Source organism: Heloderma suspectum, chromosome 1, assembly GCF_057233095.1.
Source record: "Heloderma suspectum isolate Gila_16-S chromosome 1, 16-S_ref, whole genome shotgun sequence".
Classification (NCBI taxonomy): domain Eukaryota; kingdom Metazoa; phylum Chordata; class Lepidosauria; order Squamata; family Helodermatidae; genus Heloderma; species Heloderma suspectum.
This window is the reverse complement of record NC_139458.1, coordinates 434,023,551-434,093,073: the sequence shown is the minus strand read 5'-3', so window position 1 is coordinate 434,093,073 and position 69,523 is coordinate 434,023,551. Positions and strand designations below refer to the sequence as shown.

Below are 69,523 nucleotides of genomic sequence, written 5' to 3'. Positions count from 1 at the left end.
AGAGTTGCACGTATTGCTTGCTAGGCAGAAAGAAAGTAGGGAGTTAACCCATGATGGCAAGTAATGCATGTCATACTATATCTTATGCCAGCACCATATGAAATTCAAGTGAATTGGGTTCATAGGCTGCCACTGCTGAGACAGTGAAATGACTTGATCCAACTTGGAAGCTTTTTATCCCAGGCTCTGCAGTGGTGGCAAAGAATCTTAGCCTGCTAAACGGAACATGGCCCACTAGCGTCCTGCCTGCCTATGCTTTCTGCGTGTCTGGGGCTATAAAAATAGGAGAGAGTTCAAATACCTGCCAGCTGACCACTCCCAACTTGTGGTCAGCATACTGCTTGGGTCACAAGTTAGGTAGATTTGCCCTGGGGGCCTGATCTCCCTTCCCTGACCCTGTGGAACTAAGCCCTGCTCATGAAACAGCTGAGCCATCTCTGAAGGGCGGGGGGTATGTTTGCGCGCTCACATCTGCTCCTGTTTTGGAAACAAAACAACTAATGCTTGAAGTACCTTTTACAGCCAGTCTTATTGTGGAAACTTGTGGTGAGTCAAAGGCCTTTGGAAAATATTGCTGTGCTCTTTGCTGTGTGGCTTGTTTTTTTATAGCTTCTCCTACTGCTTGTGATCTTTACAAGTAAGATTTCCTCCCCGTATTTTGGCAGCTGTGGTCTGTGTTTCTGTGGCTGCTATCTGTGCTTTTGAACAACACTGGATCCACTCCCTTTTCACAGTCGTATTCAAATGCTCTCAAAGAGAGTGACCACTGCCTGCTTTTATCCCACTTCCTTTAGGCATCCTGTCTCTTAAACAGGCTTCCTTACTCTCCCCTCTCCTCTCCCTGTTACATTTAGTAGCATACAGCCCCTCCTGATCTGAAGTGGTATGAAACTTCTTGAGTCCCCACTCTGATTAGTAGCTTCCTCTTGCAGGCAATCCCGGCTGAACCGACAGGTTCTGCTTGCCTCGCAGGAAAAGAACTGCAAACATGTTTAGTCCATGCCACCACCGCAGCAGCTCAGCCATTCTCTGTCAGAGGCTTCCCTGCCACAGAGGCAATTAAATATAGCAGAGGTTCGGGTTCTAACAGGAGGGCAATCCTGTGAAACCAGGATTTCATTGCAAATGTGGAATACATTTTATGACCCTAAAACACCGTTTCCATTGTCCCTTTTATTGCAGTTGGTTAAATGCTTCCTGGATAAGTGCAACTTGTTCCTCTTTAGAATTTCCTGGAATACTGGGCAGTTAGCTCTATAATGGGAGCTGGCGATTTGCAGTTGCCTTTGACCTGCTTGTCTCCCCCTCCTGCCTTACCCCCAAGTCTGTTTGGGGGCGGGGGGGAGATGGCAGGGAGTCGATGGACTTTAGGGACTGGTACTCAGGATTAGGATCTCCAGCAGCATTTGTGGTTTCCAATAAGACATGCAGTACAGAGCAGGTGGAATCCTGGCATTCCAATATTGGCTCGCCTGACTAGCCGGCCTCTGTTTACGCTTGCCGCCAAAACCTCTTCAAGCCCTTTGACGTGTACAGAGGGACGGAGGGGAGAGGGAGGGATTTCTGGATTTGTGCTGATACAGAGAGAAGGGAACCTTGGCTTATCCAGACTGCGGGGCAGGGGGAGTTTGCAAGAGGGCATGCTGGCGGCGGGGTATACTTCTTGCCAGAGGGCCAAGGCATGCCCTCTACCGAGTTGGCAAGATTTGGGGATGCCCAGCCCCACCTCTTGGCTTTATATCATCTAGCAGGGTTGAAGGGATGGAGCTTTTTGGAAACTGTGGCATACAATTGTTTGGTCTGTGGGATTGAGCTGAAGCTTTAAGGGGTTTCTGCCATCTGCTCAGGGTTTCCAGGAAGAAAAGAACTCGATTTGCTATTTGCTTACCCTGTGCTCATCAGACATCACCCTTGTCCTTTAGAGTCCCCAGGTGGGCAACTTGTGGTCTTCCAGATGTTTTGGCCTACAACTCCCATGATCCCTCACCATTGGCTATGCTGCCTAGGGCTGATGGGATTAGTAGGCCAAAATATCTGGAGGGCCACAAGTTGCCCACTCCTGCTTTAGATGCAACCTCTCCCCTCTCCTCTGCCCCCCCCCCCCACACACACACACACTAGACTCCACACCCTGACCTATGGGGCACCACTCCAGGTTACTGGATGGATTGAATCCTGCCATTCAGACTTACTTTTCTTTGGAATGAATTTCCTTTTATTTAGTGCTCAGCCATGATAGATTTTTGCATACGATGTTTTAAAAGGCTGGCTCTTGTGATTCAGGATCTTGATTGCACTGTTTAAAAACAGCTAATATTTTGGTTTTGGGGTGTGTGTGTGTGTGTGTGTTTTTAAGCGAGTTGTAAATACAATATTGACAGTTAAATATTTATTGTTGTTTCACATTATTCACATAGGTTAGAAAGTACTGGGAGAATGTTTCCTACATTGATGGTGTTCATTTCAGTTGTGAGAGGTGTCCCTCCGTGCGGGCGTCATTCGGGCCAAGGGTTGCGGAACTGGCAAATAGTCTAGGACTCCCTTCGAGATACTTTTTCAAGTGCATTTCTACCCTACAAAGAATTCTGGGAATTGTAGCCCTGGGAATACTACTGTGCTGGGAATTCTTCATGATAGGTTTTTAGAGCAGTCTTCCAAAACATGGTGCCCTCCAGATGGGTTGGACTAAAAAGCCCATCATCCCCTAATGGTAGTTGTAGTCCATCTCATCTGGAGGGCATTAGACTGGAAAAGGCTTTCCTAGGGTCTTCACGGTATCAGGCTTTGCAACAATTAGGAGCAATTTATTGCTAAACTTGGTAGAATCGTGTCAGCTAGGCCTGTCCTAAGTGACATTGAGTTTCCTTCCCCACCCCTGCCTACACCCCAATTTTTTATTTTCTTGTTAAAAATCAGATCCTTCCTAACAGTGTGAGGATGGCGCACTCTGTTTGACTTCTCGTTTTTGGAAGTGGTGGATTATTCCCCATCCAGTTAAAGCAGCAAAGTCGTATCAAAAATTTGTTGAAATCAGTGACATGAGATTATGCTACTGACTTTTTTTCATTCCTTAAAATACAAAGGATTGGATCCAGATTTAGCCATACTTGGAGAGTAACTTAGTTGCTCATGGCTAACTTAAGTCCTGTTGATTTCAGTGGGTCTACTCTAAATATGGCTAGGTCTGGATCCAGCCTGAACTCTCTCCAGCCTGCTTCTGATGGATGCCAGTGAGTTAGGATCTTGATGAGTTAGGACTCTGTGCATTGGAGGAAACTGATGTGCCTGCTGTGATTGATATGTGCCAGACCTTTATCTTACTGGTGAGTTCCTACCCCAATTTTCAATTTGTAAAACCCACCTTCAGTAGTGGTTTTGAAGTTGCCGCCAGAGCCTAGCATTCACAAAGGCTTTTTTAAGCTTGGTTTTTGAAGTTAAAGTACATTTAGGAAATTACTCATTCTTTTCTTGGATCAATTAACATTCTTCTAGTACAGCCTTCCCCAATTTGTGCCCTCCGGATTTGTTGACCTACAACTCCCAGCATGCTCTAGACAGCATGGCCAGTGATCAGGAATGGTCAGAGTTGTAGTCCAAAACATCTGGAGAGGCCATTGGGCAAAGCTGACTTATACCTTCAGGCAGAAGCACCTGAATTCCTGTGCGCTTAATAAGCGGCATTGGGTCTTCTCGAAGAAGTAGAATGTAAAAAGCCATGGTTGACCTGCTAAAGGGTTCTGTTGTAATCGATTGTCTTTTGCTTCCACATTGAACATCAGGCATTTCTGATTGTATCTAGCTTATCATCCTGCTATGCACTCCATGGTGCCTTGTCCTGTGGCTTGTATGCCTGGATATATAGTGACCCTGCACCTCAGCAGCATATAGACACACACACACGGTCCCCAAACATGTCCACACAGGTTGCCAGAAAGGGCATGGATTTGCACGTTGGAGTAAATGCAAAAACTGGGCACTGCATCTTTTGAGGAGAACTACAATTTGATTGTATTTGGAGCTGAATGTTTTCTTGAATGTGGCAAATCTGTTTTTAAGTCCACTATTGTCTGTATTGTCTACATCTCTAATATTTACCTGACCTCTTGGCATCTTAATGCTTCCTTAAGCCTTGCAAAAGAAGAAGAAGGGAAACAAAACGCAGGGTTTTTCATATAAAACAGGCAAGTTGTTGGCATACTAACAGATCTCTTTGTGCAGCTGAAAAGCACCATTTGTAGCATACCTATAACATGCTGTATCCGTTAACTATTACGAAATAATTGGTAACTGCATCTCAGTCCTAAGTCTGGACCTGCTGCTGCTTTAAAGTTTTATTTTTAAGTGAGCCAACCTGGGAGCCTCTGGGGAAATTGTGCTACCGTGTTGGAGAATGTTTGCCATTTTCTGTACTGAAAACACTGAATATTGCATTACAGCCTTTTATCAGAAAGGTTAATAAATATGGGGGGAGGGGGAGCAGCTGGAGTTTATTCATCTGTTTTAGAAATACGACAGTGAAAAATAGCTGTAAACGTTGCAGGTGTAGGATAAATTATCTCAATTAAATCCTTTAAAGACTTCTGTATTTGTGGCACTTGAGTCTTTCTTGACAGCCTTTCCAGTTAATTTGCTTAGTGAAATGAGTGAGCAATTCGCATTCTTAAGGTAGCTGTGTTGACCATAAGAACATTTCCAAAGTCCATGTTGCTTATTAGGCCAACCAAAAGATAGTTCAAAAAATTGTGCAAGCCTTCGAGACCCCCAGATCTCTTTTTCAGGCAAGGTGAGGGCAGGGGAATGGGGAAAAAAACAATATGACTAGAAGGTGAAGTCACGTTGTCTTCAAGTTCACACTAGTCCCAAGGTGTAGTATGGGAGGAGGAGCCTGCAGGCCATGTGATGGTTACAAGAAGGTTCTGCTGCCCCAGGTTGCACGGGGAGAAGGTGGAGGCGGGGAATGTTGGATCCTCCATTTTGGGAAACATAAAGTCCAGCTACTCGCAGAAGTATTTTACATCCTGGTCGAACCATTCAAACTGGTGTGTGTGTGTGTGTGTGTGTATTGATTAAATCCATGCTTCTCAAACTCTGGGAATTTCTCTCCCCTTCTAAAGTCATTCTGCCTTTTGGGACCCCACAAGAAGTGTACTCACTATGTGTGACAGACTTGTGTAAGGCTGACAGCTTGGCGAGGTTTACTGGTGCCTTAAATACAGTTAGGGTACACCATAAGTCACTATATCAATCGATCAAGCTCATCAGACGCAGTTGGTATGTTAAAAAAACAACCGTTGGTTTAGACTCTGTGGCAGGGGCCACCAATCCTTTTGGATCCATGGGCACATTTGGGACTTTCAGAAACCCCTGGGCACCACTACAAAATGCCTAATCAGTGGATTGCCAGTTTGGAGTCTCATTGTCATGTCTGTGGACCTTAGGCTGCGTCTTATTCAGCAAAAAAGTTTGCTTCGTGTCTATCGGGTGCTGCAGCGTCTCTTTAATACGTGATTATCTAATTCAGCTAATTGCTGGTAGTGCAATATAGGTAATGCTTCTTTAAAGCATATATTTTGGCAATATCCAGTGTTTGCTTCTTTTTGCAGGGAGGTTATTACGCAGATAAATTTTGTACTGGAGCAAGTCTCTAATATTCACTGATGTGTGCACTCTTTTAAATTATTTGCCTCCTTCATGGAAATTAAGGAATAGCGTAAATGGATTCTCCATGCCTTTTTGAGAGCTAAAAGACTGATAATACAGCACTGGAAGGATAAACACTCACCTCCTATAATGCAATGGCTTGTTGTTGTTGTTCAGTCGTTACGTCGTGTCCGACTCTTCGTGACCCCATGGACCATAGCAGGCCAGGCCTTCCTGTCCTGCGCTCTCTCCCAGAGCATGCTCAAGTTCATATTCATTGCATCGGTGATGCTATCTAGCCATCTCATCCTCTGCCGTCCCCTTCTCCTTTTGCCTTCAGTCTTTCCCAGCATCAGGGTCTTTTCCAGAGAGTTTTCTCTTCGCATTAGGTGGCCAAAATATTTGAGCTTCAGCAATGGCTTGAGGACCTTCCAACGATTTCAGTGTGGGCGGCGTACAGCCACCACCTTCAAATGGATACTTGTTTGAATATTTGGTCTGCTTTTGTTGAAGCCTATATATGATTGCTAGAAAGTCGTATGCATTTCATACAAATCCATGTACGTATATTAAGAAAAGGGGGAAATTTGAAAAAAAAAAATGTGGTGCCCACAGGCACCACACTGGGGACCTCTGCGTGGGCACCAGTGGAGGTGCCTGTGGGCGGAGTGCCGGGGGGGCCCTGATCTATCGCTTTGATCCAATGGCATTGTTATACAGTGGAAGGGAAATGACTTGACAGATTTCCCCTCTCCTCCCCCGCAGCGCCCCGTGGTCCCCCAAATTGCTTTGGAGGGTTGGGGGACCCTCTGGAACAGATTTGGGGTATGTGCCGAGGGGAGAAGAGGATAGGGAAGTCCCACTGAGCACACATCCACTTGCATGCAGCTGGATCTAAGCCTTTGCCAAACTTCCCCAGCCTGTTGCTCCCCGGATGTCTTGGGTTACAATTCCCAGCATGCCCCAGCCAGGCTGGTTGGGAGATTCTGGGAGTCGTACTCCAAGAAAACAGGAGGAGGTGAACATCCAAAGTAAATGACAAAGAAGAGAAACAGGTTTTCAGGATGCAAAAAAAAAATTGTAGGAAGCCCAATGCATTTTGGCCTTTCTTTCTTTCTTTCTTTCTTTCTTTCTTTCTTTCTTTCTTTCTTTCGCTCTATTGGGTGTTTCCATGCTGATGTAATCCAGCCATGGCCTCAAAACTGAATTGTACTGTGGTAACTAGGGAGTGTGTGTAAATCACCCACAGGTCATAAGAATGGTAAAAACACAAGGACTTCATTTAAACCACATGGAGAGAGAGTGTTCAGTCTCAGAATCCACTCAGCTTCTCTCTGCAACAGATATTTTTCTTCCTTAATGTCAAGCTTATCCAGTGGCCAACATTTTAGATCCGTGGGATAATGCTGCTGTTCTGCAAAATGGCTTAGAAGTGGGGCACCTGGTCTATTGTTCTTAATGTTACTCAGGTCTTCCCCTATCCATCTTTTTAAGGGTCTTACTGTTTTCCCCCCATAAAGCTTAGGGCATTTACACTGGACAGCATAAACTGCAAAGGCACTACTGCAGGTAGTGAAATGCTTCAAATTGTGTATCTGTTGGTTGGAGGGGTCTTCAAATTCTACAACAATTCATAATGTGGGAAAATACCAGGGATGAAAACATCAAATACGATATTCATTCTAACACCCTGGAAGTTCACTTTTTAGATCTCAAAGTGAAAAAGGAGAGGGAACAACTTGCCACGACAATTTATAGAAAGCCCACTGATGTTTATGCGTATTTAAAATACGATAGCTCACACCCCAGCTCGCTACGGAATAACTCCCATGTGGACAGTTTCTGTGACTCAAGCAAAACTGTTCCAACAAATCAGATTTCAGACAGGAATCACATATTCTCTCCATGCATTTAAGGGAAGGAGGATATCCTGAGCCTAAAATAACACAAGGCTTTAAAAAGAAAAGAGCGTTAGTAGATACAAAAAGAACATCCTCAGACCAAATCAACTATGCATTAACATTTGACCGTATTACCAACAAATTGCTAGGGAGTTGTACTCCAACACATCTGTGGCGTCGCAGGTTGGAGAAGGCTGATCTATGCAGGCAATAGCTGCAGATGTCTACTCATTTCTGCTGCAAACTTTTGAAGAAGAGAACATTTTGTTTTTCAAAATGTTTTTATCACCTGCCTGTAACAAGGAGAAAAATCTGGGAGGATTGCATTCTAGGAACAGTTTTTAGTTGCAGAGCACCACTGCTGCCTTTTTGTTTTGATTTTTAATTTAAAAAGCCACGTTAATCTAATTGCAGAGAGGTAGCAATGTTGCAGCAAAGATAACAAGGGTCTGGTGCCCTGCTCAGTGGCCAAGTTACTGTGGGATAGATTTATGACTTACACAGCAACATCAGCTACACCAAGGATGCCACTCAACAAGATCAGCCTCGGGAGGCCTTCTGTCTGTCCCACCAGCCAGGACAGCTAGGCTGGTGAGGACTAGGGAGAGGGCCTTTTCTGTGGTGGCCCCCACTCTGTGGATTGTCCTCCCTAGTGACCTCCACCATGCCCCCTCTTTGATGAGCTTCCACTGGGCTTTGAAAACCTGGCTGTTCAGGCGGGCATTTGGGGTGGGTTAGGGGTTTTTTTTAGAGCAATGTTTTATTTGATTATGTTGTATTTTGTGTTATTTGTATTGCACACTGCCTAGAGTAGCCGGGTAGCTGTCCAGATGGGCAGCTAATAAATCTAATAAATAAAATGACTTACATTTTTACACACACACACACACACACACACAGCTGTGGGGGGAGAGAATGTTATTAAAAAGTAAGGCCAAGCAATGCAAGAGAGACAGTGATAGTGATAATGAATTGGCCAAGTAAGATGAATATAGATAGTCTACATAAACTCCTAAAAAGAGAGACAACTCCTTTCTGCACTGCACGGACCACTCCCAGTTTCTATTGAACCCGATAGTGTTAATTCTACAAATTCCATTCTAAGTTGACAGCTTCACAACTGAATCTTCTTTTCCATTGAAGAATGGCAACTTCTAAGCCTTTTACAGAGTGTCCAGCAGACAGAAATGCCCCCCAGATGTTGCCATTCTAAACATCTGGGTAGCTTTGTATTCCCTTTCGTCGAGACAGTCCCGTTTGGCCAGTGTCAGTAGCGCACAGGTGGCACATGAAGGCATATGTCACATTCCAAGGTGTGCAGGTGAACAGCCTCTTGATGGTATGGTTGATCAAGCTAATTGGCATTTGCACGGAGCTTGATTCGCTCCTGGCAAATACGAGTTAGTGTTTCACTTTCCTGGAATGGAACAAAGGGTTTCTTGCCGTTCCTTGCGGCACCTTAAAATGCTGGAACATCATGTTCTGGGCGAGTCTAGTTTGATTTGGCTGCTACGAACAAGGTGGTAACACCCAAAGAGCTCGTCCTAGCTATATATTGCGAGGAAGAGGGAACGTTTGGGTTTAGAAACCATCCACCTTGTTCTGAGCACTTGATTATTAACTAGGCATTGTTAATTACTTCTCTGGACCGTTTTTCTGATTCTAGCTGTCATTGGAGGATGATGCGCGTTTATAATTTCCCAAACATCAAGCTTTAAGCCTCTCTCCCCTTTTTGTCATTATAATCTACAAATCTCGGGATCACTGCCAAGATGCTGTTTCTCCACCACTGGCAGTGATGTCAGGTTCCTGGCCAGGCCAGGATGACACATCAGATGATGATGATTCTGAGACCGAGGAGTCTCTGGGTGGTGGCCTGTGCATCATCCTGACACTGGTGCTCCTAGCACCTCCAGGGAAGCTACACCAGGTCCTCCAGTACTGGTAGACGAGGCCCCTGAGGACCAGACATCCCCCATAGAATCGGAGGAGGGGGGTGAGCATCCGCCTAGCCCTAGAACATGCTGGCGCCAGAAGGCAGAGGCACAGGCCACCACCCGGAGGCAAAGGGCGTGCCTCAAGAACCACAGCAACTGGACTCCTTAGGAGGAGGACTCTTTACCCAAGCCTGTGATGATCTTCAGCTGAACCCTGAGTGGGGCTTTGGAGGTTCTGGCTATATTTGCTCTCAGTTGGAACTTGAGAGCTGTGGAAACCACAATTTTCCTCAGCTTCCGGTGCCTTGAAATCTTGTTTCCTGGACCCTGCCTTGTTTTTGGCCCTCCATGCTACTGACCCCTGGACTCCTGCTTGACCCTGCTCTTGGACTGTGTTTTCACTTGACTGATCTCCTGGATGTTCACCTTGGCTGTGCCTCAAACCTCGCTTATACGACTATGGAACCAATTTCCTAGGGAGGAGGTGGGCTGTCCCACACTGGAGGCATTCAAGATGAAGCTGGACAGCCCTCTGTCAGGGATGCTTTGACCTGGACTCCTACATTGAGCAGGGGGTTGGACTCAATAGTCTTGTAGGCCCCTTCCAACCCTACTATTCTATGATTCTGGAAACCACCTACCTGCCTGGTAAAACTGTGCCTTTGACTTTTGCCTGTTTATTGACCTGCCTTTGGATTTGCCCCTCAATTACCTTAATACAGTTTGACCCAGCCTGAGTGGGGCAGGAGATGGGAAAGCTGTGATCTTGGAAGCAGGGGTGCTGCTGAGGGTTGGCCGATATGATTTTCCCCCAGTGACCCCCTGTAAGATCGATGTCCCAGGGCTGCGAATAGTAGCCTTTGCAGTCCAGCTGATCAGATAGGATGAGGGAGAAAGTGGGAGCGGTCCCGCCAGCTTCTCAGGCTGCACCACTGTCTGCATGCGGTTGACAGGATATTATTAAAAAGTTAAGCCAAGCAGAGAGAGAGATGCATTATGGCACGGTTGAGGGCCGCATGTGGCCCATGGGCTGTGTACCCCCTGCCCTAAGCTAGCTTGCTGCTCTCAAGTGTGGTGTAGGATGTCATCCTATTGCCAGTGTGGAAATAAGATTCAACTCCCGGTCTGGTCCGTGTTTGTACATGGAATGGGAGGGGCTGCCATCTTGTCCTTCACCTCAGGCAAGATACCATCTTGTCTTGGGCCAAGCAGCCCCGTATAACTGTAACATGCAAATGGGTCTTTATGGATGGTTTGCCTTTTCATGGTGTTCAAACTCACAGTTAACCTCTTGAACTGAAATACAAATTAACAAGTGAAGACTTGTTATTTATGCATAATTTTGCATAATTTGAGAATTTAGTTTTTTGGGCATGGCTCTTGATATGGGGGTGGGGGTGGAATTGAAATCTTCTAGATTGTCATCTCTTAAATGCTGTTGCAGGCCTCTTGTCAAATGTTGTTTGCATGTTAGCTACCTAATGATGCCGATTGTTTAAGGTGGATTTGGGGGAATGAATCAAAGATGAAACTACCGCTTGTTTACTGGTGGGAAAAACAATTCTACAGCTCAAACTTTTCCAGCAGACATAAGAACATACGAAGAGCCACACTGGATCAGACCAAGGGCCCATCTAGTCCAGCATTCTGTTCACACAGTGGCCAACCAGCTGCCCACAGGAAACCCACAAGCAGGACATGAGTGCAACAGCACCCTCCCGCCCATGTTCCCCAATCACTTAGGAGTCTGTGTTGACTGAGGATGCAGTGATGATTCCATAACTATTCTGTTTTCCATGGAATGCCTGAAAGAGAGAATGTTATTTATTTTACTTTATTATTCAAATGTATATACTGCTTTCCACAAAGGTATCGAAGCGGTGAGCATAAAATTTGTTGTTCAGTCGCTAAGTCATGTCCGACTCTTTGTGACCCCATGGACCACAGCACGCCAAGCCCTCCTGTCCTCCGCTCTCTCCCAGAGTGTGCTCAAGTTCATATTCATTGCATCGGTGATGCTATCCAGCCATCTCATCCTCTGCCGTCCCCTTCTCCTTTTGCCTTCAAACTTTCCCAGCAACAGGGTCTTTTCCAGTGACTTTTCTCTTCGCATTAGGTGGCCAAAATATTTGAGCTTCAGCTTCAGTATCTGTCCTTCCAATGAGCACTCAGGGTTGATTTCCTTTAGGATGGACTGATCTGACCTCCTTGCAGTCCAGGGGACTCGTAAGAGTCTTCTCCAGCACCACAGTTCGAAAGCATCAATTCTTCGGCACTCAGCTTTCCTTACAGTCCAGCTCTCACAGCCATACGTTACTATTGGGAAAACCAATATTGGGAAAGCTTTGATTATACGGACCTTTGTCAGCAAGGTGATGTCTCTGCTTCTTACTATGCTGTCTAGATTTGCCATAGCTTTCCTCCCAAGGAGCAAGCGTCTTTTAATTTCATGGCTACAGTCACCGTGCCCAAGAAAATAAAATCTGTCACTGCTTCCATTTCTTCCCCTTCTATATGCCAGGAAGTGATGGGGCCAGATGCCATGATCTGAGTTTTTTTAATGTTGAGTTTCAAACCAGCTTTTGCACTCTTCACTTTCACCCTCAACCAGAGGTTCTTTAGATCCACTTCACTTTCTGCCATTAGGGTGGTATCGTCTGCGTATCTGAGGTTGTTGATAATTCTCCCGGCTATCTTAATTCTGACCTGTGATTCATCCAACTCAGCGTTTCTCATGATGTACTCTGCATATAAGTTAAATAAGCAGGGCAACAATATGCAGCCTTGTCGTACTCCTTTCCCAATTTTGAACCATTCGGTTGTTCCATGTCCGGGTCTTACTGTTGCTTCTTGACCCTCGTACAGGTTTCTCAGGAGACAGGTAAGGTGGTCTGGTACTCCCATCTCTTTCAGAATTTGCCACAGTTTGTTGTGATCCACACAATCAAAGGCTTTAGCGTAGTCAATGAAGCAGAAACAGACGTTTTTCTAGAATTCTCTTGCTTTCTCCATGATCCAGCGAATGTTGGCGATTTGATCTCTAGTTCCTCTGCCTCGTCGAAACCCAGGCAGATGAGGTCTATTGTACTTCTGGTAGTTCTCGGTTCGCATACTGCTGAAGCCTAGCTTGTACGATTTTGAGCATAACCTTGCTGGCATGTGAAATGAGTGCAATTGTACAGTAGTTTGAACACTCTTTGGCATTGCCCTTCTTTGGAACTGGAATGTAAACTGACCTCCTTTTCCAGTCTTGTGGCCACTGCTGAGTGTTCCGAATTTGTTGGCATATTGAGTGCAGCACTTTAACAGCATCATCTTTTAGGATTTTAAATAGCTCAGCTGGAATACTGTCATCTCCGCTAGCTTTGTTGTTAGTAATGCTTCCTAAGGCCCACTTGACTTCACTCTCTAGGATGTCCGGCTCAAGTTCAGTGAGCGCACTATCATGGCTATCAGGGACATTAAGAACTTTCCTGTATAATTCTTCTGTGTATTCTTTCCACCTCTTCTTAATCTCATCTGCTTCTGTTAGGTCCCTGCTTCTTTGTCCTTTATCATGCCCGTCTTTGCACAAAACGTTCCCTTGAGATCTCCAATTTTCTTGAAGAGATCTAGTCTTTCCCATTCTGTTGTTTTCCTCGATTTCCTTGCATTGTTCATTTAAGAAGGCCTTCTTGTCTCTCCTTGCTATTCTCTGGAACTCTGCATTCAGTTGGATATATCTCCCCCTTTCTCCCTTGCTTTTCGCTTCCCTTCTTTCCTCAGCTACTTGTAAAGCCTCATCAGACAGCCACTTGGCTTTCTTGCATTTCTTTTTCTTTGGGATGGATTGAGTTGCTGCCTCCTGAACAATGTTACGGACCTCCGTCCATAGTTCCTCAGGCACTCTGTCTATCAGGTCTAATCCCTTAAATCTATTTGTCACCTCCATTGTATATTCATAAGGGATATGTTTTAGGTCATACTTGAAGGGTTTAGTGGTTTTCCCTACATTCTTCAATTTAAGCCGAAATTTTGCAACAAGAAGCTCATGATCTGAGCCACAGTCAGCTCCAGGTCTTGTTTTGACTGACTGTATAGAGCTTCTCCATCTTTGGCTGCAAAGGACATAATCAATCTGACTTCGATATTGACCATCTGGTGATGTCCATGTGTAGAGTCGCCTCTTGTGCTGTTGGAAAAGAGTGTTTGCTATGATCAGCATGTTCTCTTGGCAAAACTCTATTAGCTTTTGCCCTGCTTCATTTTGAACACCCAGGCCATGCTTGCCTGTTATCCTGGTTATTTCTTGGCTTCCTACTTTAGCATTCCAATCCCCTATGATGAAAAGGACATCTTTTTTTGGTGTTACTTCTAGAAGGTGTTGTAGGTCTTCATAGAACTGATCAACCTCAGCTTCTTCAGCATCAATGGTTGGGGCATAGACTTGAATTACTGTGATGTTGAATGGTTTGCCTTGGATTCGTACTGAGATCATTCTGTCGTTTTTGAGATTGTACCCCAGTACTGCTTTTCCCACCCTTCTACTGACTATGAGTGCTACTCCATTTCTTCTAAGGGATTCTTGCCCACAGTAGTAGATATGATGGTCACCTGAATTAAATTCGCCCATGCCTGTCCATTTGAGTTTGCTGATTCCCAAGATGTCGATGTTCAATCTTGCCATCTCATGTTTGACCACCTCCAGCTTACCTTGATTCATTGATCTGACATTCCAGGTTCCTAAACAATATTGTTCTTTACAGCATCGGATTTTCTTTTCACCACCAGACACATCTACAGCTGAGTGTCCTTTCGGCTTTGGCCCAGCCGCTTCACTCTTTCTGGTGCTACTTGGAAATTCCCTCTGCTCCTCCCCAGTAGTATATTGGACACCTTCCAACCTGAGGGGCTCATCTTCCGGCGTCATATCTTCTAGCCTTGTGATACGTTCCATGGGGTTTTCTTGGCAAGAATACTGGAGTAGGTTGCCATTTCCTTCTCCAGTGGAGCACATTTTGTCAGAACTCTCCGCCATGACCTGTCTGTCCTGGGTGGCCCTGCACGGCATAGCTTATGGCTTCACTGAGTTACGCAAACCCCTTCACCACAACAAGGCAGTGATCCATGAAGGGGGAGCAAAAAATACAATGGCATAAAAACAGCAACAATATTTATTGTTACGGATTTTGGACTTTGCTGAGTTTTATCAATCTACAGTTCCAGTATTTAGGGAGCCTTTGGCTGCCAGTTAACTACCTATAGCTGATCTTTTAACAAAACATGCACCAAATATAGTTTTAGGTGAATTAAATTTTGATTTTATGCTAACAAGAATTAGTAAAGGAAAAAAAATTGACCTATTTTGCATTTTTATTAGAACTGTGCTTATAACATCACATCAAAATATAACTTGCATTAAATGACATAAAACATTTTTTGTTGTTAAACAGAGCATTGCTAAAGATCCTTAGTTCTTAATAGGTTAAAAAGGAGAAATCTCATTTTAAGTACCAAGTTCCCTGTTTAATGCTATTCAGCTAACAGGTACATAGGCCTGGTGAGCGCCTAATAAGAAGTTCCCACATTCTAAAATCAGCACATATTTATACCTTTTGTGTAGAAATTACTTCATAGCTAATATGATCTTTTTGTTGTTTATTTGTTCAGTCGCTTCCAACTCTTCATGACTTCATGGAACAGCCCACGCCAGAGCTTCCTTTCGGCCGTTGCTACCCCCAGCTCTATTGTCCCATAAATTAGGGCTTATATTAAACATTCCTAAAAAATTAGAACATACAAAAAAGCCTTACATGTACACCTTTGGGGCTGGATAAAATCAATTTTGAATTATATTTGCGAAGGCAACTCCGTACTCAAAATTTGCCAATTAAACTTAAGTCTATACATTTTTCTAGACATCTCTGTATCAAGCTTTTGGATGTGTATACCTTCCACAATGTTTTTTGCTCATTAACTGATAAGCAAAAATGTTAAGTAGACATTTGACCTGGATAATACAGTCTTACAGCTGTTAGTTACCCAAATGACGTTTTACCTCCACATTTTCTCTTTGGATACCATCCAGGTCAACTTGACCACTATTTTTTATGCCGTTACTCAGAATTGATTGTGAACTTGCTTGTGCTTTCTCTATTGGTACCAGCTACCTTATTATTTCTTTAACTCACGGGAGTCCTAATTATCTCCTATGCAACATGCTTGATTGCCTGGGGCTTGCAGCCCCCAGACAAAACAGCTTTTTGTGTGCGTGGGTGTGGAATAGTCACTTACTTCAGAAACCTTCAGATATGATAGCGCTCTTCAAGTATTTATTTATTTATTGCATTTATATCCTGCCTTTTTTCCTCTTGCAAGGAACCCAAGGCGGCTTACATTATCATCCTCCTCTCCATTTTATCCTCACAACAACAACCCTGTGAGGTAGGTTGGACTGAGAGTGTGTGACTGGCCCAAAGTCACCCAGTGAGCTTCCATGGCCGAGTGGGGACTAGAACCCAGATCTCCCAGCTCCCAGTCCAACACTCTTGCCACTACACCACACTGGCTCTCTTGAAAGTACTTGAAAGGTTGTCACGGAGAGGAAGGCCAGGATCTCTTCTCCATCTTCCCAGAGTGCAGGACACAGAATAATTTGCTCAAGTCACAAGGCAGATTCCAGCTGAACATCAGGAAAAACTTCCTGACTGTTAGAGCAATACGACAATGGAATCCATTACCTAGGGAGGCGGTGGGCTCTCCCACCCTGGAGGTGTTCAAGACGAGGCTGGACAGCCATCTGTCAGGGATGCTCTGACTTGGATTCCTGCATTGAGCAGGGGGTTGGACTCGATGGCCTTGTAGGCCCCTTCCAACCCTACTATTCTATGATTCTGTGATTGTATGATTCATTTTGAGCACACTGAGAACTGTGCCACCAACCTTTTGTGGCGGATCCATAACAACACAATACAAATTAACCAGCAATAAAACCACACACTGTGTGCTATACACCATAGCTGGCTGGGTCACACTTCAGAGAAAACCTCTGTAAAGAGATGAATAGAATATGACATCTGTCCTCCTGACCATAAATAGTTTTGGGTAGAGTTTTTAAAAGACAGCGTTCTCCATGTTCTCTCCTTGAGTAGAAAAAAACAAGAGGGATCAAAACTGCTGCCTGCAGTGATATCCTTTTATTCCAGGCTTGTTTTGAGTTCATAAGAATATAAGAGCCATGCTGGATCAGACCAAGGGTCCATCTAGTCCAGCATTCTGTTCACCTAGTGGCCGACCAGCTGCCCACGGGAAAGCCAAAAGCAAGACAAAAAAGCAGCAGCACCCTCCCGCCCATGTTCCCCTCAACTGGTGTACATAGGCAGATACTGGAGGTAGCATATAGCCATCAGAATTAGTAGCCATCAATAGCCTTCTCCTCCATGAATTTATCCAATCCCCTTCTCAAGCCATCCAAATTGGGGGCCATCACTACATCTTGTGGTAGCGAATTCCATAGTTTAACTATGCACTGTGTGAAGAAGCCCTTCTTTTTATCTGCCCCGAGTCTCCCGCCACTCAGCTTCATGTGATGACCCCGCTGGCTTCTAGTATTATGGGAGAGGGAGAAAAATGTTTCCCTATCCACTTTGTCAACACCATGCATAGTTCTGTACACCTCTGTCATGTTTCCCCTTACTCGCCTTTTTCCAAGCTGAACAATCCCGGCTGTTGTAAGTTTCCCTCATAGGGGAATTGCTGCAGCCCTTTATCATTTTAATTGCCCCCACCCCATGTTAAATTATCTTCTGTAATAATTAAAAGAGATTGTGTCTGTCCATCCATCCGCCAGCACCAAGGCTGTGAAACCTAGACACCTGAAACTTGGCATGTATACTAAGTGAACCCTAGGGGTGTTCACCATGGTGGTTTGTTTTTTAAAAAATAAAATGTGTGGATTAACTTTAATTTAAATGTGTCCATGTGGCTGAAGCCTGCACTAACATTTTCAGCCATGAGGGGCAAACGTCCCTAACTAGGACATAGGTTTGCAGTCCATATAGTTTGAAGCTGGGAGGAGGGGGATTTAGTAGGCGAAGGGAGAGAGTTATATGCCTGCCCCCCTCAATGGAATGGAATGGACAGACCCCTCCCTCGGAGGTGGGGGCTCTAGGGAAGCACCATGGCAGGGGCCATGCCTAGGGCTGCCAGAGGGCATAGCTGCACTCAGGTCAGGAACAATATGCCCCAACTCTGACAGCCTTGGACATTTGCTTGCAGCCTTGGCTGTATCAAAGCAAGGGGCATTAGCTAGTTATAAATAAGTAAGGCAGGAGACCTGCTCAGCCCCGCTTCAGAAGCAGCGAGCAACTGAGAGAATAAGGTAGATCCATTATTCAAGCATGATGAGAAGTCTACCTCCCTGCACCTCCTCTGCTCTTGCCCCAGGACTTATATCTCATCCCCCTCTCCATGAGAACCAGGTCTATGTGCTGTTACTAGCCACCCACTCTTAAGGATCAGCTGTACATATTTTGTGCATCTATTTTATTTTGGGTAGATATGCAGGGCTGGGGATAAGAGGACACTTTGAGGTTGTTTGAAAGCCCATATTTCCTGGAGTACATGTATTTAATTTACTTAAGGCATTTTTATCCCACTTTCCAGGCAATTCTTGGGCCTATCTACACTTACGTTTTTTTCTGCTTCCAATGAGGTTTCACCGCCCATCTTTCACACTACGCAGTGTGTGAATTTCCCACTTCCGAGCTACCGCTTTCAGTACCCTGATATCCCAGTATTTCCCCTTAATGTGCTCTGATTTTCTGCATTCGTTACCATATCTGGTCATCCATATACAGCGGTGTTTGTTTTTCCCTCCTGTCCAATCATAGCTCTCGACAGCCCCATGTCGTCTTCTGGCTACTGATTGCATAGCTTCCTCAGCACTCAATGTTTCCTCAGCAACAAGCAAAGGGTTGGATGTGCACACACTTGTCTGTTCTCAGAAGCTCAGCAGGGTCAGCCCCGGTCAGTACTTGGATGGGATTCCGCCTGGGAATCAGGCTTCCTGCATTCCTCATCCCTTCAAATGAGACTAAGTGTTACCCCCTTCTATCCCCTGCTTCACCTTTTTTAAAAAATTAAGGCGTTATCTTCAAATCTTTAAAGAAGCGAATCTTCGAGGAATCATAGCTTCTCCAGCCCGATTGCTCCGCAAACTTGCCTGGGCAACGACCAGCCTCTCCCGTGCGACTGCCGCTGTAGAAATGATGGGGGGAGGACGAGAGGCGTTGCCTTCTTCCTCTCTTCTTGCTGAGGGTACTGGTGTGCTGGGGGGGGGGTGGAGTGGTAAATTCTCACAGGGCTTCAAGCCCCAACAGGATGCTCGTGCAATCCCTACACGCACACAGAGATAGAGGAAGAGAGGGATGGTGGGTGGGGAATCAGCAGAAACAGGAAGTGTCTGCTCCTCCAATGAGAGCCACCGTCTTTAAGAGCAGGAAAACAGCACAGCGCTCGAGTGTGAACCGTGCCTGCGCATTAGATGAAGTACTGCAACAGGGAAACAGGGTGAGTGTGGATAATCACGTTTTAATGCAATGGCATTTACCTCGCCGTCTACCGAATTCGATGTGCTAGCAGACGCAATGTAGATCGGCCCCTTGTCTCCCCAAGTGGCTCGCATCAGTAAAGGAGAGCGGCAGGCCATCTGCCATCAGGCTTACAGCTAAAATGATGAAACACACTAGGGAAGGGCAGAGGAGGGAAAAGGAAGAGGTGGGAGAGCAATTTCTCAAGGCCAGAACAAGGCACTGAGCTCTAAGTGGGGCATTTAAATGCACCTCAGGCCAAGCTGATCTTCCCTTGCTGGTGCTCTTGCTTGCCTGAGGCGCTTGTTCCTTACATGGAGCCAGAGTGGCCGGAGCCAGAGTGTTCTTTCACTGTCCTTCTGCAGTCTCAGGGCAACTGACAGCTGGAGCTGAGTGTGTTTCCTGTGAGGAAGGGTTGGAAGCGAGCTCCCTGCAACTCTGCCTCTTCTCTGGCCGATGGATGTGCCAGGTTGGGCTCCCCCTTGGCTTGGTGTTTGTCCTCGGAAGCAGGGAGTGCAGCCTCCCTAGGTCCCCTGATAGAAGCCAGGCTGTGCTTCCCTTCTGCTCTCCACTCCCAGGGCAGCAAAGTGTCTTCCATAAATCTTTGTGTGTCCAAGTGCACCGCTCTTCTCTGCAGCCAAAAGTAGCTCGAACTCCCCACCCTTTCCATCTTGTCAATTAACCTCCTGTGGTCCATCAGACCCCACTGGAATATAGGAAATACTGCTTGGTACAGAACCATATGTAGATAACAGTTGCTCAGGCAGTGACTGTTCCAGATGTCACCCTCATAGGTCTGCAATAAAAACAGGAAGAGGAGAGAATGAATTAGCTTTGGCACTTTTCTTTCCTCGCCTAAAACAATGAAGGAGACTTAGCATCCAGGGTACTAAAGGTTATTGCCTTCTGGAACCAATACAGTAACTTTATCTTTCTGTCAATCCCAAAGACTCATTAAGTTCATTTCCAGTTGCTTTTGGCTTCGGCTTTGACTCGTATGGCTCCCAGCCAGTGTCGGGGCTTGTGAATTCTTGCACCACCTTAAACTGCGGGAACATCAGAGGGATCTAGGCCAGATGGCCCATTTTGTGAACCAGATGGCAACGCCCAGCCTATCTTCCTATATATTCTGTGAGAATGTCTGATCTTGCAAAGTATCCGCCTTGCTGTGAACGCTCCATTATTATTACTGTGGCTGTTGTGGATGACGCTTTCAGTTGTAACAACATCCAGAAAGGGGGCTGCATCAGTGTGTTACAGCAAAAAACCAAACAAAGGCAACCCCCCCCCCCCCGAGTCCTTTCGATGCAAAGTTTAATTCTACACAAGATGAACGCAATGACTGTTCACAAGAGCGGTCACTGTCCTTATTTTGTATACGTCCTAGCTTTGCTTGGAAATGCCACAAGGTCTGTCTCTTGCATTTCATGGTCATTGATTCCCACTGTTTGCATTTCCCACCTCTAAACTTGATGGGCCGGGCTGCAGCCTGCACTGTAGCCCATTCATCGATTTAGGGTGCACTCCAACAGGACTGATGCCTGCTACACAGGGGGCCTCCATTCAATCCTAAACCCTGCTGCTAAAGCCAGGCAGGGCAGGAGGAGCGACAGAGGTGCGTTCACCCCCGTTCCTCCTTTGTAGGGTTTTGTGCTAAGACTGGGCCCTAAGATTGTCTTCAGAGGCCCTTCTCTCGGTGCCCCCACCTTTGTAGAGGTGGGTGTCTACAAAGGAGAGGGCTTCGTGGCACCTCAGTTGTGGTATGAGCTCTGCAGAGATGCTTCCCTGGCGCCTTTTCAGTGTCAGGTGAAGACCTTATTTTCCAGTCATTTTAGTCTTCCACTGTTCCACAGTTGAACAGCTTTCATCGTTAGGATGTTTTTCCTAATGTTTAGCTGAAATCTGCTTCCCTGCAATTTCCACTGGTTGGTTCTAGTCTGCCCTCGGGAGCAACAGCGAACAAGTTTGCTCCTCCTACCTCATAGAGTTGTTGTATGGATAAACTGGAGAGGAGAAGACCCATGTAAACTGCCTTGGGTTCTTGGCAAGAAGAAAAAAGGTGGGATATAAATGGCTCATCATCATCTTCAGCATGACAGTCTTCCAGATATCTGAAGACCACTATAATGTCTCCCTTTAATCTTTTCTTCTCCAGGTTAAATATACCCAGTTCTTTCAACCGTTCCTCATAGGACTTGGTTTCCAGACCCCTCACCACCCTGGCCGCTCTTCTCTGGACACACTCCAACTTGTCAATGTCTTAAAATGGGGAGCCCAGAACTGGACACAGTACTCCATATGCAGCCTGACTCATGCAGTCAGTGGCATGGAATCTAGTCTAGCACAATAAATCTGTTTGTCTGCGAGGTTCTAGCAGCCTCTGCTACTTTTTCTTTTCATTTTGGGTCATGGCCAAGGAATAATCTTGCAGTCCCCGAGTTGAACCTTATGAGTCTCATAACTTCTAGGCAAGCCACTGTTTTCCCTCCCCATTTGCAGTATGAAGACTGTGAGTCTGGACAGCTTTCTGCACAACTTACAGCAAATGACATTTCTAGAGCCGCTTGAACACTTACGCAAAGTATTACTGCTATTTTCCAGATCTCGGCTGACCCTGCTAAAGTTAGGAGGAACTTGCAGAGAAGTATTTATTTATTTAAGGAGTCTTACCCTGCTCTTCAGCCAAAAAGTCTCCTAAGATGCTTCCAGATAAAGCTTTTATTGCAAAATCGCCCTACATCATTCCTGAAATTGGGGGGGGGGGGGAAGAGATGCTATTTTCCTCCCACGCTTCCCCACCTCTTCTTCCATCTTTTTTCTTACAGTGAAAAAGCCATGAAAGAAGAAAAGATGGAATAGCGGCAAAATGCCTTCTGTTAGTACTGGGACTCCTCCTTTCGGAAGCACCCTTATATCCACGTACAAAGATCGGACATTCCACGCTTTCCATCTAAAAGGAAAGGGGAATAGGAGGGAAGGAAGGAAGGAAAGAGAAAATGAGGCACCAGTTCTGAGTTACAAAACTAAATCTATACATTACAGTGGGCAATTTGGGCCCCTCCAGATGTTTTGCCCTACAACTCCCATCAGCTCTAGCCAGCATAGATAATGCTGAGGGATGCTGGGAGTCATAGGTCAAAATACCTTGAAGGCTACATGTTGCCCATCTTCGATATATTACTGGAAGGGCTGCCTTGATATCAGCTGGCCTGCACTTTAAGAACACTGAGAGGCCCTTCTCATTTGCCCACCTTTGAGGGCAGTTAGGTGGGCAAGTACATGAGGAGGGCCTTTTCCGCACTAGCGCCACAACTCTTGCCAGTGAGGGTCCGTCAGGCCCCAACATTGGAGGCTTTTAGGAAGGCTCTGAAAAGCGACTTGTTTACTCTGGCCATCCCCTGATGGTGTATTTTATTGTTGTATTTTATGGAATTGTATCCGTCGATTTTGTTGTTGTAAGCCACCTTGGGAGGACTCCTGCCCTGAAAGGCAGCCTGTATGTGTGTGTGAACTGCATTATATGTATACACACACACACACACACACACACACACACGTATAAAAACTGGAGCAGGTTGTTGCAAGACATTTCAACTCACCTTCACATATTTTCTCAGATTTACAGTTGCTTCCAATAGAACAAACAAAAGACACCAACATGCTTGACAAAGGGGAAAATTTCTGGATCTGTAGACTCAGAACTCTTAGTCCAAATGGCCTTAATCCGGAGGATATATTTCTATGGAGTTCTATGTGGGTAGGTAGATTCTCTATCCAGCACAGAGCTCCCTTGATTTTTCCCAGCTGCACTGGCTGCCAGTCCCTTTCCAGCTGATTCAAAGTGATGGCCTTAACTTTGAAAACCCTAAACAGCTTGGGGCCAGGTTATCTGAAGGATCGCCTCCTCCCATGTGTATCCACCCATACCCTAAGGTCATCTTCGGGGGTCCTTCCCCGCCCCGCCCAAAGAGGTAAGGAAGATGGCTACCAGGAAAAGTTTTAAGTCTTTCTCCCCTGAATATGAAAAACTTTGCGAATTTTGATAAATCCTCATCAAAAACGAACTGAAGCAAAATTCTCATCCATCTACTCCAGCCAAATGCAGTAACTACTGCTATTCCCAGCATGGAGAGAACCACAATGTCCCTGCCATACAGCCGTTAGAGATGACGCAGCTGTCAGAGAAAAGAGGTGTCAAACCTAATTAAGCATTAAGATGGTTGAATACACAGGGATTGACACCCAGACTTTTAAGAGCAAAGTATTCAAAGCCCTGGGCCTGGGACAAATCTGTCAGTTTTGGTTTCTCCCACATTCGGGTTTTTTTGTCCCAAATATGGATAACTCTGTGAATTTTGGTAAATTCTTACAGAAACCAAACTGAAATGAAACTCTCACCCATCCTTACTTGCTACTCAGGAAAAATTAGTTGTTAATAAAACCTCAGTTTAGTTTCAGACAACTCTAATGCGGGCTTGTAAATAACCACTTGCCCGGTGGCACCTTTTCTGCTGTGGAAGGAACTCCCTAGCGAGGCCCGCTTGGCACCTGCGCCCTACTCTTTGCCACACCGGGCGAAGGCCGCCTTATTTCCCCAGGCGTTTTCAGGATTTAGCACCCCAGCTCTTTAGCTCCGCTGCCTCAGGTCTGCTCTTGCGCCTTCAATATCCGCCCTGCCCCGACGTTTTACGCCCCTTGTATTTTTATCCCGAAGATTTCATCTGCCACGTTTCACGCGGCATTTTCCGTTGTGTTTTTGCGGTTTCAGTTTTGTGAACCAGCCAGGGAGCTCCGGCTGTCGGGCAGCACGCAAAGGACATCAGTCCGTCGCTCCAAAGGGCGCCGAAGAAGCTCCCAAAGGCCGTGAAGAGAGGGGATGACGTCAAGACGACGACGCGCTGGCATCATCCCCCTGCACGTACGCTGTGGGGGTGACGTCACTCCCCCCCCAATCCCTCCTGCGCCAAAGGCGGCCGGCCCTTCGCGAGCCGAGCCGCTCGGCCCCGCCCAGCGGTTTCCACAGCGACCGCGCGAGGTGCGCCTCGGCACGTGCCAGTAACCGTTTGGCGGCCCGCCGCGTCCACTCGCCTCCGTCACTGGGGGCGGAGGGGAGGCGCGGCGGGGGAGCGAGATGGTGGCGGCTCGCTCTCAGCCAATCAGGAAGGAGAGGCTGAGGCCGGGAGGTGGGCGGGGCTTGCTGACGGGGAGCCGGCGCAGGGGTATAAAAGCCAGGTGAGCAACGGCGGCGGCGGCGTTGTCTGAGGCTTTGCTGGGCGAAGGCGGTCGGCGGGCCTGGGAACGCAGCGTCCCGCGAGGACAGCGCTAGAGGTGAGTGAATGCGTGGGTGGTCCCTCTTCTTAAGGTGGCCCTTATCCCCCCTCCGTTTGCCCGTGACTCCATAATTAAAGAATATTCCTTAAATTTCCTCACCAGAGAGGTGCTGGGGCTCAGAAAGCTCCCTGGCTGCCTCACCACCCCTGTTAGCATAAGGGGCTTTTCGGGGGGAGGGGGGGAGGATTGTTGAGGTGAGTGCACTTTGCGCAGGCTCAGAGGCAACCTCGGCTACTTGCCTCATGGCTTCTGTTAAGGCCTTCTGGGCTATACAAAATTTGGGGGCTGACTAGCATTTTTGCTCGTAATCCCGTCTTCTAATGAAATGCTCAGGTGCTTCCAGGCTGCCTGGTTCGTGGGATTTCTCACACACACACACACACACACGACTTTATCTTCCGTTTGTAGAATGCTCCCCATATTTTTCCATCCCTTTTTCTGTCTGTGTCTCTTACCAGGGGGGGGAAAACTGTTAAGGGAAAACAGACAAAATAACTCCATGCATCATGATGGAGGAGCTCTCTGTCTGGAAGCACCCTTATCGGGAAACAAACAAAATCGATGTGAAATGGGCAAATGCAAATTACAGATGGGTATCTTGTGCCTCAAATAAATGGCCACCCTTAAAATCCTCTTGGCTTCTAGGTGCTCTGTGCTTCCTTCTCTCTCTCTCCCTCTCTCCTTTTATTGAACTTTTTCACCCTTACCCGAATAAGCTCTTCTCCTAGGCTTTCCTAAACCCTCTCATTTTATTCTGTCTGGGTAGCATTTCATTTATTTCTATGCTGCTTTATTTTGTCTGTCTCCTCACTTTTTTATTCTTTTTTCTTTTTTAACCACACCTGTCTTGCTCCGTAATCATTGTACTTGCATCCCCAGTGCCTCTTCTCCACTTAATTATGTGTGTGTGAGACAACATTTATTTTTTTATTAATTTAAGGTGTACAAAAACATTTCAGTAATTAAAACAGTGCTGTTGGCATGTCTGGTGCATTATAGAGCAATGACAACAGATGGTCCCCCGCCCCAAGGTGCTTGCCACCTAAAATGTAACACAGGGCAAGGCTGCAGAAGGGAGGAAGTTGGAGGCGAGGGCAAACGGGAAGAGCCTGTGTTCAGTTCGAATTGCACATACTTAGGCTCCATTTCAGTAGGGGATGAGGAACAAGGGGTTAAGCCAAACACTTACAAGTGCATGGAGCTGTTTCTTGTCTTATCACTGGCCATGTAGGAGCTCTCCAGGAGCTCTGGCAAGGATCTCTTCCATCTCTTCTCCCTGGTTCAGTCCCTGGCAGATGACCGGCATTGAACCTGTGCTTTACCAATGAGCTATGCCCTGTCTCCACCTTCCACAGAAAAGGAATGGAAAGAGAGAGTTGATATCATATAGGTGTTCTGGGAGAGTTTTTATCCTAAAATAAGGCCTAGAAGTATTTTAACTTAAATTGCATGATCGGCTCCTCCTGACCGGTCAGGGCAGTGTCTGCCCTGATCAGACTTGCTTCTTGACTGCTTCCTCTGCTCCTTAGATTGAATTACTTGCTTTGGAATCCCCTTTGAATTCCTCCCTTTTTGTAATGGGAAGCTACACTTAAAAACTTGCTCCTCTGCAAATGGGCCTCTAGCACTATTTTTATGTTCTGCTTCTGAAAAGCTGCTGGAAAGGTGCAGTGGCCCATGTATTTGGCATTCCCCAGGGCCATGTACATGCTTTCCTAATACATGGTAAGGAGATAGGCCGTCACCTTATATCAAGTCAGATCACTGGTCCATTTTGCTTAAGGTTGCCTCTGTTGCCTGGCAATGGCTGTACAGAGTTTTAGGGAGGAGTCTTTCCCAGTCCAACCTGGGATCTTTCCTATGCAAGCATGTGTTATACCATTAAACTATAGCCATTCTCCAAACAGTGTCCCCTGCTCCCCCTGTGCTCTTTTTATTTGCTGGTCTTTTCTCTCCCCCGCCCCGTTCTTCCTCTGTGCTGTTCTTCAACCATTGGGGGCCAGTTATCCTTCAGATAGCTCCTGCGGCGCCCCTCTTCCTGCTACTACTGCAAATATAAATGCGTCTTTAGATTTTGTTGCTGAGGTACCTCAGATGGCACGCTCTTGCCTGCCTCTGCATGATATGCTTTTTCCTGTTTGATGCGGTTTGGCATGATGTCCCTCAAAGGGTGCTCTTGCAGTGCCTCTCTTCCTACTGCCCCACATCTCTGTGTTGTGACACCAAGGTTTTTTCTTTGCCTAAGAAAAATCTGGTTCATCCCACCAGTGCACTCCTGAATGGCTTCTTGTCATCCCTGGTATCCTTGGCTTAGCCCTGCCACAAAGTGGGCTCTGGTATTCTTTTGACACTGTGCTCCTCTGTGAATCTCTGCTTCATCCTGTGCCTGTCCTTTCCTCAGTTGCTACTTTAAAATTCTCATAAGCATAGCTAAGTAAGCATTCTCTTTCAGAAGCCCTTCTGTCTTCCCTGCATTCAGCACAGTTGGCCACTCAGAGTTGCCTTCAAAGTATCCTTTTTGTTACCCTTCCATGAAAGTCATCCTCTCTGCCACTCCCTACAGTTCTTGGTCCAGTTGCAAAGGCTGGGTACTCATAATCATTGGTAGCCAAGTATTTGACCAACTGGTGCAGTGTCTAATTGCTATATTGAATAGACATCAGTGTCCCATCCTTCAAATAGATTTCCAGGGCCATTTACAATACTTAAAAAAAGTACAATACAAAGCCAATCAAAATATTAAAAAGCAGCAGACTAAGCAGCAGGATCTGAATCTAAAAGAGCAGTTTAAGAACCTGACAGTGCTAAAAACTGTTTAGATTAAAAGGCTTAGGAAAATAAAAAGGCCTTTGCCTAGTACTGAAATCACATCAGTGTAAGGTGCCAGGCAAGCATCCCTCAGGAGGGCATTCCACAGTCAAGGTGCTGTTCCCAAGAAGGCACTTTTCCTGGTAACCACACTTTTGCCTCAAGTGTTGGGGGAACGTAGAGAGCCTCTGAAGATTTTAGTGTCTAATTAATTGACTTGTCCACAGAGGTTTATGCCATAATATATTTGGTTAACTTTAAAGTGCCACGCAGTTCTTCGCTGTGTTTGCTGCAGTAGATCAATATAGCTATCCTCCTGGATATTTTTTAATGTTTTAAACAGTTTTTATTCTCTCAATTGCCCAGTTGTTCTATGGGTGATGTACAAAAATGATAAAGTATCTTCCTTGTCTGAAGATAACCCAAATGTGGTCAACAATCCACACAATACTTCTGCTTCGCATCTTGTAGATACTCCAGTCCAGCCTGTTTCTTGTTCACTTCCCTAGCTTCTGCTTGGATGCATGATGATTGCAACCTGATCAGCTGACCTCCCTCTCCAGAAATAGTAGCAGAGCGGACAAGTAAAATGTGGCAGCTGGTGTGGGCTGCCATCAAGGAATTTATGACTATATTAGTGATGTGTAGACCTCTGGAGAAACCTCTAAGAAGTGGCAGGGCAAAGAGGAGGAAGCCTTTTATTTATGTTTTCTCTCCATCTGCCACCCTCACACTTCCTGGGTCCATGGAACCACTTCTGAGGACAGCCACTGTAGCCCCTCTTAATCCAGGAATTGCCAAGTACCTGCAAAGGGGTTCTGGTTAGAGAGGTGGAGGCCCAGAAAAAAACATTTTTCCCAAGGACCATTTTTGTTTTTTCCAAGAAATTGGAAAAATTGAATGGCTTTAGATTATGAAATGCTTTATTTTAGAATTTAAGAGAAGGTGTTTATATATTGTTACCAAGCCTTTACTCTCCTCTAAATGATTCCTAAAAACTTTGTAGTAGGAAGACTTTTATAGATAGACTAGAGATGTAAAATGTCTGGAAATAATGAAGCCATGAGGAAAAATGTTTTTAATCCTCTCTGTAAGGTTCTCAGCATAGTTACTTCTTCCATTTCTCATTAAAACTATTGATCCAATTCATCTTTTACTGATAGACATTTTGGGATGCTCCAAGTCATGCTCAGTTTCCCAGCGTGTGAACAGAGTCACCATATCATAATTTGGAAGAGAATGAGCATTCTGGACAGCTTGGGTCTTGTTCTACAGAGTCCTGTGTTTGTGGACTTGTCTTCCACTGCCTCCAATTCTTCTGGCTTCTTCTGACTTCTAGAATGATTCAGATGTTTCAGGAACAACTTACTGGAGTTCCTTCTGGTCTGTCATAAACCAGGAACCTAGAATATGTTATGTATAACTTGATCTGTTTATAAAATCATGTTTGGTATATTGAATTATAAAAATATAGCTTATTCAGACAAGAATTAGCAAGTTTACTGAGTTCACTACTTAGTTTCCAAATATAATGATAATTTTATGAGCAAACCAAGTTATACATAATATAACTTAAGGAACATAAAGGCTGCTTTATGTTCCTAAAGCAGCTTCCTCAACCTAGTTCCTTACATGTGTTTTGGACTACAGTGGCCAGCATTCCTGACCATTGGCCATCCTGCTTAAGGCTGATGGGAGCTGAAGTCAAAAATATATGGAGTGCACCAGATATTAGGAAAGCTGTCCAAAAGCAACCAAGTGATTTTATATCAGTAAAGAGTGCTAAAAAGATAAGTATTGCTTATTTTTCCATTTCCCCCCAAATTTCCTGGGGTGGGGGTTCTAGGGAAAGGGGGGGACATTTTGAAAGGGCAACCTTTCAAGTACTTGAGGAGCGCTATCATATCTCCCCTCAGTCTTCTCCTCTCAAGGCTAAACATGCCCAGTTCTTTCAGTCTCTCCTCATAGGGCTTGGTTTCCATTCCCCTAATCTTTATTGCCCTCCTTTGAACCCTCTCCAGTTTGTCTGCATCCTTCTTAAAGTGTGGTGCCCAGAACTGGACACAGTACTCCAGATGAGGCCTAACCAGAGCTGAGTAGAGCGGGATTTGGAAGCTATGCTTCTATGAATGCAGCCCCAAATGGCATTTGCCTTTTTTGCAGCCACATCACATTGTTGGTTCATCTTCAGCTTGTGATTGACAACAATTCCAAGATCCTTCTCGCTTGTAGTGTTGTTGAGCCACGTATCCCCCATCTTGTAACTGTGCATTTGGTTTCTTTTTCCTAGGTGCAGAACTTGGCATTTGTCCCTGTTAAATTTCATTCTGTTTTCTTCCTAGCACTCCAGTCTATCAAGATCACTTTGCATTTTGTTTCTGTCTTCCAGGGTATTAGCTATCCTGCCCTATTTTGTGTCATCTGCAAATTTGATCAGCATTCCCTGCACCTCCTCCTCCAAGTCATTAATAAAAATGTTGAAGAGCACTGGGCCCAGGACTGAGCCCTGCGGTACCCCACTCGTTACCTCTCCCCAGTTTGAGAAGGTCCCATTGAGAAGCACTCTTTGAGTCCGATTCTGTAGCCAACTGTGGATCCACCTGATCATTGTTTCATCTAGCCCACTTTGAGCTAGTTTGCTCATCAGGATAACATGGGGCACTGTGTCGAAAGCTTTGCTGAAGTCGAGCTATATGATGTCCACAGCATTCCCACAGTCCGCTAGGGAGGTTACCTGATCAAAAAATGAGATCAGATTTGTCTGGCAGGACTTGTTCTTGAAAATCCATGTTGGCTCCAAGTAATCACTGCATTGTTTTCAAGGTGCTTACAGACTGACTGCTTTATCATCTGCTCCAGAATTTTCCTAGGGATTGATGTCAGACTGACTGGTCTGTAGCTCCCAGGTTCCTCCTTTTTGCCCTTTTTGGAGATAGGGACAACATTAGCCCTCCTCCAGTCATCTGGCACTTCACCCGTCCTCCATGTTTTCTCAAAGAGAATAGACAGCGGTTCTGAGAGTTCCTCTGCCAGTTCCTTTATTACTCTAGGATGCAGCTCATCTGGCCCTGGTGATTTGAACTCTTTCAGATTAATTAGGTGCTCCTTGACCAGATGCCTATCCATCTCAAGCTGCAATCCTGCCCGCTCAGCCTGTACTTTGCCTTTGCCAGGGGGATCTTAGAACCTCTTTTGGGGGAAGACTGAGCCAAAGTAGGAATTGAGCACTTCTGCCTTTTCTTTGTCATCTGTTATCATTTTGCCATCCTTATTTAGTAGCTGAACCACCATTTCTTTCCTTTGCCTTTTACTAGGCATGTAGCTGAAGAAAGCCTTTTTGTTGCTTTTAGTATCCCTCGCTAACCTCCCCTCATTCTCAGCTTTAGCCTTCCTGACGCCATCCCTGCAATTCTGTGCTACCTGCCTGTACTCTTCCTTTGTAACTTGGCCTTCCTTCCACTTCCTATATGTGTCCTTTTCTGTTTTCAGGTCTTCTCTAAGCTTTTTGTGAAGCCACATTGGCTTCTTCTGTTGCCTTCCACCTTTTCTTCTTGTTGGTCTTGTTTGTAATTGTGCCTTGAGAATTTCCTTTTTTAAAAACGCCCACCCATCTTGGACTCCTTTTCTCATTAGAGTCACTTGCCACAGGACCTTACTTACCATTGTTCTGAGTTTATTAAAATTGGCTTTCCTGAAATCCAGGATGCGTGTTTGGCTACGCTTGGCTTTTGCTTCCCTTAGAACCAAGAACTGAAGTGCAACATGGTCGCTTTCCCCCAGAGTTCCTGTCACTGCTACTTTATCCACTAAATCATCTCTTAGTTAGGATCAAGTCAAGGATAGCTGATCCTCTAGTTCCTTCCTCTACTTTCTGTAGGAGGAAGTTATCCGCCACACAAGTCAGGAATTTCCTGGAGGGGCCATGTTTTGCAGAATTTGTCTCCCAACAAATATCGGGGAAATTGAAGTCCCCCATTACTACTATATCATGCTTCTTTGAAACACTGGCTATTTGCTTTTCAAAAGTTTCATCCTTGTCTTCTCCTTAATTGGGTGGTTGGTAGTAGACTCCGACCACCAGGTTCCTTTTATTCTTTGTTCCATTTATTTTAACCCAGATGCTCCCGATGGGGCTACCAAGCTCCTCCTCCAGTATTTCTGTGCAGAGATATATTTTTAACATATAATGCAACCCCACCTCCCTTTCTGTTCCTCCTGTTCTTTTTGATCAAGTTATATCCTTCAACTGCTATATACCAGTCAGGAGGGTCATCCCACCAAGTTTCAGTTACACCTATCAAGTGGGTTATAATGTAATACGTAAAATAAATTCCACTCATTTAATGGATGGGAGCATGACAGTCTTCCTCTTGATTGTGTGTGTTCCATGATTCAACTTGGAATCCTTTTGTGCTGTAGGGGACTAACACCCTTTGGTTCTTATAATGGAGTATTATCCATGAAATATGTTCCTGTGGTTGAATTTGCATTCTGAAAACGTTTGTTTGAAATGTGCTACAAGAGTACAGATACCAAAATGTCTGAAAACTATGGTACAGGTGCTACCCCAACCAGAAGGAAAACTTAACATGGTATCTTGCTAATTTCATTCTGTTACTATTTAATTTGGGACTCCAGTGTGTGTCCTCTACTTCCTTTTGAATTTTTTTTATTAAATTTATTAATCGCCCATCTGGCTGGTCACCCAGCCACTCTGGGCGATGTACAACATATAATAAAACAGTTTAAAACAATAAGGTTCTACAATAAAAACATTTTCTAAAATACCCTAACCCACCCCAAATGCCTGCCTGAACAACCACATTTTTAATGCACGGCAGAAGCTCATTAAAGAGGGGGTATGGCGGAGTTCCCTAGGGAGGGAGTTCCACAGAGTGGGGGCCACCACAGAAAACGCCCTCTCCCTCGTCCCCACCAGTCTAGCTGTCCTGGCTGATGGGACAGAGAGAAGGCCATCTGAGGCTGATCTTGTTAAGCGGCCGGCCAGTCTGGTGCTGCTGGAGGCGCTCCTTAAGATAGGCTGGGCTGGAACCATATAGGGTTTTAAAGGTCAAAACCAACACCTTGAATTTGGCCCAGAAAACAACTGGTAACCAGTGCAACACCTTCAGCACTGGAGTGATGTGATCTCGCTGGCGCCTGCCTTTAATCAGGCGAGCTGCCGCGTTCTGTACCAGCTGCAGCTTCCGAACTGTCTTCAAGGGTAACCCCACGTGGAGCGCATTACAGTAGTCTAAACGAGAGGAGACCAGGGCATGTACTACTGATGGGAGCAGATGGTCAGGAAGGAAGGGGCACAGCCGCCATATCAGATGGAGTTGATACAGTGCTGTCCGGCTCACAGCTGACACCTGAGCCTCCATGGACAGCTGGGAGTCCAAAATGACCCCCAGGCTGCGGACCTGGTCTTTCAAGGGTAGCCGTACCCCATTCAACACCAGGTCAACATCCCCCCCGCCTCCTCTTGTCTCCCACCAAAAGTACCTCAGTCTTATCAGGGTTCGGCTTCAGCCTATTCCTCCCCATCCAGCCACTTACCGCCTCCAGACATTTAGACAGGGATCCTACGGCCAACCTTGGTGAAGATTTGAATGAGAGGTAGAGCTGCGTGTCATCCGCATATTGATGACACCGCACCCCAAACCTCCTGATGATAGCCCGCAGCAGCTTCACGTAGATGTTAAATAGCATTGGGGAGAGGATGGAACCCCCTGGCACCCCATAAGTGAGTGGCCACGGGTCCGAAACCTCCTCTCCCAGTGCTACCCTCTGGTACCTGCCGGAAAGGAAGGACCAGAACCACTGCAATACGGTGTTCCCAATGCCCAACCCCTCCAGGTGGTCCAGGAGGATACCGTGGTCAACGGTATCAAAAGCCGCTGAGAGGTCGAGGAGAACAAGGAAGGAGCAGTCGCCCCTATCCAGAGCCCTCCTCATATCATCCACCAAGGCGACCAAGGCCGTTTCTGTCCCATGCCCAGGCCTGAAGCCTGACTGAAATGGGTTTAGATAATCAGTTTCTTCCAAGTGTGCCTTCAACTGCACCGCCACCACCCGCTCAATCACCTTGCCCCAAAATGGCAGATTTGAGACTGGGCGAAAGTTGTTCAGAACTTGGGGATCCAAGGAGGGCTTCTTTAAGAGTGGTCTTATCACTGCCTCCTTGAGGGCTGATGGCATCACTCCCTCCTCAAGGGAGGCGTTCACCACCGCCCTGATCCCCTCACCCAGTCTCTCTCTGCAGCCCATAATGAGCCAAGGTGGGCAAGGATCAAGTAAGCAGGTGGTCGGCCTTACAGATGAAAGCACCTTGTCCACTTCATCAGGAGGAAGAAGCTGGAACCGATCCCACAAAACCGGTTTGCCACAGGCCGCCTCTTGCTCACTAACTGTATCCACAGTGCACAGAATAACACTCCTAATCCAATCAATTTTATCCGCAAAGTGCCTTGCCAAGGCCTCACAGGAGGCCTTACAATGCTCCAGTGGTTCAGGAGCAAGAGGACCGACCAGGCTCCAGACCACTTGGAACAGCCTCCTGGGACAGCACTCTGCAGACGCGATAGAGGCAGCATAATATTCCTTTTTTGCATTTTTATTTTTTTTGCAATTTCATTTTATTACCACTTAAAAAAACAACCCACCTCTCCTTGTATGTGTTGCTGCAGCAGCACATTCCTGCAGCAGCTGAAGAGGCAACAGAAGACCAATAAATTGTCTGCCAGCTCTGATGTGTAATACCATGCCTAGTAACTGCTGCCCAAGCGCTATTGCTCAATGTGGTGTGTGAGCCAGAGGTAACCTGGTGCTTGGCTGTCATGAGTGAGGAGTTATGGGCTGTAATTAGGGAGTGTCCTGAAATTTGAAATAGAAATTGCAGCTTTATAGCAGTTCTGGAGAAGCAATGTGCTGTAATAAACCCCAAGGCATAGAGCACCTGTGTAAAACTGAGTGACTTTGCACACTGTCGATGAAAGCTTAAAAATAAAATCCTCTTAAATGTGTTCTCTCTTGCCTGGCTGTTCATTCATAATGTGTGAGCTGAAGTTAAACACTTTAAACTCCCACTGATGGCAGTGGGGAGCAGTTAAGTACCTCCTTAACTTTCATTAAAAATGACAGTGTGATACTGTTCCCACATACCACGGTGTAAGGCCCACTGAACTCAATGGGACTGACTTCTGAGTAGACATGCATAGGATTGCACTATCAGAAGTACAATCTTACTCAGCCTAAGCGACTTCTACATAAATGATTACCATAAAATTATTAACATAATAAAACAGCATTGTACCGGGAGGCATTCTTTAACTACCCAGCCACAGCTTTATTAGCATTCTGCTTTTTCAAAAGCATAATTTTAATATGGTGTCTCAGTCTTTTTATCCTATTACTATTTTACCTTTTATGTTCACTGCAGCAAAGAGAAAAGGACAGTGATTGAATATATTTATAATTAATTGCTAAACGGTAGTCTATATGCAAATTCTTCACATTGCTTTTTAAAACATGGTAGAATTGAACTACATTGGGCTTTATTTTTCAACTCTGGGGGCTATCATCAGGAGGTTTGGGGTGCAGTGTCGTCAATATGCGGGTGACACGCAGCTCTACCTCTCGTTCAAATCTTCACCAAGGTTGGCCGTAGAATCCCTGTCCAAATGTCTGGAGACGGTGAGTGGCTGGATGGGGAGGAATAGGCTAAAGCTGAACCCTGACAAGACCGAGGTACTTTTGGTGGGAGACAAGAGGAGGCGGGGGGATGTTGACCTGGTGTTGAATGGGGTACGGCTACCCTTGAAAGACCAGGTCCGCAGCCTGGGGGTCATTTTGGACTCCCAGCTGTCCATGGAGGCTCAGGTGTCAGCTGTGAGCCGGACAGCGCTGTATCAACTCCATCTGATACGGCGGCTGCGCCCCTTCCTTCCTGACCATCTGCTCCCATCGGTAGTACATGCCCTGGTCTCCTCTCGTTTAGACTACTGTAATGCGCTCTACGTGGGGTTACCCTTGAAGACAGTTCGGAAGCTGCAGCTGGTACAGAATGCGGCGGCTCGCCTGATTAAAGGCAGGCGCCAGCGAGATCACATCACTCCAGTACTGAAGGAGTTGCACTGGTTACCAGTTGTTTTCTGGGCCAAATTCAAGGTGTTGGTTTTGACCTTTAAAACCCTATATGGTTCCGGCCCAGCCTATCTTAAGGAGCGCCTCCAGCAGCACCAGACAGGCCGCTTAACAAGATCAGCCTCGGATGGCCTTCTCTCTGTCCCATCAGCCAGGACAGCTAGACTGGTGGGGACGAGGGAGAGGGCATTTTCTGTGGTGGCCCCCACTCTGTGGAACTCCCTCCCTAGGGAACTCCGTCATGCCCCCTCTTTAATGAGCTTCCGTCGTGCATTAAAAACGTGGCTGTTCAGGCAGGCATTTGGGGTGGGTTAGGGTATTTTAGAAAAAGTTTTTATTGTAGAATTTTATTGTTTTGTTGTATGTTGTACATCGCCCAGAGTGCCTGGGTGACCAGCCAGATGGGCGATTAATAAATTAAATAAAATAAATAAATAAAAAAACTCATTCCAAAGCGAAAGGGCCACTACCAAAAATGCCTTCTCTTGTCCTGCTGTTCATGTTACCAAGGGTAGAGGGTAAGCAGCTCCTCCCTTTCTGTCTTAACCTTTGCCATGTTCCTTGTCTGCCAGTCATATTGAGGGAAGTCATTCTTGCCCTAGAGACTGGGGTGAACATGTGGAATTAGTACCAGCTGAAGTGACAGACAAACTTTAAACTTCAGAGAGTCTGCAGAATGAAAGCTAAATGTCTTGCAACAAACAAGATGAATAGGGGGCAGAATCTTTAATCAAAGAGTCTTCCAGGTCAGACACCCATCTGTTTTCTGGCAGCTTCTCTTTTATTCTATCCATGGTGGCTTCTGGATCATATTCAGCTTCCTTGTTACTTCACAAGCAGTCTGAGCCTGCAATTTTAGCATGCTGCTACTTGGTCTGCATGACAAAGTCTTGCAGTGGGATTCAGAACTGGAAAGCCTATGGTTAAAACCAGTTGGGCAACCATCCTCCACAGGAAGAACTAATCAGCCACCACAAGATGGGTGGGTCTGTGGGTTGGTCCTGCTATCTGGCTGTCAAGGCAGACCCCAAAGATGTTTGTAGAGAAGAAGGGGAGGATGCCAGGGCTGCTTTAGCCACCCTCATTTTTATAATAACTTTGCCACATATGTAATACCCTACTGCTCTTATCCTCACAACAACCCCATGAGGTAGGTTAGGATGTGTGATGGTGATTTCCTAGGAAAGTTCTAAGCAGCAGCAGCTTGGATAGAGAGTGGCTTGACCAAGACCACATCGGGACCTACTGAGCAACCCGCGTGCCTTATGTTTTTGGAATTGGGAGAGGGGGAAGGATCAACCATCCCAGCAGCCCCAGGGCAGTCCTGGGTGCAATCACAAACAATGACAGCACCTATTGTTTCCCACCTCCCAGCTGAGCAGAGCAGAGCAAGCTGCTCCAGCTGGTCCAGGGACTACAGAAGCAGGCAAGCTCCCAGAGAGTGAGGGAACAGAGCGAGCGAACAGGGGGAGCAAACAGGAGTTGGCCAGGGAGTTGCAGGGGTTGAAGAGACAAAGGAGACAAAGGAGACAGAGGCTAAGAGGTAAGTGGGTTGCAGGAAGCCCAGGGGGCTGCCCTTTATCCTTCTGATTGGCTGTGAGCTCACCAGGTGCTTCTGAGAGCTCCAACTGAATTGGAGGGGTGTGGCCTGAGTACTCCCAGCAGCTGACTGGGCGGGAAGCTTCAGTCTGTTTCCCGCCTCCCAGCTGAGCAGAGCAAGCTGCTCCAGCTGGTCCAGGGACTACAGAAGCAGGCAAGCTCCCAGAGAGCGAGCAAGCAGGGGGAGCAAACAGGAGTTGGCCAGGGGAGGTCAAGGGGGAGGCCCCTAACATTTTTTAAAATTATTTTAATGTTTTATTTTAACTAACTTTTTTCCATTTATTTGTCTTGTAACACACACTTTCACACCAGTGGGACTCTGCTTTTAACCTCTACTGAGTAGAGGAGCAGGCACAGGCTAGTCTAGAACAATCACAAAGCTAGACACAAAAAGGGAAAAGAGGCTGTGGAAGGTCAAGACTCTCCAGTGGTGGTGACCTGCAAGGTGTGTGCAATGTTTGTTTTCTTGCCTGAGAACAACATGGCCTACACCTGCAACAAGTGCAAGTTGATCACGCTGCTGGAGGAAAAAGTAAGGGGACTGGAGCAGTGACTGTCGACCCTCCGGGGAATAAGAGAACACGAAGAGTTCTTGGACAGAATGGGGGAACTACAGCAGCAAAGGGAAGACCAGAAGCTTGAAGAGCAACAGCAAGATGAGGCAGTGGGAAATGCTGAGGTGAAGAAAAATGGAATAGAGGATACTCCTTGGGAAAGGGTGACAGTTAGGAGAAGAACTAGGCACCACTCTGCACTGGTGGAAGCAGTGGAGGTGTGGAACCGATTCCAGGTACTTGCAGATGAGACTGGAGGACAGCCTGCAGAGGAAGAATCACAGGGGAACCTGCATGAGAGTGAGCAAGAGGCTGAAGGTCAGTCAAACAGAGGCGATGAAACCCAGGCCTACAAGAAGAAGAGAAGAGTGGTAGTAGTGGGAGACTCCTTGCTGCGTGGGGTCGAGACCCAAGTACGTTGCGAAGACCCATGGACTCGCCAGGTTTGTTGTCTCCCGGGAGGATAGATTAGAGACGTGACTGAAAGGTTGCCTGCACTCATAAAGCCCACTGACAGGTATCCCTTTCTTCTCATCCATGTGGGAACAAATGATACCGCCAAGCGGAGCTACAAAGAGATCACGTCAGACTTTGAAGCTTTGGGAAGGAAACTCAAGAACTTTGGGGCCCAGATAGTTTTCTCATCCATCCTTCCAGTAGTTAGAGGGATAGAAAAGGAACGAAAAATACTCCGGGTGAATGACTGGCTACAAAGGTGGTGCCGATGAGAGAGATTTGGAATCTGGGACCACGGGCTATGCTTCCTGGAAGATGGGCTGTTGGCTAGGGATGGGTTGCACCTCACAAAGGATGGGAAGAATGTGTTTGGCCACAGCATGAAGAACTTCATCAGGAGGGCTTTAAACTGAATCCTACGGGGAAGGGAGATGTAATGTTGGGGGTAACGATGGACATAGGCGCATGCACTGCAATGGAGAGAACAGCTCTGATAGCGCCCAATAACAGTCTTCAGACACATGTAGGAAGAAAGCCAGACTATGAAGCACATGGTCTTCGATGTCTATATACTAATGCCCAGAGTATGGGAAACAAACAGAATGAACTTGAACTCTTAATACAAGAGGGAAATTATGACCTGATAGGTATAACTGAGACTTGGTGGGATGACTCTCATGACTGGAATACAGCAATTGAAGGATATAACTTGTTCAAAAAGAACAGGAGGAACAGAAAGGGAGGTGGGGTTGCACTGTATGTGAAAAATATCTCTGCACAGAAATACAGGAGGAGGAGCTTGGTAGCCCCATCGAGAGCATCTGGGTTGAAATAAATGGAGCAAAGAATAAAAGGAACCTGGTGGTCGGAGTCTACTACCGACCACCCAATCAAGGAGAAGACAAGGATGAAACTTTTGAAAAGCAAATAGCCAATGTTTTAAGGAAGCATGATGTAGTAGTAATGGGGGACTTCAATTTCCCCGATATTTGTTGGGAGACAAATTCTGCAAAACATGGCCCCTCCAGGAAATTCCTGACTTGTGTGGCGGATAACTTCCTCCTACAGAAAGTAGAGGAAGGAACTAGAGGATCAGCTATCCTTGACTTGATCCTAACCAACAGAGATGACTTAGTGGATAAAGTAGCAGTTACAGGAACTCTGGGGGAAAGCGACCATGTTGTACTTGAGTTCTTGGTTCTAAGGGAAGCAAAATCCGAGTGTAGTCAAACGCGTACCCTGGATTTTAGGAAAGCTGATTTTCATAAACTCAGAACAATGATCAGTAAGGTCCCATGGCATGCAATGCTAGCGAGAAAAGGAGTCCAAGATGGGTGGGAGGTTTTAAAAAAGGAAATTCTCAAGGCACAATTACACACAATTCCAACAAGAAGAAAAGGTGGAAGACAACAGAAGAAGCCAATGTGGCTTCACAATAAGCTTAGGGATGACCTGAAAACAAAAAAGGACACATATAAGAAGTGGAAAGAAGGCCAAGTAACAAAGGAAGAGTACAGGCGGATAGCACAGAATTGCAGGGATGGCGTCAGGAAGGCTAAAGCTGAGAATGAGCTGAGGTTAGCAAGGGATGTTAAAAACAACAAAAAAGCTTTCTTCAGCTACATGCCTAGTAAATGACAGAGGAAAGAAATGGTGGTTCAGCTATTAAATCAGGATGGCAAAACGATAACAGATGACAAAGAAAAGGCAGAGGTGCTCAATTCCTACTTTGGCTCAGTCTTCTCCCAAAAGAGAGTCTATGACCCCCCTGGCAAAGGCAAAGTACAGGCTGAAGGGGCAGGATTGCAGCTTGAGATCGATAGGCATATGGTCAAGGAACACCTCATTACTTTGAATGAGTTCAAATCTCCAGGGCCAGATGAACTGCATCCTAGAGTCATAAAGGAACTGGCAGAAGAACTCTCAGAACCGCTGTCTGTTCTCTTTGAGAAAACATGGAGGACGGGTGAAGTGCCAGATGACTGGAGGAGGGCTAATGTTGTCCCTATCTCCAAAAAGGGTAAAAAGGAGGAACCTGGGAACTACAGACCAGTCAGTCTGACATCAATCCCTGGGAAAATTCTGGAGCAGATCATAAAGCAATCCATCTGGAAGCACCTTGACAACAATGCTGTGATTACTCGAAGCCAACATGGATTTGTCAAAAACGAGTCCTGCCAGACAAATCTGATCTCATTTTTTGATCAAGTAACCTCCCTTGTAGACCGTGGGAATGCTGTAGACATCATATACCTCGACTTCAGCAAAGCTTTCGACAAAGTACCCCATGATATCCTGATGAGCAAACTAGCTCAAAGTTGGCTAGATGAAACAACGATCCAGTGGATCCACAGTTGGCTACAGAATCGGACTCAAAGAGTGCTTCTCAATGGGACCTTCTCAAACTGGGGAGAGGTAACGAGTGGGGTACCGCAGGGCTCAGTCCTGGGCCCAGTGCTCTTCAACATTTTTATGAATGACTTGGAGGAGGAGGTGCAGGGAATGCTGATCAAATTTGCAGATGACACAAAATTGGGAGGGATAGTTAATACTTTGGAAGACAGACAAAATTCAAAGTGATCTGGATAGACTGGAGCGCTGGGCAGAAAACAACAGAATGACATTTAATAGGGACAAATGCCAAGTTCTGCACCTAGGAAAAAGAAACAAAATGCACAGTTACAAGATGGGGGATACGTGGCTCAACCACACTACAAGCGAGAAGGATCTTGGAATTGTTGTCGATCACAAGCTGAATATGAGCCAACAATGTGATGTGGCTGCAAAAAAGGCCAATGCTATTTTGGGCTGCATTCATAGAAGCATCGCTTCCAAATCCCGGGAAGTACTAGTTCCCCTCTACTCAGCACTGGTTAGGCCTCATCTGGAGTACTGTGTCCAGTTCTGGGCACCACACTTTAAGAAGGATGCAGACAAACTGGAGAGGGTTCAGAGGAGGGCAACAATGATGATCAGGGGACTGGAAACAAAGCCCTATGTTGAGAGACTGAAAGAATTTGGCATGTTTAGCCTTGAGAAGAGAAGACTGAGGGGAGATAGGATAGCACTCTTCAAGTACTTGAAAGGTTGTCACAGAGAAGAAGGCCAGGATCTCTTCTTGATCATCCCAGAGTGCAGGACACGGAATAATGGGCTCAAGTGACAGGAAGCCAGATTCCGGCTGAACATCAGGAAAAACGTCCTGACTGTAAGAGCAATACGACAATGGAACCAATTACCTGGGGAGGTGGTGGGCTCTCCCACACTGGAGGCCTTCAAGATGAGGCTGGACAGCCATTTGTCAGGGATGCTCTGACTTGGATTCCTGCATTGAGCAGGGGGTTGGACTCGATGGCCTTGTAGGCCCCTTCCAGCCCTACTATTCTATCATTCTATGATTCTATTAGAGCCAAATTTGAATGTCTGCGGTAACCTCCCACATTCCATATTAAGACTGTGACTAAACGCAAGCACCATGATTTAAACACCAGCCAGCTTTTATCTCCCCCCCACTTTTGCTTTGTTTACCATCTTAACAGAAAAGCGTGCACAGTATTTTGTGACCGTTGGGTTAGCTGTTAAAGGTATTGCCCTAATATGAATTTTGGAATCTGTAAATGAGCAGCTGTTAAGTGCATCGGTGGCTACAAAGAGTTACAGTAGATTGATGATTCCATCTCCTGTTTCTTCAGTTTGTTGGCTGGAATCAGAAGCTGCAAATGCTTGAGTCTTCTAAAGACCAAACACATACTAATAGCACTTCTTTCAAAAGGGTGTTTTAACACTGCCACTTTGAAGAAAAAGAAGGTGGTGGGCCTTAATACAGTGTGGTGTCCCTGATTTGGATTAGAGCCCTGCACTATTTTCACACAAAGTTGTGTCCTCTTGTGAAGGTTTGAGGCCTACAGAAGCAAAAAAAAAAAAAAAAAAGGTCAGGCCTAGAAGCCTCCTGTTTTTTGTAGGGAGGGGGTACCCCCCGAGGGGTAGTTTTACTTTCCCATTTAAGTTTCTGTTTCATTACCCCACTTAAGTTCATTTCTTGGAATTGAAGCAGTACTTTTGGTTTTGAGGGAAGAGAGTATATAAAGAGAGCAAGGAAGCCAGAGATTGTTGGGGAGCCTGAGCCTGAAGAGGGAGCAGAAAGAAGCAGCCTGGGGGAATCCAAGTACAGCTAGGGTAAAGGAATTTGCATTTTGCAACTTTTATTTTCTCTTAATGCCTTTTGTATCACTCACTTGTGGAAATACTTTTAGTTGTAATTTGCTTGCCTTAATTTACTGGTAAACTGTTGTGGTTAAACCCTGTGTCTAGAGTGTCAGTCACCCCATACCTACAGCCTAAACCCCACATTATTGGAAAGGTGAAGGTAAAAGAAGGAAGGTGGGACTCTTAAGAGGCAAGAGGTCCTAAGGAGTTGCTCAGGGGGTCCAAGTCAATGGTGGAACCCTGACACTTCCTTACTACTCTTCGTCCCCAAGGGTGCTGATTACTACAAACAGAGGACCTTTAGGGGCAAATATTGCGGGGGGGGGGGAGTGACCTTTGGCGGGAAGCCAGCATGGGGGCCCTGTCCAGAGTGGTGGCAAGTCAGCTGATGGTCCTTCAAAATGAAAGTGGCATCATTAAGCTCGCTTCTTTTTTGAAGTGTGGTGAATGATGTTTACTTCAGTCCTATTATATGGCTCCCCAGTTAAGGCTGCTTTTGAGAAACCATATTGTGTTAATAGTAACATACTCAAGTAGTGGGTTAGTTTAGTTTCCATCCTTTTTACCTTAACCCAAGTGTTCTCTTATTTTAATGTGGTGGTGGAGCCTCAAAGAACTTCCTGTCCTAGAAACCAAAGCCACAGAGTCCCTTATCACCATGTTTTAAAGGGTCATTAACTCTCCATAAATAGTTCTGTTGATACTGATAAGAGCCATAGGCCTGCCAGTTCATGAACATGTTTTGCATGTGTTAATGTGGTTGCCCAGGTTACCCTGCTAGTCCTGGTGATGGCATACATTACAGCCAGAGATTAATTTTTATTAGCTATCTGCCGGCAATGTCACTTGCATAGATTTGTCTTTGCAGTTCCTTATTACAAATCTCTAATATTTCCTGCAGTCTATGAGTGCAATGTTAATAATACTGATGTACTCTAAACATAAGGGCCTCTTTGTTGCTGCTATCAGCCACTTTTGTTAAAGATATTGACAACATGGTTGTTTTCACACACTGGGTATATTTCATCTTAAAGTAACAAGAACCCACACCAGTATTTATACATGGTTTCATAACAGCTGGTAGTTTTGTATTTTGGTGCTCCCTTGTAAACCTTCCTTTTTAGTTTTGCCTTTGAGGCAAGACACAACTAGTATCAGTTAAACATCTTTAAAATGGGTACAGTTGCAACTACGTGTGTTTCAGGATTCTGACAGATGAGATTGTGCTGGTGAATTTAAATACAAAGTGTAAAAAAGCCATCCTAGTCTTGTACACAGCAAATGCTACGGAATCAACAAATAATGCCTAGTGTCTTGCTGTATGACTAGGACGGGGGAAATTAATGCTGGTTCCTAATAAGCAGATATATTTTTCCAGCCCTGCATAGAACAATACCTACAAGGAAAAAGGGATGCTACATATAATTTGTATAACAAATGACTGTGGAGGTATATTGGGAGCCCAAGTGAATGTTGGAGGGTGCTGAGTCATGTTCTCGGAGAGGCTTGTGCTGACATCCCACAGAATGCAAGAGAATTTAGTTCCAAGTAAACATGTTTAGAATTTCCAGAGGGGTAGCCTTGTCCATTGCAGCAAAAATAACAGTATTGTGAGACCTTAAAGACTAACAAATTTATACTGGCATAAGCTTTAACACACACACACACACACTAAGATCATGGCATTTGGCCCCATCACTTCCTGGCATATAGAAGGGGAAGAAATGGAAGCAGTGACAGATTTTATTTTCTTGGGCTCCAAGATCACCGCAGACGGTGACTGTAGCCATGAAATTAAAAGACGCTTGCTCCTTGGGAGGAAAGCTATGGCAAACCTAGACAGCATAGTCAGAAGCAGAGACATCACCTTGCCGACAAAGGTCCGCATAATCAAAGCTATGGTTTTCCCAGTAGTAATGTATGGCTGTGAGAGCTGGACTATAAGGAAGGCTGAGCGCCGAAGAATTGATGCTTTCGAACTGTGGTGCTGGAGAAGACTCTTACGAGTCCCCTGGACTGCAAGGAGGTCAGATCAGTCCATCCTAAAGGAAATCAACCCTGAGTGCTCATTGGAAGGACAGATACTGAAGCTGAAGCTCCAATATTTTGGCCACCTAATGCGAAGAGAAAACTCTCTGGAAAAGACCCTGATGCTGGGAAAGACTGAAGGCAAAAGGAGAAGGGGGCGGCAGAGGATGAGATGGCTAGATAGCATCACCGATGCAATGAATATGAACTTGAGCACACTCCGGCAGATAGCGGAGGGCAGGAAGGCCTGGCGTGCTATGGTCCATGGGCTCACAAAGAGTCGGACATGACTTAATGACTGAACAACAGTAACAAGCGTTTAATGGAGTGGGCTAAAGTCTACAAAAGCTTATGAAAAAGTAATTTGTTAGGCTTTAAGGTGCCACAAGACTCTTTGTTTATGCTTAGAATTGTGCCAGAACTATTTGTTAGCAAGAGTGTCTTTTTCCTGTGCTAGCAATCTGCATGTGAATTTCTCATATGAATTTTCTTGTAACATGGCATAACTCACATCCTTAAGCTATGTCTGTTTTGTAGGTCATTTGCTTGAGGGGTTTGTGTGTGGGGAGGTGCGCATGCATGTTACTGGTGAATCTTGATTTTCAGTAGTGGATAAGCATTGGTGGCTTTTTGTTCTCTCCAGCTGTGTGGTTTGAAGTATCACAGAGTTTTTATCTTAACTTTTTTTAAAAATTGAGCCAATAGCACTTGACTTTGTGGAGATTAGAAGGAACATCACTTCAAACTACTGCTGTGGCTGTTTTAATGGCAGCCAATAGGCATGTGTTAGTTTAGCCTCCCCCTAAGCAGGGAAAAGAGAAAATAAAGTATAAACCCAGTGTCCCAGGCAAGTATGCCCAGCACTAGAAAAACAGCACTCTTGTTGCTTTTGTTGCCGTCAGAAGCCTGTGCGCGTTTTGTGGTTGCGCTATTTTTAAATTAAACAAACTGGACAGCGATGTGTGTCCATCATGTACTGAGCTCATGTCTGCCCACACCCTTTTCTATGTAGAAGACAACTCCCACTCCCTTGAGAGCTCTCATTGGCTTAGCAGAGAGGCTGTGCCCCATAAATATCACTCCCTTTTGCTTTGCCAAGCCTCTGGCAGAAAGGAAGGTAAGCTGAGACAGAGAACATGTTGCATCATTCCTCAATCTGGGGGAGGGGAAAGGAAGACTCCTGTACCGGTTAAAATCACTTCTGTATTGTTTTGACTTTTCTGTCTTTCTGTTTGGTTTATTCTCCAAGATGCCAAGTATTAATAGGACAAGGTCAGAATGCAGCTGTCAGCAGAATTTTAGTAATTGGGCACAGATACCATTTTCCTGCAAGGGCTAACAGTTAGCACTATTGCTGATCTTCATGAAAACTAAATTCGACTAAGTACCTTTTATCACTTTTGTGGGTATATTAAACCATAATTGTGCTGCCCAGAATTCTAGTTTCGGGGTATCTACAGGAAGATTGCTTCCATGCTGTAGTGAGGGTATTCCCCCGTCTGGCACTGTGTAGTTGTGAGAGAGGTTCTCTAACTTCATCAGTAGCTTGAGTCTGCAGACGGACTCCTTAGCCCCTGTATTAGATTTACAACGAACAGGTGTAGCTAGAACCTTGTTAGTTCTGGCTTGCTCCAAAGACTTGCAGCACTGGGAATAAATCAACTGGCATGGCGAATAATAAAGTATTGTGTGTTTCAAAACTTTTCTGAGAAACAGCAGAAATTTATGATAGAGATATAAGTTGTTCCCACAGGTGTAGCAGTTATGTGATCTTTACTGAATGTAGTGTTGTAATAAATCTTCATTGATATCAGTCTCTTCTTTCTGGTCATACAATCGTGCAAGGTTTTCCTGCAGTCAAATCAAATGTAACTGCATTTAAGGTAGAATGTGTGAAGTTTGATGAGATGTGACGTCATTAAGTTGAAAAGCGGGATATGAACTTCATGTGATCCCTGAAAGATGACGCTCTTCCACAGCACCTATTCACTTTAATAAGGCTAACATAGGAGAATTTCTGGACTGGTTGCTGTGTTAATATATTGAGAGGGCTTTGCCATTTAGGTTTTCTGCCTTGAGCTGGCTCTACACCCCTTAACTTCTGCACCAGGGATGGGGGAAACAATTGGCAGGCTTGTAGAATGGCTCTGAACTCTGGGAATTGCCTGCAGTGCATGCCAGGCTGACTGGCATAATTGCATACTAGCTCTATATAAACACTTTCACTAAGGAGACTCCTAAAGCAAACAGTATGATTAGGACAGATAATTTTTTTGCTGAGAACTTCCATTACTGGCTCTGTGTTGATCCAGCCATGTCCCAGCCAGGCAGCAAAATGCCAAAGATGTGAGTGCCTAGGAACCTGATGTGAGTGCCTTATATTAAATTAGATTATTGGTCCGTCGAGCTTAGGACCGTCTACACTGGCTGGCAGCATCTCTCCTGGGTTTCAGGCAGGTGTCTTTCCCATCCCTAACTGGAAATGCCAGAGGTGTTTTGTATGCAAAGCACGTGCTCTACCTCTGAGAGAGCAGGATGCCGCTTCATTGTAGCTAATGAGATGTGTTGGCAATTCATTAGCAGTTCAGGTATCGGCTCTGCCTGAACAGACTCTGTTGGTGGAACATCTTATTAGTAACCGTAATGCTTTCCATTTTCTTCCAGCACTCTTGAAAAATGCCAGCCATCAGGACCTTAAGCCAAGCTGTGTGGCAGGTGTTGCAGAAACCCGGCTGTGGCTGTCAAGTTGCTGTCGTGCCAGTTAGGTGTCTTGGTTTCTCACCCCGGCAGGTAAATTCAGATGCCAGCTTCCATTCAGTATCTTTCTCGGAAACCAACTATCCACGGGTGTTAATTACAGGTCAGTCTGCTATTTAGGTACTACTTTGATGCTTATTTCCTGTGTGGTGTTAGAATTTCCTTGTTACTACCTGTATCAGCCATGTATATTGATTTTCTTCTGGTTTATGGTAACAGTGGGTTTAGGAGGCAGTGAAAGATCTTGGAGCCCACCTCTTTGCATGCATTGACCCATCCCTCCCCCTTATCCCAGACCATCATTAGAAAGCAGGGCCATTGCTTCAATGGTAGTTCTGGACCAGGGCTGAGAAGACTACTGGCTTGTGGGATCTAATTTATTTTGTATAAGAAACCTGAGGTCCATCAACCAGAGCCAGGTAGGGCAGACATACACTCAGAATTGAGGAACAGGATGCCTCTGAGCACATGCTCAGCCCAGGAACTTGTGAGCTTGGTTCTGGTACTGATCACAACTCCTTTTACATAAAACTCCACTCCTGCTTCTCCCCCCTCCCCGGCATTCTTTTTCAGCAATCTAATTTAAAGGTGAAAGGCTTTGTTCCAGCTGGGCTATTAGGAGTCAGGGATCTCTGCTGATCTGCTGAAAATCATCCAGGGATCTATCAGTAGATCCCAATCTACCTTCTGCCCACACCAGCTCAGATAACAAAGCAACTTTGTAAAAAGAGTGTCTAGCTGGCTACTGTGTATCATCTACCACTTTTCTCTTGAGCCAGATTCCTAGAAGAAATGGATATTTGCCACTTGTAAAGTAGCTATTTGGCATCTAGAGAGAAGGGATGGTACTCTGACCAGCTTATAGTCCATTTCTGTTCAAGCTCAAATAACAGTGCTTTCTATTTAAAATAGAGAATTTCATTGTCTTCTCACTCATTACCTTACCTTTCTGCCAACACTGTCCCTTGCTGGATCAAAGGGAGGGGCTCCCAAATAATTGTCTTGATAGGTAATGGATAGTTTAAAAATTGCTATTGTAAGTGGTGGCTGGAAGAGCCAATCCCACTTGGAACAGCAACAGGCATAGTGCTCACAGTGCATTTTCTTGAGGGCAAATTCACAGCTTTGGTCTGAACACATTTTGTTGTTGGCTGTAGAAGTGTAGTTTGAAGACATCACTTCAAGATACCTTTCTGAATGAATTGTGCTTGGCCCCTACAGTATAGGCTTTCAAAAGGGCCTTAAACATACCTCCTCCAGGCTGTCTTTCCTTGAGAGTATTTTTGTGTATCTGGCTTTGTGATTCTGAGCAGTTTTTTATTTATTGGAATCATGGTATCATTAAGATCTATGATTACCTTGCTTTTGTGTATGCTGCTTGTGAAGTCATGGCCCTGAAAGGCAGCCTATAGCTCCACTGAATAAATAAGATAGTTCATCATCCTTCATCCAGGATCTTATACCTGAAATGTTCCTAATGGTCCAGACAACCTACTAAGCTTTTCTGTGGAAGTCTTTAATGAAAGGCAGCACCCCAATCCATCTGCTTCAGTGGCTTCTTCGAAAGGAGTTATATATGTAGTTTACCATCCCAATATCTTAGAACAACATTTCTTTTTAGTTTGTTTAGGTGTTATAACATTTTAGGTATTATAAGTATTTAATATTGCATTTTAGGGGGACTAGGCCAGCTTGGAGTAGGACTTGCTAAACTCTTGAGGTAAGCTATAATTCTTGTTACTTCTATTTACAATAAGGAGTGCTGGTGTATTTTTAAGATATAGGCCAAGATTTCCCATGATTTACCTGTTTAGCTGTTTACTTGCGGCTAAAAGGTACAAATGAGCTATGGCCAGACTCATCTGGGTTCATCATAGGAATTAATAGCTAGCTGATGTCTTTGGCTGGGGTGTGGGGGAAGGAAGTGGCAACATCGTTCTTTCGTAGTGCAGAAACTTTGGGCTAGAAGCTGCATCTCATAGCAAAACTAGCTCTGCTCAGGGAGCCCTGTGCAAAACAAAGGTTCTAGTTTAAAATCAATGTGAAAGAACTGGTCTGAGACTAACTGTGCTGTCTCCTCTAGAAAACGCTTTGGAAAGAACAATGTCATCCTTTCCGATATTAGAAAGCCCCCTGATAATGTCTTCCATAGTGGTAAGTGACCAGATTATAATGAGTGTCCCATACATGCGCACACACATACACACCATTCTAGCAGTTCTAGCTAGTCCTTATCTACAAAGGAACTTTTCCTTTGTAAGGCTTAAGCTTTCTGGGATGTTAACTCTCACCTTTGTCCTTGGAATGCGTGTGCTTCAGGCTTGTGAGCTCCTTCTCCCTGCTGCTCTTGCCATGCAGGGCACTGGGACCACCTTCAAGTACCACTGAGTCTCCCATTTCAGTTGGACACAGGGTGTCCCCAGGCTCTGAGACACTGAAGTGGGTAAAGTAAAGCAGGTTCAGTCGCTTGGTGAAAGGAGTCCAAGGGAGGGCATTTCTCCCTGTAGCCAATCCTGGGAATCCAATAACGTCTGAGTAGGCTTCTTGGCAGAGGATGAGATGGCTAGATAGCATCACCAATGCAATGAATATGGGCTTGAGCACGCTCCAGGAGAGAGCGGAGGACAGGAAGGCCTGGTGTGCTATGGTCCATGGGGTCACGAAGAGTCGGACACGACTGAACGACTGAACAACAACAGGCTTCTTGTCTTGGTCCTTTTGGTCTCTAAATTTAGTTACATGGTATGCCTTTTCTTCCTTCTGATTCATCTGACTGTAGGTTAGCAAAGTCTAATGTTAATGTAGCTCTTATGTGGCTTTAGGCATTTAGCTTCTTGAAAGAATAGTATAAGGACTTTCAAATCGTCACTCAACCTTTTCATTTTGTTGGATGTGTGCTGATGTTGGCAGTTGATTTGGTTCTTTATTTCTGTGTAAACATAAATGGTGAACCAACCAAAGGAAACAAGAACAGCAAATGTAATGTTGTATACCAGGATTGGGCAACGTTTTGCAGGGTTGGGAGCCACATTGGCCCCTTTGGGAACTGCATGAGTGGGTGGGGCCAGTAGACACACTCACATGATCGTAGGGCAGAGAGAGGGGCTTTAACCTCACCCCTCCCAGCTATCTTACCTGCAGGGATTACTGTGAGGAGCGAGGTTGAAGCCTGATGCAGGCAAGATTGGTTTTCCCTACTGCCATTAGTAATGGGAAAACAGCAATCTTGATGCGGGGTGGGGGGGCTTTAACTTCGCCCCCTCCAGCAGTTCTGAGGAAGATCACTGGCTCTGCAGGCCATACAGAGAGCAGCTGAGGGTCTCAGGCTGCCCATGCGTGTTGTATGCATTGTTTAATTAGTCTTGTGCTAAGGAGGCTGTGATGTGATGGGCTGCTTTTCTGGTCTGGAGGCAATAGAGTTGAAGGTAGCATTCATCCCATTATTGCCTTTGTCCATATTTGCAGTACTTCAAAAACATGCAAAACCTGTTTGACAGGAAACAATGGTGGGACAGATGAATGTGTATGCTGAGGGGAAGCAATGCTTCAATCATCCTCTTGCCTTTCAAAAGCTATTATCTGGCCTAGATCAGGGTATGTTGACCCATATCATAGTGAGGCTCAACTTTGAATATGACAGCCCGCATGTGAGAAAAACCCATGCAGCTTTCCCTGCATGCAGCTGCATTTTTTTAAACTAGTCCTTCAGCTGCTCTTCATGCAGCATTGTCAAGCCAGTGTGGTGCTTGCCCAAGCCATTGATTCCTTGAGTGTTTGTGCACTGGACACCTAGATGAAGTGACCAGTCTAAACAAGACATCTGCTGCGTGGAATGCTGCAGATTGTTTCCCTTATATACCGGATATTCTGTTTAAATCTGGCCTAAGTGGTGTGCCTTGGCAACATTCTCTTTTGGTTCAGAAGCAAGCCAGTCAAAGCAAAAAGCATAATTTGAGATTCTCCAGGTTGGTACCCCAAGGAAGCAACATGCTTACATAAAATAAGATCTGGGTCTCTGAGCCTTCTGCACTCTGAATAATCCATAGCTTTTCAGAGAGGTGGAGATGCTGTTGTTGCAAGTGATTCATTTTTTTATAATCCTGCCATGGTCTGTGGTGAAACCAGTTTTACAGATTTTCATAGTGCTTCAAACTGTGCTTGGCATAAACTGCAATTAGTCCCAAATGTAGCATTGCCCTGCTGCAGTAGATGTCCATGACAGTCACCCCAAAGTGTGCAGACCATCTGTAAATTAGTGTGCATGATCAGTAGCATGGACATACACACCATGCTCACAGCAGTTTTGTACCTGTTTCTAATAGATTATTCTGTAAGTATATGAAAGGAGCACATTCCATACATCTGTATGCACTTTGTTACAGATGCAGTGGTTAGCAAGGAACATGGCAGTTCTGATTCAGCCAATGTATTCCTGTCGGAAAGACAGATACAATCCCAGTTTGTAGGGTTTCCTGACTTGTCTTCATCATGCCTGTGTTTGATTTACACTTTCTCCTCCATAGGCCCTTTCATCTACTCTGACATCTTGGACTACAAGAATCTTCGTGAGATAGTGGTGAACAACCGAATTACATGGCTGTTCCATTATAGTGCTTTGCTCAGTGCTGTTGGAGAAGCCAACGTTCCATTGGCAAGATCTGTGAATATCACTGGTAGATGTCAACTTACTCAGTATCATTTGATTAGCTGTTTCTGCCTCCCCTCAAGAGCTTAATGTTTTGGTTTCAAGTCTGATAACACTGTTTGCTGTTCCCAGGATTGCACAACATTCTTGATATTGCTGCTGAGCACAGCCTGCGACTCTTTGTCCCGAGCACAATTGGCGCTTTTGGACCCACCTCCCCTAGGAACCCAACTCCTGACCTCTGCATCCAAAGGCCAAGGACAATCTATGGTGTTTCCAAGGTTCATGCTGAACTCATGGGAGAAGTAAGAACTGTCCTTTCAATATGGTGCTTCAACAAGCAGCTTCCTCTTTCATGCGTATTTGTCTGGCCCAGTTCTCTGGCGAAGTGGACAGAGCAAATGCTGTTAAAGTATATTGCTAAACACATCTTTAAAAGGGGGACCTAACATTGCTTAAATTAACGACTTAAACTTGCTTTTGAATTTTATGTACCAATGAAACGTTAGGCTAAAAGCATAATGCCCAAGTGAACATTTGTCATCCGCTGGGGAACATTGTCTTGTTTCTCCAGAGGAATCTGGACTGGCACTCTTTGTTACTTTAGCCTTTGCAGGTATGTTTCAATTAAGAGAAATAACTTAAACAGCAAAGTCTTGCGGTGCCTTAGAAGACGAGCAGATTTATAAGCTTTCCTCAGTCTTGACACAACACATTGATTAGTTCTGGAGGTGCTGCCAGTATATGTGTTAGAATGTTCTCTCTTCTCATTACTGTTTAACATCAGACTGATGCTCAGATTGCATTTTTAAAAGCCATGTGGAAAATACGGTTTACTTAAATCCTTGCACTGACACCAAAAGTGGAATCTCTCAAACCTCACTTAGGGCACAATCCTATGCATGTTTGGACAGAGGAAAAAGCCTACAACTCCCAGCATGCCCCAGCCAGTCATGCTGGCTGGGGCATACTGGGAGTTGTAGGCTTTTTCCTCTGTCCAAACATGCATAGGATTGCCCCCTTAGGCAGCGTTTTTCACATTTGGTGTCCTGTCTCTGAGTTTTATCCCACCAAACCATCCCAAGTTGTGGAGTATCCTGTCAGTGAGCCCAGGACCAGAGGGAGGATTTCAATTCTTGAGCAAACCTTCCTCAGACTGTATTATGAATTCACTTTAGTGCCTCATTTCTTAAATTCAGCTGTCACTATAAACTTCCTTATAAAACCTTCTCCTTAAAACACCATCAGTGTTTACAGTTCTGGGGTATTCTTTAAGCATGGGGTGAACAGACAAAGAGTTACTCAAAAGAAAAACATCTATTAAATCTTGTTTACTTTTAATGTATAAATATTATATGAGATGTAAAGTAACTATTGAAACGTAGATAACATGAAATTTTTACTGTCACTTCAAGGAAGCTATTTGTATACTTCACTGAAGGCGCAGTCCTATGCATGTTTACAGATAGCTGGCTGGGGAATACTGAAAGTTGTAGGAATTTTTTCTGTCTAAACATGCATAAGATTGCACCTTAAGTTCATTTCCCAAAATAAAACTCATATGCCAGTTACCTTCTCCTTAACTCTGCTTCAGTTAGCTCTTCTAGGATGACAAAGAGGTCAAGAACTGAAGTCCTTCCTCTGGTCCTGGACTCACTGAAAGGATACAGGGCTATATAGAGTCTCTTAGCTGTCACTCATGATAGACCCTCAGCTTCTTGAGACTTGCAACCTTTTTCTGACAGGCTGTTTTCAGCTTCCCCTAAAGGCTTCCTCCTGGTCTGGAACTTGGGGAAGAGGATGAAATTAAGAGTTGCCTCCTCTGAAAGCTTCCTGAGGCCAGCTGCTGTCACCCTGGCCAGAAGCTATCCTGGAGAACTACCTCTAGAGTCTTCCGCTCCTGGCTAGTTCTGAGATTCTGCTTTCAGTGGTCTCGGCTCATCTTTCTGGCTAGTTCTGAGATTCTGCTTTCAGTGGTCTCGGCTCATCTTTCTGGCTAGTTCTGAGATTCTGCTTTCAGTGGTCTCGGCTCATCTTCTGTCTCTTCCAAGGCTTGTTTTTTACAGCTGCTGTCTCCATAGTGCTCCAACTGATAGATTGGAAGTGCCCCTCTTACACAGTTTCAGTCAAGACCCTTTGACCAATGGCCTTCGATTGCCTCAATATCTGCAATATCATTGGCTGATAACTATGATCGAATGAGAGCCAGTAGTGTTCGTATGTGACCTATCAAGATTTGACCTTTTCAATCCTCCAGTCTTATATTTGTAAGCTGACACGTCTAATTGTGAATAACTGAAGTCATAACTTCTTTGGAGCTACTGATGGCTATAGACTGCCCACAGAAAACCCAATGTACAAAGTAGCAGTTAGGTTGACCTCTTACTGTTCACAAGTGGGTATTACTTTCGAAAGTACACACTTACTTTTATATTACCAATACATTTTAATGGTATTCTATCTCAGACTTGATTCTCCACATGTAGCCAGAATTGCTAATAACTGAGTGGTATCTTTTTCTCTCTCCCCCCCACCTTTTTTAGTATTACCATTATAGGTATGGGTTGGACTTCCGGTGCCTGAGGTACCCTGGCATTATCTCAGCTGATTCCCAGCCTGGTGGGGGAACAACTGGTAAGGGAGCAAATGCAGTGCGACTTTAAATTCCTGTCAGCTTGAGATTCATTTAGCCTATAAAATATAAAGGTGAAACTAATGGAGAAATTGAGAGCTCTGCTTAAGATTATGGCTGCTCATTGCACTTTCCGTGGCAGAGAGCTCTGAAATTCTGAAGGCTTTCCTGCTCACAGGCCAGAGCAAGCTGGAGGGGACAGAAATCATGATTATAGTGAAGGAGCTGCTGTCTGCTTCTCCAGCCATAGTTTATCACCCCTTATTTTTCTCTTGCAGCTGACGTTCTATGTTCTCTCCTTCCCAACTATTTGGGAAAAATGACCCTCTCTTCTCAGGCAAAAGGGGAGATGAACACTGAGGGGAGAGATTTTCAGCTGCTCCTCCTTCACTGTGTGCAATTTCCATCCTTTCCAGCTTCTGCTTGTTCGTGGGGAAGTCCTTGGAGTTCTCAACAGCAGAGAGATTGCATGGTGCAGCTGCTTTTACATGGGGGAAGAGTTGATGGGCAGAGCCAGCATGAGGCTCCAGTTCTTTTTTAAAAAGCATGAATAACATGTAGCTTGGCCATCCTACTTAAGACCATCTTCTTTGTTACCGATACCTTGTCTCTCTTTCAAGGTCTTCCCTTTACAGGCCAAATAAACCCGACCCCCTTTTAGTCTTTCCACATGAGACATGTTAAGCTAAACCTTGAATCATCTGTTCTTCTGTTTATCTTTTGTTAGTACATTTTGGTAGCCTGCTTTTTAAGCATGACTGCATTTTCAGCCAATACTATATAAACTGAACTGAAGCACGTGGTGACAGTGTTAAATTTTCTTTTATTCCAGACTATGCGGTCCAAATCTTCCATGATGCTATAAAGACCAGCAAGTTCAAGTGCAACCTTAAACCAGACACCCGTCTCCCAATGATGTACATTGATGACTGCCTGAGAGCTACCCTAGAGGTCATGGAAGCACCTGCCAAGCAGCTGAGCATGAGAACTTACAACATCAGTGCCATGAGTTTTACTCCTGAGGAGCTCGTTCAGGAGGTCCAGAAGCATATTCCGGAGCTTGAAGTTGCCTACAGTGTGGATGCTGTCAGACAAGCCATCGGTTAGTACCTGGTTTTGGTTTTTCACTGCCTTGTGTGTTTTCATCCTGTAGCTGTGTATTGAAATAGGTGGGTGTAGGTGAAAGACAGCATTGGGTCAACGTGTGCTTCTGAGCTCCATCATTTTGTTCCTTTGCGTATGAATAGCACAGTCCAGAGGCAGGGCTTTATGCCAAAGCATGGTGGATGTGTCCGTTTCTTAGAAGTTGATGAGTAGGAGTGGAGCTTGGGTAGTAAGGCTAAGCCTGGAAAATACTCCCGGCTAGTGAGTTGCTACAAATTGGTGCAGTCTGATCTGCTATGCAGCATCTTCATAAACGTGTGTGGTCAGAGTTGTGTAGCTTTGGCCTGCCTTCTGGGAAGAGCGGGGTGGGGGTGGGAGTAATCTGCAGAGGGCTGTTGCAATAGGAATGCTAAAAAAAAACCCTGCTCTTGGAGAACCAGGAATGACTAAAGATATGTCAGACCCTTCTGTTGTACTCAGGAGTTCATGCCAGTAAAGGCACTTCACTTAAGGCCAAGCCACACATTGTAGGAAGTGTGCATGCACAAGTAAGTGTGTGTGTGTGTGTGTGTGTGTGTGTGAGAGAGAGAGCGCGAGCCTTAGCTGCTTTTTCTACCCAAAAGTTTCACATAGGGGTGACTTTCAAATGGGGTGGTAGTGGCTAGTTTCCAAATGCATGTTTACCCTCACAGATGTCCATACAGATACCTTAAATAAATGTATAGAGCCCCATATGAGGGGGAACCTGTAGTGGGAGATTTCCTTTTCCAGTATACTGGTCGGGGAAAGAATTTCATGTATCCCCTCCCTCCCTGCTGCTTTGCTCTTTGGAAACTGCCCCTTCCTAAAGCTGCTGTTCCTTAAAAAGGGGGTGGGGTGGGAAAGAAGCCATTGGGCTTGAAACTTAAATATCCATTTACGAGAAACTTGCTTATGACGGTACCTGTGTTTTTGTCTTTCTCATCGCCATAGCTGACAGTTGGCCAATGATTTTCGATGATAGCAACGCTCGCCAAGATTGGGGATGGAAACATGATTATGATCTTCCAGACCTGGTGAACACAATGTTCAACTTCCTTGGCTCTGTCCGCTCCATTTCCAGGGTCGCCCAGGTCAACTGACTGTCCTGATCTGATGCAGCCTAGAGTGATTAGCTGACAGAACCTGGGCAAGACCACTGAAAGTTCTTCAGCTTCTGAGTCTTGAAACATTACAGCATTTGGGGTGCTTTCTGCAAGAGCTCTGGGGAGGCTTGTTGGTTTCTCATTTCACCTTTATTCCTGTTTGACAAAGTAGCCGATGCATTCATACACATATATACACTGAGAATAAGTTTAAAGGCACTTCTGGAAATTGTCTAGCTACTGGGTCTTTCAAGAAATCACTATTCTCTCACATGTTTTAACTTGTTTCCCCTAAATTCCAGTCCTTTATATGGGGTACAGTCTCTTCCTACTTGATGTGAGATGGAAGAGACAAGGTTTTAGCCCTTTACTTGATGGCGTGAAGGGGAGAACTAGATGTAGGCCCCACCCCTGAATTTCCTGGGCTAACAAGAATTGAAGGTCTGGGGGAGGGAGGGGTGTCAAGGAGAGAATCTGCAGGGGAAAGGAGTGCTTCTTAACCCTTCTTCCACCAACTATTTCTCCCTCACAAATGTGCATGGCCCTGCATTAGCATTTGAGGGACATGCACAGGGTTGCAAACTCTGTATTTCTGTTGTGACATCTCCTTCCACTCTTGATGAACAACTAAAATTCTCTCAAAATTCCTAGTCTTGCATATTCCTGGAAAACAGGAGGAAGTGCATATTTCCAGTTTGATACACAATTCCCCCCAAAGTCAAGAACTAAATCTTAAAGTTATCTTATTTGTAATCTCCCTGTCCATTAGGATCCTCCCATATTTCATAATATGAAACCATTTCTTTTTTAAAAAACTGGTTTATTTTCAGCCAGCCTTGCTTGAATTTGCATGATGTTACTCAGTTCATGGAGGTGGGACCCCCACACACACCTCCTCTTGCAGTGCAGATCACTGCTTGACTATTTGTGGCTGCAAGGTGCCATATTTCCTAAGTCAATGCACATGTACATTCTTGCAAGGAAACATGGCACCTAAGTCTGCAGCACCAGGCAACCAAGTAAGTAGCAGGAAAGAGCTACGGCAATGGAAGTGGAGAGTCCAAGCGCCTCTTAAGAAGGGTGACTCCCTGTATCTCAGGAACAAGTCCATCTGGCCAACCTTTCAGTTAGCTTGATCTTGGTGTTCAAATGTAAAGTCAATGTTAGATCCATGTACCCTTGCAAAATAGAGACCAGTTACTCTTTGGGATAAGGTGACTGAGCCTGCAGTGCAGACCAGTTCTAGGCACTCGTGGATGATAAGATCATCTTGATCCCTGTCAATATAGTTTGAGGCTGAAATTCCCTTGGCAACTCCCTGAGCATTTTTCAGTACCAGTCAGTTGTGGTATTTCGGTCTATTTGTGTAGGCTTATTTGAGGCACTGGGCTGCAGTGGTCCCACTCGTACCTTTCAGGAAGATGCCAGAGAGTTGTGTTAGGAGAACACTGTTCCTCTCCATCAGATCTGCCCTGTGGAATTTCAGTTTTGTCTGTGGAAGGTCCAATTTTGTTCCCCGTGCTGTTTTAACATCTACATGAATGTGCCTGAAGACTTGGGAAGAGGTGCCTGAACAAATACTTGAACTCCAGTTCATTCCCCTTCTCAACAGAAACAAAATGGAGATGCTAATGATGGTTGTTCTGCCCCATCACATGACGATTGTACTGTCTGTTTTTCTATTCGATAAAACTATGTTCTTACTTTGAATTTCTTAGGTCTTGATGATTTTCCTTTGCACCAAGTCAAGAAATGCATTGTTTCTTCCACATGGATAATTTCCATGATCCGAGTTCTCCCCCTACCCCTGCTTTTCCACACTGTGCTATATATGCTAAAGGGCTCAGAAGCAGAACTGGCTACCAGGATTGAATCTGAACACTTTATTGCTATATGGCAGGGGAGGGGGAGTATATCATGGGGAGGATGTCTTGATCTCACAGTATCCATTCTCTTTCTTTACCAAGCCGAGTGCTTACCTCTAGGACACTATTAGCTGTTAGTGACTCATGCCAGCCAAATTCCCTTTGTCCTGCACTTTCCTCCATCACCTTCGTGTGTGTGTGTGTGTGTGTGTGCGCGCACGCTCTTAACGGGACACCTTCAACATTCCATAGTACAACTGCCTGCAATCATAACTTCATTTATGGACTCACACAATCTGCCCAACTTCTGATTCCTTTACTGTCTTTCCCAGGGTAGAAGTGTGAACTGCCTATAGAAAACAATGAAGAAAACCAGGCTTTTATTGTAGCTATGTTTGGGCATTAATGTATCCTCCCCTTCACCCAACAAAAAGAAAACATGAATTACAGCAAATACAGAAATTCAGTGTGAATCCAGAAGTTCCCACTCCAGGCAACGAGATGTGTTGCTCTTGTATATCTCTGCCCTGCATGTTCCTAATGCCTTGCAAATTGAGGGGTCCTAGAAGCTCACATGGCTGGTTTTCATAAGGAGTTAAAGTTATTTCTCTTCATTTATAGACACATTACTGTACACATAGGGAGTCCCCCAACTAGGTAGAAACCAGAACCTCACTTTTGGGTGATCCTATTTCACTTCAACACTGACAGGTACTTGACCTGTTGCAGGGACTGAAGGCTATTGAGGCAGTGTGAAACAGCGGGAGGGGTCTATTGCACCCATGTCCTACTTGTGGGCTTTCAGAAGGCACCTACTCAGCCCCATTGGGGAGCAGGAGGCTGGTCTACATGAACCTTTTGGCCTGATCCAGGAGGGTTTGTATGTTCATCGTCTGTCTCAGAGATGTAATGGTGCCTCTTTCCTCCGCACCCCTCAAAACTCTCAAAGTGCAGACTGCATCTCTTATTTTTCATTTTTGTTACAGGATTGTGCATACATCTCCAGTACATAAGCTGAAATATAGTATGTGTGTTGCCCACACATGATGCCTATTATAATTACAGTTCTGAGAGAATTTGCGCTTTTGATCACTGCTGTAGCTACCAAATAAGCTGGTCCTGCAAAGCTAGGGTTGTTTCCAATGTTGGTCCTACTTAGAGTAGATAACCTGCATTCATTTCAATGTGTGTTAGACTGCCATTGGATACAACCCCTTATTTCAATCCATACATTTTAGGGCCTCTTCCAGTTCCCACACATTAGTCCTATGTCAAACTTGGCGTAACTTTGGTAAAAGGGTTTGGGCTGTAGATTTAGTTACTGTTAATACTAAGACACTTCAAGAATGTGCTTTCTCAGTAAAATATTGTTTACTGACTTCTGAGTAAACCCATCAGGCTGTCACTCCACCCACCCACCCCAAGTTCAGTGCGACTTTGTTCCTAAGATTGTCCGCCTGGTTCAGGCTGCAGAGTTTCAGATTTGCAACTGTTTGGACAGGAATGGGTACTTTGGAATAAGAGTAAGCCAGACTGTTTGGCTACCATATCTGTTATGTCAGTTGAACAAAGAGGAGATTTTTAGGATTTTATCTTCTTTCCCCACCCCCTGAATTGTAAGTCATAATGGCTATTTAAATTAAATCCTGAATGCAAAGATCTTTGTGTTAATCTGATTTACCTATCATAACCTTCCCTATCATGCTGGCTGGGAATGATGGGAGTTGCAGTTCAACACATCTGGGGGGTGCTAGGTTGGGGAAGGCTGATTTCCCACATGAGTGCTGAGTGGAGTTGCTTGCCACCAGTGCTGTCTTCACTGGAGAAATGGGTCAGTCTCTCTCTACACAGAAAAATAAATGGGCCAAAAGCAGATACCAAAAATAGCAACGTTCAAAAGTGCAGGGGAGAACCTTTCAGAGAACCTGAAGGTCACCGTGCTATAAAAGCTTCAAAGGGATACTCCAGTGTGAAGCTGCTTAAATAGACTTCATCAGCATGTTTGGTTCTATTTTATTCTTTAAAGCATTTCTATCCTGCCCTATATCATTAGGATCTCAGGGCAGCATACAGATAAAATCAACTGAAACAGTGTAAAACAACTAATTTAAACAGCTAAAAACATATTAAATCATTAAGCTAGCTGACAACCAATTTAAAATCTAAAAACAGTGTACAAACGTAGGGAATCCAATTAACCCTCAAAGGCTTTGGTAAAAAGCCATGTTTTTACTTGGCGCTGAAATGAAACCAGTGTCTGCACCAATTGGGCCTCCAAGGCAAGGGCATTCCATAACAGGGGTGCCACAGCAGAGAAGGTCCTCTCCCATGTCCCACTATAGTATGTCTCACACTGATGGGACACAGAGGAGGGCCCCTCCAACAGATTTCAGTCCTCGAGCAGGCATAGAATAGGGTTGGAAGGGGCCTACAAGGCCATCGAGTCCAACCCCCTGCTCAGTGCAGGAATCCAAGTCAGAGCATCCCTGACAGATGGCTGTCCAGCCTCATCCTGAATGCCTCCAGTGTGGGAGAGCCCACCACCTCCATAGGTAACTGGTTCCATTGTTGTATAACTTCCTCTTTTCCTGTTCCATCAAAATGATTTACTGGATATGCTTAAGTTGTTCAGCATGTCCTCCACTGTGAGGAGATATTATAAATCAGTTAGCATAGCACTGAAATTTAACAGGTTATTTCATTTAAGTTGATATACCATAAATAAGGCAATGCATTAAATGGAATAAGAACTTGTTGACAATATAAAAAGGAAAAGGTGTCCCCAACCAGTCGTGTCCGACTCTAGGGTGCGGTGCTCATCCCCGTTTCTAAGCCGAAGAGCCAGCGCTGTCCGAAGACACTTCCGTGGTCATGTGGCCGGCATAACTGAACACCGAGGTGCACGGAACGCTGTTTATTTTTTATTTATTTATTTATTTCTATACCGCCCGATAGCCGAAGCTTGCTGTTACCTTTCCCGCCGAGGCAGTACCTATTTATCTGCTTGCAATTTCTTGCTTTCGAACTGCTACGTTGGCAGAAGCTGGGACTGAAGACAGGAGCTCACTCTGTCATGCAGCACTCTGGTCTCGAACTGCTGACCTGCCGACCTTCCAGTCTGCAGTTCAGCGTCTTAACCACTAAGCCACCGACAATATACATACGTTCAAAAATTCCAAACAGGGTAATCAAAAGACTTAGGGTGACTCTTTGATGCTGATTTCATTGAATAAGCAAAATAAACCCACTGAAACAGTAAAGCTGTAGTCATTGGCAATTAGTCACGTATTAAAAACTAGTGGCCCTGTGAACATCAAAAGATGCGTTCAGCCAGTTTAATGCTTTTGGAAGTATCAGAAAGCAGGTGGGAATGATCAGCTATATATACAAAACACCACTTTTGCACATGGATCACTTCTGCTGGAGCAGATTTAAATACACGCTTAACAGTCCCACTCAACGGAGTGCACTCAACGGGACATGCAAGTGCTTATCGACTTCGGAAGAATTGGGCCCAGTAACTTTTATAATCAAAATTTGCTTGCTTTAAAAGGCTTTTTTCAGTCTTGCTTTGGATATTTACTTATTTTTGGTTCCACATAATATTTTGAACAGAGCTTACTGTATCTCAGTACATGGAAAAAATGGCAACCCTGTCTTCTGCCCAATGCTGGAGCTTTAATATTTTAGGAAATCTCAGTTTATATGTTGTGGGATTATTATCAAGTGGTGAGCTTTTTATAGCAGGAAGTATCCAAACTTCCTGGGTATAACTTCGAACTTTGTTTTCAGACACTATTCAGCAGTTTCCCTACTGTTTATGCACTGACTTCCTTACATAGGAATTTCTTGATAGCTAAAATTATAAAAGCAGAAAGCTAAAACCTTTCCAAATATACATGACCTAGATTAAGAAATAAGGGATTTTAGCTGTCTTGTCTCTCTTTATGAATATGTAGGGGGAGGCACTCCCTCAAATATCAAGGTCCCAAGCCACTTACGGCTTTAAATATCATCACCAGGACCTTGAATTCTGACTGGAAATGTATTGGCGGCCAGTGCAATTCCTTTAAGATTGGTGTTATATTATCTTTATGTGATGTTCCAGTCAACAGTCTGGCTGCTGCATTTTGCACTATCTGCAACTTCCGAGTCATCTTCAAGGGCAGCCCCACGTAAAGTGCATTGCAGGACTCTAATCCGGAAGTTACTAGCGCATGCACTAGGTTATCCCTGTCCAGGAAAGGCCATAGCTGATGGATCAGCCAAAGCTGGCTCCACTCCAGGCCACGGAGTCCACCTAGGGCTCCAGTGACAGGAATGGATCTAGGAGTACTCCCAAGCTACGCACCTGCTCCTTCAGGGGGAGTGCAACCCCATCTAGGACAGGTCACTTACCCATTTCCCAGACTTGGGAACCACCAATCCACAGAGCTTTCGTCTTGTCAGGATTCAGCTTAAGTTTATTTGCCCTCATCCAGCCCATTACCACCTCCAGGCAATGGTCCAGCACCTTCACTGCCCCAGGTGACTCCAATGACAAGGAGAAGTAGAGCTGAGCATCACAGGAAATGCTGGTGACATCCCACCCCCAAACTACTGAGCTCACCCAATGGCTTCATATAGATGTTGAAGAGCATGGGGGATAGAAGAGAACCCTGTGGCACCCCACAGCTTAATAGTCATGGGGCAGAACAGGAATCCCCCAATACCACTGTCTGGAATCGGCCCCACAGGTAGGAGCAGAACTACTGTAGCACTATTTGACTTGCTAGGGAGAAAACCCTGGTCCTACTCAAGTGTGAACCACATCTTGCCAGCTTGGCTAAGCTTACTGAATATTATTGCATGCATGCATGTATGTATGTATGTATTAACTAACTACACTTGTATCCTGTATTTCTTCCAAGGAGTTCAGGGCAGCATACATGGTTCCACACACCTCCATTTTACCCTTGCAACAACCCTATGGGGTAGACTAGGCTGAAAGGTAGTGGTTGACTACTGAGTTTAATGGCTGAGTGGAGACTTAGACTAGGAATGGGGAGACCCATAGTTCATCACCTTAACCACTACACCACACTGGTTTTTCCGCAAGTGGTCTCCACTGTGCCTTCACTCTGTCGGAGTTAACAGCAGAAAGGAGAGGTGAGCCAGCCAGCAAAATTGTTGCTGACCAGGATTCAGACGAAAAGAAGTCTACAGGGTTCCAAAAATTGCTATAAATAAGTTTTATAGTTAGTTGATGTCTGCAGACCTATAATAAAGCCAAGGCGTTGGCAGTGTGGCAAAATTATAGTTGGAACAGCAGCGTTTGGAATCTACTTTGTTTTCTTGGAATTGTTGTAGATCACAAGCTGAATATGAGCCAACAATGTGATGTGGCTGCAAAAAAGGCAAATGCTATTTTGGGCTGCATTAATAGAAGCATAGCTTCCAAATCCCAGGAAGTACTAGTTCCCCTCTACTCAGCACTGGTTAGGCCTCATCTGGAGTACTGTGTCCAGTTCTGGGCACCACACTTTAAGAAGGATGCAGACAAGCTGGAGAGGGTTCAGAGGAGGGCAACAAAGATGATCATGGGACTGGAAACAAAGCCCTACGAGACTGAAAGAACTGGCCATGTTTAGCCTTGAGAAGAGAAGACTGAGGGGAGATATGATAGCGCTGTTCAAGTACTTGAAAGGTTGTCACAGAGAGGACGGCCAGGATCTCTTCTCCATCATCCCAGAGTGTAGGACATGGAATAATGGGCTCAAGTTACAGGAAGCCAGATTCTGGCTGAACATCAGGAGAAACTTCTTGACTGTTAGAGCAATACGACAATGGAACCACTTGCCTAGGGAGGTGGCCGGCTCTCCAACACTGGAGGCATTCAAGACAAGGCTGGACAGCCATCTGTCAGGGATGCTCTGACTTGGATTCCTGCATTGAGCAGGGGGTTGGACTCGATGGCCTTGTAGGCCCCTTCCAACCCTACTATTCTATGATTCTATGATTCGTTAGTTGTCGATGAAAACACATGAGCTACAAAGCCAGGGAAACAACTTGCAATTTTAAAACGAGCCACCCAGTGGCAGAATACGGCGGTTACTCATTTCCCCAGTATCACCGGGATACCACATATATGGCGCAAACATAAGGGGAATTGGCTGGTATGTTTTACTTGATGGAGTCGAGAAGGGTGAAGGAGCTACACAGAGTAAGGTGTTCTACTTAGCAATACTGATGCTTCAGCTTTCCCCAGCCTGGTGCCCTCCAGATGTTTTGGATTCCTAGCATTCCTGATCGTTGGCTGGCTGGGGCTGATGACAGTTTAAGTCCAAAACACCTGAAGGACACCAGGTTGGGGTGACCAGAAGAAGCTCTGATGAGCAAAAACTACATTAAAAGATTAGTGAACTAATAGAAATTGACCAGTTAGTGCAACCAATAGACCAGAGTCAGGATTTTGAAAGACTCAGTTCTGTCCGTCTTTGGACTGGCTTCCATTACTCCTCAACAGCCAGGCTGTGGTGCTCAGATTTCTCCTAGGAGATCTGTGATGCCAGATGAGAAGTTTGGTGCCTAAGATGGTTGTCCTAGTTTTGGTAACTATGCAGACACAACAGGTTGTATCCAATGTTAGTCCTACTTGCAGTACACCCATTGAAATGAATGGGGCTTAAGTTAGCCTAACATTGGATATGACCCATCGGGTACAACCCTTAATTTCCCAACTGTTAATAGGCAAACTAAATACTAGATTTCTACTAGGCCTGGCTTGAACTTTGGACAGGGCAAGGATTTGGCCCAGCTGTGGGGAGGGGTGTCAGTGGTGGAAGGTGGACACTTTTGAGGTTGGGGCAGATTTTGAGGATGGTGGCATGAAATTCACCAGCCCTCCCTCTGGCTCTTCTCAGCTGCTGCCCACCATTTATATGTTGCCTAAAGGCCATGGAATGAAGCCATGTCAAACTCAGCATTATTCTGGGGTACTGAACATGATGGGTGGTAGCAATGAGGAGCTGGAGGAAGCACTGGTGATGAGCTTTTCCATTTGCTGCCCCTGCCACCTCAAAAGTAAGCAAAAGGCCTCCCATGTTTGCTACCAATGGGCTTGCTCAGCACTATGTGATGGGCTAATAAATACCCTACTGCTACAAGGATAGGCAACTAGTCTGCATAGCCAATGGTGAGGAATGTTGGGAGTTGTAGGCCCAAACATCTGGAGGAACACAAGTTGCTCACTCCTGTCGTACTAGATCAGACAAGGGTCTGTCGTACTGTCTGAGTAAGATCATATGGGCTACTCTGCTGGAGCAGACCAAAGGTCCATTGGGGTTCCTGGAATGTCCCTGGGAAGCCCATAAGCAGGGCACAAGGGCTACGAAGCGGTACCATAACACAGTTGAAGCCGCAGCATGGACGCCCTTCCAAAGTAGTCGGTTGCTATGGAGATGTTGCTACCAGTGATGGTGGGGCGGGGGCTTCTGTTTGCTCAGAATTCCAATCTTGGAGTTGTGTTACCACTTCAGATGAACAACTGAAGACGGGCAACGTGTCTGTGTCCAGAGCTGTGAAAGGACAAAAGCAGAAAGACTTCTAGTAAGTAGGTACAGCATTTGCTAAGAGATGAAAGCCACTGTGAAGGAGGCTAACCAGCGGCCTAAGCGTTGATCGGAACATAGGAAGCGGCATTATACTGAGTCAGGCCATGAGTCCATCAAGCCTAGTATTGTCCACACTGACTGGCAGCTGACTGGCTCTCCAGGTTTCCAAGCAGGAGTCCTTGCTATCCCTACCCGGAGATGCCAGGGATCAACCTGAGGCCTTCTGCATGCAAAGCAGGTGCTCTACCACTGAGCCACAGCCACCCCCCATAACCACCTGTCTCCCACTCTTCCAGTATTTCAGCCTTGCTCAGTGCTGGCTGGGTATGACTGAAGCTGTAGTCCCAAGACATCTGGAGGGCCCGAGGGTGGGCAAAGCTGCATTAGCTGAAGGACACCTTTTCCTGACTCAAACCTGGAGGCAAACATTCCTCACCCCCTGGGAGGAGCCTCAATCAACTCAAAAGCCTGTTGAAACAAAAGAACGACACAGGCGTACCATTTGGGACCCAAGAGGGGGCAGGAAACGCAGCAACTAAAGTTTACCTTTTCTTCGTTTAGACAATGGAAGGCAGCCTTTTGCATGAGACTGCTTCCCAGTTGCAAAGAGACTGGGACTGGTGAGTGCGCTCCCTTTCTGGTGTTTGTCTCTTCTTCTTTAGCAGAGAGTAGAATATAAAGTTGGGTCAAGAGTCAGGGCTCCTGAGGAAGGGTTCTTTGAGCGCCACGGTGGGCTGTGCATGAGAACAACTGCGTGTGTGCTAATTGCACAGATACATTTCTTTAAAAAAAAATTATTACTAATATTTATATACTGCCCGAGTTGCTAAAAAAAACATGAAGCCGGTGTATTAGAATTAAAAACAATGGAACTGCAATACAAAACAAGAACATTAAAAACACTAAAACATTGAACCTACATAATTTAAAAGGTGGGGAGAGCAATCCTATGGCCCCTGGACAGCATCGGGCAGGTGGGGTGTCAGATATTTCAGATTCCTGGATCCGAGATCGGAGACAGCACTCCGATCTTGGGTCCATGAATCCACACTCCCTCCCGCTCACAGCCGTCATGGAGAGAACCAGCTGCCTATCCAAGGCTGTAAAAGCAGCTTTGGAGAAGGGGTAAAGGGGGTGTTTCTGTGGGTGTGGCAGGGAGGGGCTCCCGCAGGCCTCTCCGGCCTCCTTCCCTCTCCCTCCGCAGCGCCCCAGCTAGGCAGGCGAGAAAGCCTGTCTAGCTAAAATGCAGAGTGGGAGGCATGGCAGTGGCAACGATCACCTCCGCCACACCTCTGCATTGGATATTTGTAAGCCTCCAAATTTGGGGGCTTACGAGCATCGAGGGCACAATGGATAGATTGCCCCCTAAAAGCCAAAAATGTGGGGGCTGATCATAGTTCTTAAGGGAGCGCATTCCACAGTTTGGGGGCAACACAGGAGAAATCCCTTTCACGTATGCCCAACAAACAGGTGTCTGCAGGGTAAGGGTGCCCTCAGGAGGGCCTATCCTGCAGACCATAATAACTGGACAGGTTCGTAATGAAACCAGCAGTCCCTTAGAAAGCCAAGTCCTAAGCAGTTTAGGGTTTAAGGACACAATTCTATGCAGATAGACGGCCGACTCCGAACTGCCTATCCAAAGCAGGGCAGGAGAAGCATAGAGGGGATCGTTCCCTCCGCGCTTCCCCTGCCCTGCATTTTTGGTTAGACAGCCAATTTCGGCTGTCTAGCCACAGGAGGGTGGAGCAGGGGAGGAGGTTGCCAGGCGACACACAGGATGTGTCATACCGGCTTTTCCACCCTCCCTGCCCCGGAACGCCCCTCCCAGACACGCCCCTTTTCAGCTGCTCTGTGCTCCTCTTGTGAGTGCAGAGCACAGGTCTATTCCAACCTCTTCCACCTTCAGCCTTGCCCCAAACACCTGTTGAAACAAAAGAATTATACAGATCTGCACCAAACAATTCTCCATTGACAGACATGAGTACCCATCTTCCTTCTCAACAGCACAAAGAGGTTTCATTACATTTTGGGGACTTAGACCATTGTTACATAGTGCATAATAACTAGTCGTCCTGAATGGGGAACTTCTGGCCAGATCAGCAGGTCTAGTAGAAATGCATATCCATTGTGCGCAATGAAGTAAGTCTCTGAATTCAGGTCTCCCTTGCTGAACTGTGGTGTTAGAATATACAGTGAGATATCCTGCGCACCCTCACCCTGGAACAGGGTCTCCAACGCAGTGCCCATCGGCGCCATGGCACTCGTGGGCACCTCCAATGGCACCCGCAAAGCTCTTCACTCCCTGTCTCCCTAAAAAAAAAAAAAACATGTTTTAATAAACAATTGAAAACTGTTAGGGTAACAAGTTCTCCTTCCTGTTCCTGAACCTGCCGCTGATCAGCTGCTCAGAGGGCAGGAAAAGAAAGCAAGGCAAAGGGACAGAGGGGAGAGAAGAGTGAGGCTAGAGGCTAGGAATGGGGAGAAACAGTGAGACAAAGAGGTGCTGGGGAGAGAAAGGGCGAGGCTAGGAGTGGAGAGAAACAGCAAGATAAAGGGGTGAGTGGGAGAGAAAGAGCAAGGCTGGGGCTAGGAAGGGAGAGAAAGAAGAAGGCTAAGGCTGGGGGAGAGAAAAAGTGAGAAAGCGGTTGGGGGAGAGAAATGGGGAGACTACAGGCTGGGAGTGGAGAGAAAGAGAGAGAGAGAGAGAGAGAGCGCACACAAAGGGGAAAGGTCTGTGTGGACAGAAGAAGATTGGGCGGGCCAGGAGGCGACTCTTTCTATTTCCCCCTCCCTCCCATCCTCTAGCCTTGCTATTTCTCTCCCCCCTCACCCCTCCACACACCTCTTGACTAACTAGGCCCCCACGGCAGCCATTATGTGACAAGGCATATCCTCCATGGGAGCCATTTTGTGCTGGTGCCCACAGCAGTTTCTCAAATTCCCAACAGAGAAGACGTAGTCGGCTTTGAGAAATTCCCAACAGTTTCTCCCAGGTAGGGCTCCCCGTTGGTAGGGCTTGCAGCACAGCTTCTTTGGGGAGGGGGAGGTTTGGGGGCTTTTGTGCTGCAACAGCATCCACTGTCTTGGCAGGCAGGCCCCGAGTTTGCATCCACTGCAGCGCAGGTGGGGACAGTGTTGTGTCCAGCTCCAGGGGCGAGGTGGAGTTAGTGCTCCGCCGAAATCTGTCCTCCAGTTTCCTGAAAGTTTTCTCCCCCCATGAAAGAGGCCTCCATTGATCTGCCTCATTCAGGATGCTTTACAATTCATTTTTGTGGTGTTTTTGAGCTTACCTCTAATTGCAGCCAGCCTCCCAAGCTCCCTGCACGTCCTGATCTGAAAAAGCCCCATGGGAGGAATTATCTCATGGTGTTTTAAACTGGGCTTTTATTGAAGTGTAGGAAGCTGGGGAGGCCACAGGCGGCCAGAGAGATGATTGTACAATGAAAAACAGGACACGTGCTCACTCCTCGGCCACTTCCTAAGTAAGAGAAGCCCAAGATACCCAAACTCAACCCATGAGGATTTCTCTGAAATATCTTCGCCATTGAATTTCTTTTTGAAAGCAATTTCTCTCCTATCAAATTGAATGAGAACGGTCGAAAAAATGTGGGATAAATTTTCAGCACAGCA

At 45.6% G+C, this 69,523-nt stretch overlaps 1 protein-coding gene across 5 annotated transcripts; it reads left to right on the top strand.

Annotated features, from left to right (window-relative positions):
* The first annotated feature begins 24,297 nt into the window (after nucleotides 1–24,297).
* Nucleotides 24,298–59,955, top strand: LOC146360338 (L-threonine 3-dehydrogenase, mitochondrial-like). Of its 5 annotated transcripts, none has more exons than XM_084829371.1 (9): nucleotides 24,298–24,375; nucleotides 46,839–47,034; nucleotides 48,609–48,651; nucleotides 49,015–49,085; nucleotides 51,455–51,604; nucleotides 51,709–51,881; nucleotides 54,120–54,210; nucleotides 55,041–55,310; nucleotides 56,285–59,955. In XM_084829371.1, the coding sequence occupies exons 2-9, from the start codon at nucleotides 46,851–46,853 to the stop codon at nucleotides 56,431–56,433; spliced, it is 1,131 nt and encodes a 376-aa protein (XP_084685497.1). In that variant the 5' UTR covers nucleotides 24,298–24,375; nucleotides 46,839–46,850; the 3' UTR covers nucleotides 56,434–59,955. The 5 variants fall into 5 exon arrangements, with proteins under 5 accessions (XP_084685497.1, XP_084685499.1, XP_084685500.1 ...); XM_084829373.1 differs by lacking the exon at nucleotides 24,298–24,375 and adding an exon at nucleotides 42,053–42,116; XM_084829374.1 differs by lacking the exon at nucleotides 24,298–24,375 and adding an exon at nucleotides 45,271–45,291.
* Nucleotides 59,956–69,523: the final 9,568 nt, after the last annotated feature.

Excerpts from the sequence above, each read along its gene's own strand:
- LOC146360338 (XM_084829371.1), top strand. The coding sequence starts at position 46,851 with ATGCCAGCCATCAGGACCTTAAGCCAAGCTGTGTGGCAGGTGTTGCAG. Across the intron at positions 48,652-49,014 it reads GGACTTGCTAAACTCTTGAG|AAAACGCTTTGGAAAGAACA; the intron begins GTAAGCTATAAT and ends TGTCTCCTCTAG. Across the intron at positions 51,605-51,708 it reads AAGATCTGTGAATATCACTG|GATTGCACAACATTCTTGAT; the intron begins GTAGATGTCAAC and ends TGCTGTTCCCAG.